The sequence below is a fragment of the Centruroides sculpturatus genome, unplaced genomic scaffold (genome assembly GCF_000671375.1).
Source record: "Centruroides sculpturatus isolate CEXI.00-Female unplaced genomic scaffold, Cexi_2.0 scaffold62, whole genome shotgun sequence".
Classification (NCBI taxonomy): Eukaryota; Metazoa; Arthropoda; class Arachnida; order Scorpiones; family Buthidae; genus Centruroides; species Centruroides sculpturatus.
Window position 1 is genome coordinate 493,043 of NW_019384388.1, and position 72,089 is coordinate 565,131.

At 29.6% G+C, this 72,089-nt stretch overlaps 5 protein-coding genes across 7 annotated transcripts in view; 4 read left to right on the forward strand and 1 right to left on the reverse strand.

The window, feature by feature from the left end:
• Positions 1 to 5,306: 5,306 nt before the first annotated feature.
• Positions 5,307 to 18,816, forward strand: LOC111618145 (peptidyl-prolyl cis-trans isomerase B-like). The gene is made up of 5 exons (XM_023359606.1): positions 5,307 to 5,465; positions 13,396 to 13,518; positions 16,744 to 16,852; positions 18,119 to 18,303; positions 18,379 to 18,816. Exons 1-5 carry the CDS (start codon positions 5,364 to 5,366, stop codon positions 18,511 to 18,513), a joined length of 654 nt encoding a protein of 217 aa, XP_023215374.1. The 5' UTR covers positions 5,307 to 5,363; the 3' UTR covers positions 18,514 to 18,816.
• Positions 18,817 to 23,510: 4,694 nt separating this feature from the next.
• Positions 23,511 to 30,378, forward strand: LOC111618134 (cilia- and flagella-associated protein 53-like). The gene is made up of 6 exons (XM_023359584.1): positions 23,511 to 24,281; positions 24,371 to 24,603; positions 25,478 to 25,651; positions 25,831 to 26,131; positions 28,020 to 28,260; positions 30,320 to 30,378. Exons 1-6 carry the CDS (start codon positions 24,192 to 24,194, stop codon positions 30,376 to 30,378), a joined length of 1,098 nt encoding a protein of 365 aa, XP_023215352.1. The 5' UTR covers positions 23,511 to 24,191.
• Positions 30,304 to 44,439, forward strand: LOC111618146 (cilia- and flagella-associated protein 53-like). Of its 2 annotated transcripts, XM_023359607.1 has the most exons (9): positions 30,304 to 30,435; positions 31,554 to 31,688; positions 31,778 to 32,010; positions 32,885 to 33,058; positions 33,240 to 33,540; positions 35,422 to 35,640; positions 39,493 to 39,715; positions 41,211 to 41,353; positions 43,349 to 44,439. In XM_023359607.1, the coding sequence occupies exons 2-9, from the start codon at positions 31,599 to 31,601 to the stop codon at positions 43,541 to 43,543; spliced, it is 1,578 nt and encodes a 525-aa protein (XP_023215375.1). In that variant the 5' UTR covers positions 30,304 to 30,435; positions 31,554 to 31,598; the 3' UTR covers positions 43,544 to 44,439. The 2 variants fall into 2 exon arrangements, with proteins under 2 accessions (XP_023215375.1, XP_023215376.1); XM_023359608.1 differs by lacking the exon at positions 30,304 to 30,435 and having other exon boundaries at positions 30,917 to 31,688.
• Positions 44,440 to 46,882: 2,443 nt separating this feature from the next.
• Positions 46,883 to 51,555, reverse strand: LOC111618127. 2 transcript variants are annotated; one of them, XM_023359577.1, is made up of 3 exons: positions 51,274 to 51,555; positions 47,742 to 48,031; positions 46,883 to 47,408 (listed from the first exon to the last, which is right to left on the reverse strand). In XM_023359577.1, exons 1-3 carry the CDS (start codon positions 51,292 to 51,294, stop codon positions 47,141 to 47,143), a joined length of 579 nt encoding a protein of 192 aa, XP_023215345.1. In that variant the 5' UTR covers positions 51,295 to 51,555; the 3' UTR covers positions 46,883 to 47,140. The 2 variants fall into 2 exon arrangements, with proteins under 2 accessions (XP_023215345.1, XP_023215346.1); XM_023359578.1 differs by lacking the exon at positions 51,274 to 51,555 and adding an exon at positions 48,125 to 48,417.
• Positions 51,556 to 64,931: 13,376 nt separating this feature from the next.
• The window catches only part of LOC111618148 (small conductance calcium-activated potassium channel protein 1-like), a 34,490-nt gene continuing 27,332 nt past the window's right edge, over positions 64,932 to 72,089 (forward strand). The window contains exons 1-2 of the mRNA XM_023359609.1: positions 64,932 to 64,968; positions 67,076 to 67,794. Coding sequence (XP_023215377.1) covers positions 64,962 to 64,968; positions 67,076 to 67,794 — 726 coding nt within the window. The 5' untranslated portion in view covers positions 64,932 to 64,961. The remainder of the gene's footprint in view (positions 64,969 to 67,075; positions 67,795 to 72,089) is intronic.

The following is a 72,089-nucleotide window of genomic DNA, read 5'->3' on the forward strand; positions in this document are numbered from 1 at the left end:
AATTCCTCTACATTTTTTAATGTCTACGTTTATAACAATTCCCAAAAAAGATAATGCAAAAAATGTGGTGATTATAAAACTATAAACCTGATGAGTCACGTTTTAAAAATTTTCTTAAAAGATTAATTCAAAAAGTAAATTCTACGGACTTCAGACGAATTATAAGAGAACAAAACTAGTTATTTCACGCAAGAAAAATATAGATAATGCAACGTTGCAGATAGAAAACAGAACAATTGATAGAGTTTCATCGATTAAGTATTTGGGAAGTAACATAAAGGAAGATGGAAGATGCATTAAAGAAATTAAATCTAGAACAGAAAATGCCACGGCTACTTTTATCGGAATGCAGAAATTTTTCAAATGTAAAGATTTTAATTTAAATCTTAAAGTTAGAATATTAAAAATAATTTAATGATCTTATCTATCAAGATATTATTATTATTTAAAGGTTATTTGTTCTTAAATGTTTTCGTGTAAACTGGAGTGTAAATCAAATGGCTAACCAACTTTTCCGGTAAATTTAATCAAAAAATAAAAATTTTCTTCGTAAATATATTAATAAACAGTGTAACATTTGTGGTATTATTCCTAATAGTGTTAGAATGATAATGCGTTTTTGTAGCTTGTAGAGTTCTGGAACCTTTTAGTCAGCAGATATTTGGCAATTAGAGAAGTATTGTAAATTATTTGGAGTCTCCGTGTGTAAGTCATATGGACGTTTAACAAACAAAAAAAAAGAGAAAGTATGTAAACAGCTAAACACTTGTAAGTCTCAGGCTCCCGTTGTACAAAATAAGCGCAGTAGAGTTCATTATTAAACTTCCATTTACTAAAAACAGTTTTAGAAAACATTTTCTGTTTTTTACATTTTATTTGAAACGTTTGAATCACTAAAAAGAAACATTAAAGTTTATTTCTTCATCTTCGATGAAAATTTTCATTTTTGTTATCGTTTTGCTTAGTAAAAATTATTATTATTCAAGATTCTTACTATTATGACGTGTGTTCGTATGATAATCCAATGCCGATTGACGATTACGGAATTTGCAAGAAAGAGTCACTCCTCCAATGTGAATCCTTCGATGGCATTTTAAACTGTACTCCGAAGTGAATTCTTTCTTGCAACTGTCACATTGTTACTTCTTTCTTTTTGTTTTATAAAATTTTTCATATTTTTCTATTATTTTTGACGACCGTCTTCAATTTTATTCTTACGAAAACATAACCTAAATACATAATTCCACTCATCTCGTGTTTTACCGGGAATTATTCTCTCGTATTGGTTAGTTGGCTATTACCTTCTAGGCTATATCGCCTCGTAGTAAAGCGTGACGAAATGGTCACGTAACAGTAGTTGTATACGTTTTTATGATGGTCGTTACGGGGGAAATAATGCCTTCCGGGAGGTCTTTTAAGGGTAACTGGCCAGTATTTAGGCGTTACGGACACGAAGAAAACCAGCCCGCCCGGGCGAGGCGCGAACCCACGACCGAACTCCCAGTGTTTAGGGAACAGAACCGTTGGCCACTGGTAGCCCCAAAAACAATTCTTCCGTTACTACACAAAAATGCCTTGTATTGGCGGAGAGTGGATATGAAAATAACAGAAATTCTGTGACATAAGATACGGGAATGAGGTCAATATTTATTTTCCAAATCAAATTAAATACAGTCGACCCCCCTATAATTACGGTCCCAATAATTACGATTTCTATAAAACTGCGAAAAAATTGTGACGGTATCCGTAAAAAACAGTAAAAAAAACCCTATAATTACGTTAAACGTCATCGGGCAGCCGAACTGCTTTTCCGCCAGAGATTTCTATCGTCTGGACAGTATTATAAAAATTATATATAAATTAGGTACTGTACATATAATTATATATTAATTATATATAAATTAGGTACTGTATATATAATTATATATTAACTTATTGTAACTTTGTTATAATTAAATATATAATTTCCGCCGTCTAGCGTGGCGCCACGCTACGGAGATTTTTACGCTAACTATCGTCTGTACAGTATGTAAATTAGGTACCGTAAGTCTAATACAGTACTGTAATTTTATACATTTCTTGTGAAAGAAACATTTCTTATTCAACGGCGATTAAAATTATTTATATTAATGATGTCTCCGAAGTTCAACGAAGTTTTCGCAGAAAAATAAGTTATCAGAAATCGGCCGTGGTTTGGTGTGCTGCTTCGCGACGAAAACAAGCTTGAGCAATGGCGATGTCGAATGGTGCACACTCGGTAAGTAATCCTACAATTTTTTGTTTATAGCGTAGTTTATACGGATTATTTCCAAAAAATATATACGTATTTTGGAAATGTTGAGTCGGATTAGTCTAGAATCGATTAATTTTATGGAAGAAAACCTTTCAATCAGCCGTAGTCCGTAAACTTTACACGTGTCGGGCTGTGATTGGAACGACTCGTAAGAAATCGGATTCCTAAAAAATGGAACGTATCTATGATCTTATAGGGGGGTCGACTGTATATCAAAATTATTTAATTTTGATATACTGTATTTAATTTGGTTTGTACCGAACAACTTCGAACTTGATTTATGTGCAATGTTTAGAAACAATTACACCAGGAAATAGTATTTACAAAGATACTTCCCTTCCAATTATCATGTCTTACAGTCTTCATTACAGAATTAAAAAATACGTTCAGAAAAGAAGAAGTCTACTTACAGTTTCTTTAGACGAATTTAAGAAATTTGAGTCATCGAAGTAACGCGAATAATTTACGAAATTGACGTAAGAAGTATTGTAAGTTGCATTTTCCTTACAAGAAGTGTTATCTGACAAAATAATCTTCCGCTTCACTAGTGAGCCTCCTCCTATTTATCTTTCCAATCTAATCAATGACGAGATTTTTCCTTCAAACCTTTCAAGAGAAAAAGTTCTCTATCGATGGGAATTCCAGAGCGAAAGCGCAAGAAGAAATTCGCCGATAACACGTCTCACAACAATTGAAACTGTTAGAAGAGAGGTCAATCTTTTCTGTGTTCAATTCGTTTCGGTAGAAATGCCGGTTTATACTTCGTCAAAAATGGAAAAGTAAACTAACGGGTGATTTCATTTTCTATTGTTCTGTGACAATCACTCCTTATACAGTATTTATATGTGCGCGCGTATGCGTGTATGTGAATTTCTTATAACTCCTGCAATTTTTGTCCAATTCAGATAATTATTTTTATTTAATTTAACAAAAATTGTCTGAAAAGACGTAATCGAGTGACAGAATGACATCGAAGACGGGTCGCGTGACACCGGGACAACAAATTTATGCAATGGCGGCTGCAACAGTGGAGAGTCGCTAAGTATTCCTATGATTTTTCTGTTTATAGGGTTCTTTTTATACGAGTGAGCATTGAAATATTCAAATGCGTATCGTGCGTGCCTCGATTGTAAATAAAATTAAAGAAAACTGGCCGACTGATACGAGCAAACAACAATTAAAGATCATGCCTTAAAACGCATCTACCTACAAAATGAAGAAGCCACGTCAAAGACTTCAATGTTAAATGAAAAATTTGTCGTGTCAATCGTACGGTTTGTAAACGATTAAAAGAAATAGACTGTCGCTTTGTAAAGCCAAAATAAACTCATTCACTAAGAAACAACACATGAAGAAACATGGAGCTTTGTGTGAGCAAAAGGCAAAGTAGAGCTTCATATTATAAAAGAAACTGTAAATGGCAAGGTGTATGAAGAAATTTTGAACATTACTCAGATACCAGTGGTAAAAAATCAATTCGAGTATGGAAAAGTTGTTTTCCGGGATGGTGATGACGATGACAGTTGTAAGAAAGCCGACTTCCAGGGGCAAACAGTTAATTGCGCGTCAGGAAAAGCTTACGGAATGATCGTATGTGGGTGGCGATGCTGGAGACAAAGATGACACGTGTCCTTACAAAAACCGTTTATTTTTGCCATAAAATAACTTACACTACGAACAAAATAGTCTTCTTTAAAGATTGGGAAACTGGATGCGATGACCGATGATTTTAAAGAATCGCTTGACAGTTGGCGATGGCGTTAACACACTGAACAGTTCTGAACTTGTTGAATATTTTTCTGCTGAACTCATAGGTCACTAGTCGTTCTGCAGATCCACTTTGTTACGTATGATCTACCGATTAAAACACCTTTGCTCAGTTATAATTGTGGGGAACCGCTGAATAAAACCAATAATCGTGTAAATTCTTACAACATAAAATTTACAAAGAAAATGCCACGCTTAAAAATTGTATATGAGACGTTGCTCTAGTAATAAACCCTATTAACTTAGATAAGTATAATTGATAACAGGAAATCTTCATAGAAAAAAGAATTTCACTCAATTAGGCAGAAAGGTTAAGAGAAAATTATAAAACAAAAAGATTTTATCAAAGAGAATAAATAGAAACTTGCGCTTTTCGGTATTTCTGTAGTTAGAAGAGTTGAAAAAGTAAAAATAATATTGCTAAGAATTCCTCCATATATGAATGCATACTTCGCTGTGTTCGCCGTATATTCCAATGTAGAAAGCTGTTACAGTGATTGCCACCTGATAAATATAATAAACTGCCAAAATTAGACTAATCATTTCGTCCATATCGAGTAGAACATCGCAATAATAAGCATTCTTCTGAATTACAAAGCGAAAATGGTTCTCCATTCTCTATGGCCTCTTCCATCATTTCACGCAGTGATGACATGTTTTCATGTAGTATTATGCCTACATCTATGATGAGGAGCAGAGATACAATTAGAAATCCAAATCCGTAAATTATCTCCCACAGCATTAAAATTAAAGGAAATACAAGTTTGTTCACATTCTCTTCATTTTTAACTCCTTCCACCCTGTGGGCACTAAGAGGGCTTCTATTAGCAAGCCATTATGGGTTCGGCCAGGCCCACAATGGGGCGGCCGGGTGGTCGGGGACTGAATTATTTTCTGCTTTTATATTTTTCATTAAAAAATTCTATTAACAGCAATTTTTTTTAATTTATTAAATAGATTTTAACTAAGTTATTCACTCAAATTATTTAATTGTATTTTTTGTCGCTATTGGCGCTGCGGTAGTTGAGATTAAGGGAAAAAACGGGGAAAAATATATTTATTCAGCCAATAAAAAAGTTTATTAATTACAATTACTCAAATATATTAATAAATAATTTAACTCAGAGCTTGATATTTATTAAAAAATAACGAGATTAATAAACTTTAGTAAATTTTTATTCGAAAAAGACAATTACTTGATGACGTTACCGAAATCGTCCAATAGAGGACGTCCACATGTATACGATTTCTAATCCCACGATGCATAGCGTAATGTCAATGTGTTTTGAGTGATACCGGCAACATGAAGAACTTCATTTACTTTTTTATTTTTCAATTATTCATTAGTTGTTTCGCGTTAGAAGAAAGTAAAGATAAACCGAAAGGACCGAAAGTAACTGATATTGTAAGTTTCGTTTCTAATTGTATCTTAAGTATTTTATAAAGGTAATTTTAATATCATGCATAATGTATGAATCGGTAGGTGTTACCTTTAGGTAAATTGTCTCATATAAATGTATATAAAAATGATCTAAAATTAACTCCTATCAATAAACCTCTTATTATGTTTTGTTTAAGTATTGAAACTAAATAAAATACTTATTTACAAGTATTACTATAATTATAAAGCATACAGATTCATAATATAGCTTCATTATAAACATAAATGACCATTTCTTAATTTATAAATGTTAAAATTTATAAATTTCCACTAACATATGTTTTACAATAGGGATGTATGGGTAAAAGCTTCCATAACAGATTTTTTTAATATTGTATGATTGCGTCTCGGAAATTGGAAGTACTTAGCGGATCGAGCTCTTGTTATTGATAAAATTCAAGTAGGCAAGTTTGTAAACCTGCCTTTGGATTAAATGCATCTTAATACATTGAAGATCTCAGGCCTGGATTCACAAACACCTTGTAAGTTACAATGGTTGTATTCGGCAGAGTCAACAGTTGTAACTGAGCAAGGTGTTTCAGTCGGTAGCTGTTACATATTTACATCTGAACAACGAGTGACGTATGCATTGGAACAAAAAGCGGCCATTGTTGGTCAGTTTCGGGTGCAATACGTAGTGTAAATGAAAGATGCTACTAAATGTGATGTTGAAATACCAAACACGTTCCAAAACAGCGCTACTGTGAAGGGCGTTTGGCAGAAAAGTACTCAACAGATACAAAACTGAACGCAGCCAATAAAATTCTTGTAAGTTGACAGATGAAGAAAGTCTTGTGTTTGTGAAGCACATCTTAAGCTACAATATTGTAAAAAGTCTCGTAACTACTACATACAATAAGAGCTTTTGTAAGTAAATGTATTGGTGGTTGAGTCTTTGGTTCTGTCGATAAATAATTGAGTTGATCATTTTTTATTATTGTTTCTTCTAAACTTTTTTTCATATGAAACTTCCAAGGTGTTATGAATTAAAACTGTTAATAGAATGATTAGAAAATTCTTGGAAATTCCATAATCCTTCATCTGTAACACTACATAGCTGGTATTCCACCAAGAAAGAAAATAGAATATTGTTCGAAAAATTCTTATTTGTTAGTTTTTTTTTAAACAAAAAAGCTGAGTGTGTGTCAATTTTTTCTTTCAAACTTCTTCAATATTTCTATTACCAGTATCAATTTTGGGATGATTTCATTCCACACCTATGTCAGTTACAGTTTAGTTATCCATTTTAATTTTGAAGAAATAAAATGTTACCTTTTTTCAGACCACAGATTAATTACTACGTGCAGTGGAAAAATTCTGAAACATCTTCCTATTGGCTCTATTAAAACAGAAGTGGTCACTAGTGGTGTCATAAGACATATTCTTATTGCCAATTATTTTATTTTTCCTCATAAGTTCTGACATGTTTTGTGAATACAAAATATAAAATAGCATTAGTTTCTCATAACTTAGGACAGTGTTTTTCAACCTTCTTGAATACGCGACCCCTTTACAAGTTAAAAAATTCTGGCGACCCCCCTAGGGCCATATTAAAACTATATCAGTGATTTTAAAAACTATGTATTTAATTTTCTCTCTGTTGAGACAAATTACAGTAGAGCCTCGATTATCCGACTCAATTGGGGACAGGGGTTGGTCGGATAATTGAAAAGTCGGATAACCGAAAAGTACAAAAAAATCCATTATTAGTGTAGTATATTATTATATCCCATGTAATTAGTATATTAGTATATTGCTATTAACCTACTTGGCGTTGAATTTTCATCAATGTTAAGCCTAACAAAAATTTTTTAAAATAATAATCGTCGCTATTGTATTGTTAAAAATTAGAAAATTAAGCGTTGTTTAAACACTGGCTCCCTTTCATGGTCGAATGAGTGTTGCCAGCTAAAACACGTAAAAATAATATTAAAGTAGCCAAGACATAGCCAAATATTGTAGCGCCACATCACTAGCGGACATTTGAAATTTGCCGACTAGGACGGTCGGTTAACTGAGGTGTCGGTTAATCGGGGGTCGGATAATCGAGGCTCTACTGTATTGTTGATTAAAGTGAAAATTTCAGAATCGACAATAACTTAACACACATAAAGTATGAAAACTTCCTTTAATTATAACATTCGGCACAGGAAGATGTTGACCTTTTTTTTTTTTTTTTTTTTTTGTTTAGGATCAGAATTTTCAGCTTCTACGTTTCTAATTTTTATTTCTTTTTGCAGATCAGCTCAACACTTTTTCCGCTATCATTTTCTGGGGTGGGCCATAATTCTCGCTGAATTTGTAGTTTTTTTAATATAGTGTAGGACCTACAAACACTTGTCTTTTTCTTTTACCCGCGACCCCCCGTGTAAGGCTTCGCGACCCCCTTGGGGGTTGCAACCCACAGGTTGAAAAACACTGACTTAGGATATAGGAGAGATGTACACTGTATCTTCTTATAAGACATTCATAAATCCTGGCCCTGGATGATAAATAATTTTTATGCTTTTTTGGATGCTTCACACATTTAGTATTTGCTGAATGCTGAGCAAACTTTGACCTATACCAAGTACTGTGGATGATTTATTTGTTACTTTGCTTGACAAATATTTGGTATTTGCCATTTTCCACTCATTGTTGGTATATTGTATCAAATCAAATGTCATTTTTAATTCTTACAACAAACTGGTGATTGGCAAATTTTGTGTGTTTGCCACATAACAAACACTTGGGCAAATACCTTTAGTCAAAGTATTTGCCCAAGTGTTTGTATTCGGCAATTTGTGAATACTGAATGTGTTGAGTTTCCTTTTGATTTTTATATCCATATGTAATTATCTTTGGAAACCCTAGCAAGTACACTAGAATCTGCTCATTGTAATCACTTTTTGCATTCAGATATACTGATATTATTGAATGATGCAAATTAATATAATTACAATTAGTAGAAATTCTAGCTTTATTCAATCTGATATTTAAAGTACATATTAAAGCAATTTAATAAATCTTCAAGTTATACATTTTAATTATTAACAACTTTCATAGTATAGGACATTTAATTTTGATGACAATATCTGTTTACTATAAGAAGGTTCTACTGTAATTTCTAAGGTAATTTTGTCAGTTTTTACAATTGTACTTTAATCTGCTAATGAAAAATGGAAATGTAAAAGTTTTAGCAATTTTAGATTGATAAACTCACATACTCTTTATATTAGTTTATATATTTCAGTTTGTCATATGCCTATATATAAATTCTATACTATAAATTTTAAAAAACTACAAATTCTTAAAATGTAAATCATTTGTATTGAGTTACAGATTTTCATAATAAATTATAACAAAAAAACTTTTTTAATTTTGTTGGTTTTTGTAAGCTGAATAGCAAAAGTGAAGAAACAGTACTATTTATGATTAAAAAGTTTGAATTTTTTGCATGCCTGTTATTAAATATAGTGTTATCGGGATAATCTGAGTGATTTTAAAACTAATGTAAATTGAATCTAAGACAAACTAAAGTTAAAATAAAGATGTTTAAACACATCCCTTTCTTTACATAAACTGTTCTGTTTAACTTTCAACTTCAACTTGCATTAAATAAACCCCTCTTTAAACATTTTTGTGTGTAATGAATGTTACTTTATGATTGATTTTCTAGCATGAACTGCCATTTTTAAGTGTGTGATAAATTACAAAGTCAACGTCATAAATAAAAAGTTAAAATTATTTTAAAAATAGCTGTTTTATATAATTCAGAAGAGTAATTTATTCCACTCTATCATGTATATAATAATATAATATTGTTCATATAATATCTATTCTGTATTATTTTGCTTTTGTTCATTGTCTTATTTTGTATGTTTTGTGCTAGTGCACTTTTCTCAAAAACAGACAAAGACTTCTGTTTTGTGTTTAATCCAGTGTGATAAGTCCATCTTTCAGAAAAATGCACTAGCACAAAACACAATATCTATTCTGTTTACTTGAAAAGTTTAGTGTACATTAAAACCTATGTAAATCAGAATTAGATAGTACCAAAGTATTTGTTTCTGTTTTGAACACGTTTCAGTATATTTTCCTTTTTTTTCTTTAATTTAAACTACAGATAAATTTCATGCAGTTATGTTCATTTTTCACACACACACACAAATTTTATTAGTATACTAGATGCCTTGATTCAAATTGATCTAAAGTGATTCCAACTAAAGATGAAGTATTCAAATGCTATTGAGAACTATCCAATTGCAAAAGGTTCTCAATCTTCCCAAGAACTTGTGCTGTGTTCAAATTCTTCTCAGTACAATTCTTATGAACTTAGATGACAGTGGACAAGCCAATTTGAGTACCAAAAATTACTTTTTTTCTCTGCTGTAGGAAATCCTAGTCACATTACAGTAACAGAGACCAAATTATTCTGTGATCGGGCTTCTTGAGGAATTTTAATACTATACTATGGTTGTTAACTTCAATCTCTGTAATTAATCAGCTTGTTTTTGAATACTCGGTACTATTTTGAATACTAGTTAGTTACTAACTACTCTGGATAAAGTAAATTAATAACAATGTTTTACTACTATTTCTCATCATTTTCATGAATTAACTTGATTCTTGGAAATTCATTCAATTCTGTCCCTTTTTGATTCCAACAAAGACCATGTATCCATGTATTCCCCTCATCATTTCTCTCACAAGGTTCAAAATTGTTCTTGGAATGTAGTTTATGTTCTGTGATGACTATTTTAACTAGAAAGAAGTTTACTTATTTGTCTACAGGTGAAATTTTAATTTTTTGCATCATCCAGGTAGTGTTCTTTATATCCAAAACCTCTTCTGTTTCCATATTGCACAGATTTCTGGCTTATAGTAAGCTTTAATGTAGAAAATCTCTCCATCCTGAAGAATGTTTTCTACAAGAGGGTTTCAATAAGTAACACCTTTTATTTTTTTTAAGCAAAAGTTTTAATGCATATGGAAAATACAAAATACACAAAATGAAATATGTGGATTAGGCTACTTCTCGAGATAGGAACCATTCAGGTTCAAGCGTTTGACCCAGGAATTGGCGTTCTATAATGCTGGCATCTTCAAGCAGGTACACTGCTTGAAGATGCCTGCATTATAGAACGCCAGTTCCTGGCCATACAACCATCTGCGAACAACTGATTTAATGTCCTTGTTGGAATGGAACCTCTCTCCAGCCAGGAATTTCTTCAAAAGACTATACAAGACACCAAACAATTTTTCCGACAGCATCTTCAAGCGAATGTGGCAGTTGCTTTGAATCATTTGATCAACAACAGTAACTGTTTGAGGCAAAGCTGCACTTACTGGACGACCTGACCTGTGCTCATCAATCACACACTGACGACCATTTTAAGCATTTTGTGCACCATGCAATTGTCACTGTACACTTTCTGCATTTCCACATGAATTTGTTCACATTTCTTGCCACCTGCCCATAGAAAATAAATAACACTTTGCTGCTCTTGGAGCGTGGACGATCATAGCGTGCATGCTATTTTCTTTCCATTTGTCAGAAATGTCCGACAGACAACACAAATGTTCCTATCATGCAGTAGTGTTGCCAGAAATTTGAACTTCATTTACTATATTCACATTTTTGCGTACACATTAAAACATTTGTTTAAAAATATAAAAGGCGTTACTTATTGAAACACCTTCAAATTTTAGACAGGTTGTACTGTGCTAACATTTATAATAAAAATATCTATCTTGAAACCTGCAAAAAATTATTTTATTTGTCTGATGATTTGATCTAAACTGTATCTAGATCGAAAGTACAGTAAAGCATGAATTATCTGAAATATATGGAGCAGAACAGTTTTCGATAATCAATTACAGATCATAGGAAAAAAATAAAAAGATAAATTCCTTAAATAAAATATAACTATTAATTAATTGTAATTCTAACAAAATTGTAAAACAAAAGTAAGGCGTAGAAATTTAATATCTATAATTGATCATAAAATTTAAAAAGTTGTCTAATTAATTAAAACTAAGGATTAGTCTTTCACTGTAATCTCTAACATACAGATGAAATTTGAATTCAAAATGAAAAAATACATAACAGTAAAATTAATATTACATTTAATACTCAAGTAAAATTATTTATTGCAGTTCTGTTTTTGAAAGAAGTCACTTATTCACCTTTCACATTAGTTCTTTTCTTTTTAACTCTGTTAAATCCCTGGTTTGTTTAATCATCTGAGTTGAAAAACCTGCTTCGGGTTGCATTTCTAATTACATCATCAAATGTTTCGCTTTGTGCAGGAACAGTGAAGCATTTGATGTGTTAGATGTCCGTGACTGATTAGTCATATTTTTCAGTTTGTAATGTAATAAGTGAGAACCGAACGTCGGCACAGATAATGAAATAGCTCAATAGCGAACCTACAGATGATCGACAATAGTTCTTACATAAAAACTTCATAATTTCTGGAATTAGTATACCCTGAAGTTGAATTTAGTTAATTGATTTTTCACATAATTGATATATTACTATACTATTTTAATATGATAAATATATGCTAAATTGATCTGCCATTTTGTATTAGTCAGACCATACTTTCGTTTACTCGAGAAACATAATCAAAAAAATTATTTTATCAGAACAACTCCATAATATAAAATGAATTTAATCTAATTAGAATGTGTTTTTGATATTGAGTTTTTATATTTTCTATAAAAAGGCATTTATTCATTTTACATATTTAAAGAAATATAATATGAAACATTACCAGTTTTTTGATACAAACATTTATTAGCACAAATAAGAAATACAGGGACACAATTTCACTTGCATGGGAAATTAGTTTCGAAATAATGTAACAAGTTCTTTAATGTACGAGTGGCAATCTTTTTAATGAAATGTTTATGTTTTATGTTATGTTTTTTAATGAAATGTTTATGAAAAATTCTGTTTATGTTCAATGGTATTTTCATTATAAACCTGATAATGGCAGATAAAGTCAGTTGAAAACTTTTTATTTGCTGGATTTTTGTGTTGTTTTAATTTATTATTTGTACAAAACTTAGTTAACTGAGACATATTTTAAAGACAGCTAAAATCCTGTTTGGAAGTGGTGATTTGATTCCTTCATTGAGTCTATTATTTAGTTCTATTAGATTATTAACATTAAACTTGAAATAAGCCATTATCATCAGGTTTAAATGAAATTCTGTAATTTAATTATCTACAATATTCAATTTTCTGTTTACTATATACATTATTGCTAAGATAATTAAATGACAGTCATCGTGAAATATAGTCGTAAAATTTTTTAAAATTTTAAATATAATCATGATAAATCTTAAATATCAAATTCTGTAGTGTTAATATCTATTGATAGTGACTTTTCAGCATTACATGATGAAAAAGATTTAATATAATTGCTGAGTAGGCTAATAATTTTCAAATACACCTAGATAAAGGATAAATTTGATGAAAGGATACGATAAACTATAACTGAGGCTTATCTAAAAATTTGGAATGTTTCCAATATCATTAATGCACAGCTGGATGACCAAATGATTCAGGTAGCAGCTTATGATTCTGGAAATCCAGGATCGAATCCAGACAGGTCAAAAAATACCCAGAAGTTTATTGGGAGTGATACATCTGAATATGTCAAGTCCTGTCTCTTACAACCTGGCAACCCCATTGTGAGCCTGCCTGAACCCACAATGGAATTGTTAAAAAGGACTTCTTAGTGCATACAGGGCAGAAAGAGTTTTAAAAATATATATATATATATATATACACACACATACCATTAGACTTTATTGTAATAAACTCTTTATTTAATATATTTATTGTATGTCTACTCTAAATTTAATTTTTATTTTATTTCATATGGTATTTTTTTTATTTCAGGTATATTTTGATATTACGATTGGTGGCGAACCTGCCGGCAGGATTGAGATTGGCTTATTTGGTAAAACTGTACCAAAAACAGTGAAAAACTTTGTGGAGTTAAGCACAAAGCATACAACAGAGGTAAGAATTTATATAATTGAATTATGGAACAAATTGGCAATTGTTATATAATTCTTATTTTTATCAGAAATTTATAAACTATTTCAATGAATGCTTTGATTATTCATTTTAAATTTTTAATATGATTAATCAAGATATATTTTTAGAATGGTTAAAAGTGTTTTGAAAGTGCTACACATTATTTTGGTTTATTGCTTTCAAAGAAATGACATCCAGAAAATAGCATAAGACCTGTATATTAAGGCAGCTCTGTACATTCAGTATTTGCTGAATGCCGAGCAAACGTTTGGCCAATACTGAATACTGTGGATAATTTACCCGTGACTAATAATCAATATTTGCCATTTCCCATTCCTTGTCGGTATATTATAGGGATAAATCTCGGGCAAACATTGTATTTCCCACAACAAACTGATGCTTGGCAAATAATTGTGTATATGTGTGCTCTGTAAACAATTTGGCACATACTTTGATGAAAGGCAATTATTTGACAATCAGCAGATTTTAATGTGTGGAATATCTTTATAGAGAAACAACTTATGGTTTCAGATGTTTCATTTGCAATGATAAATTAATCATGTACAGTATTTATAGTAGGTATGCCAATTGTATTAGATTATATATGATAATAAGTAAAACAAACTACTGTAAAGACAAACTTATAGCAATTGTTACTTATATGTCCATCAAGCTAGGAACACAATTGAAATATAAGCATTGACCTTTTAGGCTTTTTCTCTCTCTTTTAATTATGTTTCTGTAACTATAAACTGTCTGTAAGATAATTATTTTATGCTTGTCTTCATTCAGAAAATTGAGTAAATATTTTAGTTTGGGTTTTTTCAAGTTTTAATGGCATATATCTTAAGTTTTGTAATAAACATTACTTTTTATATGAACATGAATTAAGCATTATTTTAACATGGTTACGAGAAATATGACTCATAATGATCATATCTTGATTAATTTGATAGACTTAGTGCATACTATGGGCTGAAACTATATCCCCTGGGCCAAATATTTTTGGCTTGTCTACTTATGACTTATGAGAAATTTGGCACACAGAAAAATTTGGGTACTAATTATAATTTATAATTGTAATTTTACATCAATGCTTAGCAAATTTAATAAAACTTAAAGTTCAGTATTATGAATATAATCTTATGCTTGATATTGAGTCATAAAAATAATTTTAAATAAATAAATATATATATATAATGGTTAGCAAAATTGTGCTTTAATTACTTTATTTCTGTGCATATAAAAACATACTCTTACAGAAGGGATGCAATTGGCACTATATTCTACAAAATATCTTTAAAAAAACACTCATTACTTTTATAATATTAGGAGCATTTTTATTTTTGTTAGTGATTAGTTTCTATATCAATATGCATTTAATTTACATTGACAAAGCAGTATAATACTTGTATAAGTAAATCCAATGTGTTTCAAAAATGCAAAAACAAGCACATGTCTTATTTGCTCAGAAATATGATAAATATTTTCATTGAATTTTCCAAATAACCTTGAAAGGATGATGATGTTTTACCTTTCAATGTTTGTCTTCTGATTTATATTACTGATTAGCAACGTAAGGAAAGAAATATGTATATATAATATAGAGTTTGGTATCTAATCAAGAGCCACCAGATTGCCCAAGTAAGAACAAACTGTTCCAGATGGAAATATAGCAGTCAGTTTATATCTAACAAATTGGACATTTAAATCAATAATTAAGTGCAAAATAAAATTTTAAAACAAAGTGGTAACTAGTGAAGATGTAAAAGTAAACAATATACAAGTTTCAGTTGACTAAATACAGACATTTCAATAACTAAAGGATTTTCTTTGAATTTAAAATTTTTTATTTACTTTGTGATTATCTGCAATAGAACTCTAATATTTAAAGAAAGTCATTTGTTGTAATAAAAATTATCATCTTTATTGATCTTATTAATGTGATAGGTGTGCACCTTCTGATCAGTATTCTAAAGGCTGATTTCTTCTATTAGAGGGTGATTAGATGGAATCCTTGTACATAACAGATGAGATGTGAAACATCTTGTCTGTTATATTTTATACTTACTATGCCTTCCTTTAATTTCATCTCCATGTTAAAAAAGCACATTTATGGTTTCAGAATCTGCAAGTTTAGTACTTACATTAGCTGTCAAAGTTATTATATTCCTGTTTTTATTGTAATGTAAATTTGTGTTTTCATTTTCTTTTTGTTTCTTCCAAATGTTATATAATTGTTTTCTGATAAGTTATATGACATAACATGATAAAATTGGAGTTTTATAAATATAGTACATTTGCTTTCTACAATTCATTTTGTATATTAGAAGAAAATAATGTTTCCTTTAAAACTGTATTAAATTATTTAATAGAAAACTTTATCCATACAAAAAAAATAACCTTTATACATGTACTATATTTAGTATATCTTTTTAATAATGATAAGATTTGTCACTGGTAATCATTAATTTATATACATCTTTAATTACAAGGAAGAAAGGTCTTAGTCTTCCTTGTTTATTACTTTACAGTAGTCCTTGTCTTGTTAAAGTTCTGTCAGAAATTACTGATTAGTTTTCTGACAGATATTGTGGTGTTATTCTCTACCCAGTTCCTTCTGTTTTTTAATTGGTCATCTTTCATGCCTGCTTCTGGGTTAAAAATTATAATTAATGATGATTTGAACTAGTAGGTGCTTCTGATTGTCACATGAAGTGACATATGGCCACTTCAAGTTGATTTTGGCCACATCATAAATTAACTAATAATACCTATATTAATATGGTAGAGCATTGATTATCTGAATACCAATCAACCGAAACATTGGTTAACTGAAAGCGTTCCAGTCAGCAAATTCCAATTTGCTGCTAAGGCTGTGGCGTTGCAACACTCTTTCCCTCCCTGCCAAACTGAACTGTAGGCCTAGTTTAATGTATTACATTATATAAGGTATGTATTTGTAAGACGTATGATACAAACTATATACAATATAATTTTGTATTTATATTTTTTTGTAAATGATCAGTTATTCGAACAACCCCAGTCCCGAATTGTTTTGGATAATCGATGCTCTCTACTTCATATACATTCAAAAGATTTATTTATATTGAGAATTTTTAAAATGATTTCTCAGTATGTTAATATATTTATTTATTGTAAATAGCATTTATTAAATATTAATTTACTGCTTATTTGATGATACAGGAAAGTAAAGATGGTGGATTGGTTGGCTACAAAGGAAGTATATTTCACAGAGTTATTTCGGATTTCATGATTCAAGGTGGAGATTTCACTAAAGGAGATGGAACAGGAGGTATAATTAATACACTATTTAATTTTAGGTCTATCAATTATAAGTGAATATGTAGATTGTTCAGAAACATTTCTATTTTTGGTTTGCAGTTTGAAACCAGCAACTAGTTTCAACTTTCCTGACATTTAAAATTTTGTTAGCACTATCTGTTATCATAATTTATTTTAAAACTTTTTATATTTTTAACTATTATAAAATGGAAAAAAAGCTTAATTTTGAGGGTAGGGATGAGTTTTATAACAAATTGTAAATGCTGGTACAAACTGGAAGTCACATTATTTCAATTAAAAACGTTTCCTCTGAAAACAGTTAATGAATGACCAGTATGACTATTGCTAACAGAAAAGTATGATGTATAGGGACAAGACACTACTAATTTGAGGTGAAGAGCATATATTCTGAATTAAATAAATTTTTAAAAATGATTAAAAATTGCAGCCCGGCACTGTGACTCTGTCACAATAAGTAATTGCTCATTTTCTTTTACATTTCTCTGTTGAAATTATATAGCTCTATTATTGTGGCTGTCATCCATGCATTCGTGTTAAATTTTCATGTCACTGGCAACTACAGTAGATCATCAATTATCCTAATCAATTGGAGACTGGGGCTGTTTGAAAAATCGATTTTTCAGATAACCGATTATGTACAAAAAAAATGTATTAACCTATCCCATGTTGAAATCCGTTCAAATCCTGGCACATCTTTAAATACCCTCTCATGGTCGCACCAGTGCTGCCAGCTAAAACACGCGCACCAATAAAAATAATATTGGAATAGCCCAAGACAAAGCCAAAGATTGCAGCTCCACAGCACTAGCAGAAATTTAAATTTGCCGACTGGAAAGCCTTCGGTTAATTGACGTTTTGGTTGATTGACATTCGGATAATCGATGCTCTACTGTAATTAATTTTGTCACAACAACTGAGTGATTTGAATTTCAAATATTTTGTCTGTCTATAGTGGTGTTGAATGTTTGTGCAGGACAAAAAAGACACTTTCCATGGGCATAGGTGCTGTTTATACAAAAAAATTTAAATAGCTTTCAATAAATCATCTATTGATTTTTACATTAGATATTTTCTAGATTTATCTTTTACTCTAACTTTATGTGAATCTTCTTCACAAAAAAAATTAAGTAGATTGTTTTTTATCTTAAAGAAATTTTCTATAAAATGTTTTTTTAGATATATTTTATTTATAAGTAAAATAGTAGTGGGAAAACAGTAAGTTTTTGTAATTATACAAATTTTGAAAACCTTTCAGGTCGTAGTATCTACGGAGAACGTTTTGCAGACGAAAATTTTAAGCTGAAACATTACGGAGCAGGATGGCTTTCCATGGCTAATGCCGGAAAAGATACAAATGGTTCTCAGTTCTTTATCACTACTAAAAAGACATCTTGGTTGGATGGAAGGCATGTAGTATTTGGAAAAGTCTTGAAAGGAATGGTGAGAAAATTGATAAATTTATTATTATATAAAGCGTTCTATCTTTATTAATAAAATAATTATTTCTACATCTAGGATGTCGTAAGAAAGATCGAGTCTACAAAAACGGACGGACGAGACAAGCCCGTCAAAGATGTCATTATTGCAGATAGTGGTACCATAGCAGTAGAGAAACCATTTTCTGTTGCTAAAGCGGATGCAACAGAATAAAATAAAAAATTAGTAGAGTGCCTAAATGGTAAACAGTTTCATTTGTGATTCCACTGCATTTAACAATTCTGGTGATTTCCTATGGTGAAGTATTGATTTAAGAATACAAATTCCATACAATAGTTCTTAATTGTCACAATTTATTATATGTTAAACAGCTCTGTAGTGGAATATACATTTTTTTTAAATCTTTTTGTTTTTTGTCTAAAAAAAAGTACAGTATATATGTGAATTAGAAACTTTTTGATATACAAATCATTCCATTGCTCATACTGGAAATAAACTTTGTTTTAAAAACAATGATTTAGTCTGAGATTAAATATTCATCTTAAGTTTTTATAAATAATAATGTTGAAATAGTGATTGAAACCTTTCTCAGTTTCAAATTCTGAGATAGCTGTCATGTTTATTATTAAATCAAACAATATCAGTCAGAATTTTCTAAATCTGCTAATTACAAGCACACAGTGTATTTCACAAATTTTGAGGAGCCCACCATTGGCCAAGTAGTTAACACCACCAAATGCTATTAATAGTTGTGTTTGCACCCAACAAATGGGCATAACGAGTGACAAGGAGAGGGGAAATCTGAATTGTGCGCGTGTTCCATCAGTCAGTGTTTAGCACTTGTTCCGCTAGCATCTTAGTGTCGCTCATGATCACATTTTTCTAAACTTTGTTCACACATATTACATATAAACAACAACAGTCATAGCCCATTATATAATAAATATGCCATCTCGTACTAAATTTAAATCGCTGGTTCAACTGTTTTATTTCACATATTTCTTGTTGAAACATATTTAGAAAATTATTAGTGAGAAAATAAAACCTAATTGCAAATTTAATGAAAATCAAGTATTTACATGGTAAGAATTTTGTAAGAAATGAAAAAAGGGGATTGATATTATTCTTATGTCATTGACAATTGTTCTCTCTGATTGCCCTCTTCTGGACATGCTATTTTTACTATAAATGCCATCAAACAATTTCAATGTTTTTGAAAATTAGTTAAATTTCTGAAGATTGCAATACTTTATTGCATAGTGTTTAAAATTATGATGGGAAGTAATGGTGAGAAAATGAATACAAGATCATCATCAATGAGCCCAATCTTTAAATGTGGATACTACCAAAATTAAAAGTAATAAAACTGAAGAAATGTAAAAAATAAGTTTCTTTTTAGTTAATTATATTAGGATTCAGATATTGGATTTAATATATTTAAATAATGTTATATAATACTTTCTATAGTTTCTTGTTTGTTTCCACGTTAATTTTTGGGTTTCCCTATTCAATGCTGTCTAGAGAGAGATTTAGCGGTAGAAATGCAACCAAATTTGGTGAAATACTAGAATAGGCAGAACAAATTGCTGTAAAAAACAGTACTAAAGCTCACCAATATGATGCTTTGGTCAATCAGAGTTTTGGTTAGAGACACTTAAAAAGTATTCCCATATATAGTGTAGTGTCTTTGAGTGCTGCTGAAGCTGTCGTTAGCTACCTCTGAGGATCTGGAATCAAATCAAGTCAAAAAACAAACATTTTTGGGGAGATCGGATCCAAATATGTCCGGCCCCTTGTGGGCTGGATCTGAAAAGGACGCTCTTAGTGCCTATAGCGTAGAAAGTCAATAATAAAATAATCAGAAATTGTGTAGGTGATAGTTAAAGATGTTTTGTTGACATTCTAATTTAGGATCGTTTACTATCACTTTCTGATCCGGGTTCGAGTTCGATCAAAAAGTTTTCATGGTAGATCGGGCCTAACCCTCAGACCGACAATATTGTAGTTTGGCCAAATCCACGATGGATAAGGAAAAAGGATCTGTTAGTGCCCACAGGATGGGAAAAGAGCAATAAGAGTGTCTGCTTTCTGCTCTGGGGAACCCGGAAACAAATCTGGATGGTTCTAAAAACTCCAAGAAGTTTTTGGAGGATGGTTCGTCCCCGTTCCACTCCACTCGGTCGCCCAATTATGGGCCTGGCTGAACCCAAGATGGATTTGATTAATTAAAAAGCTCTCAGAACAGTAAGAACAGGAGAAAAAACCAATAAAAGAAGTCGTCATAACTAATGTTAGGTATAAAACTTAAGAAATAAGATTTAGAAATTTGAAAAAATTAAATTTCGGTGAAAGTAACACTAAGAAAATCCTAAATTAGTATGATTAAAATATGAATTTATGTCGGATTAATCTCGATTCAAGGTTAAAGGAGAAAAACTATTCACACAACCAATGAAACAACAAGTTCATCTTCGAAAGCAACAGTCAAATTCGAAAATCCTATTCTCAAGTCCAAGGATCAACATTAAGTTATGGTTTTGTTACGTTGAAGTCTTACTAACGCCTTTTTGGGGGTAGTGTGATTAAGTATTGAAATCCCTTTGATCCAGCTCTGTAGTGTCCAGATTCGAATACGAGTTGATAATAAATTTTTCAAGAGAGATTTATTTGGAATATGTCTGTCCCCGTAATTCATCCTAACCCGCGCGTTCATTGTAAGCTCCAGGGCCGGATCATCGCATAGACAAATGAGACAAATGTCTAGGGCCCGGTTAATTTTGAAAGATATTGATGAAATTTTTAAAATTCTTCATACAAACATAGCTGACGGCGACGACGAGGACGTATCAATTAATACTGCATTGCTAAAAAATGGTATAGTGGCGATATTGATACAGAAGAATTGGACGAGGAATTGTTGCAATTTAATTTGCAAAAGCCAAAAATTAACGTTGCCATCTGATATGCTGCAATTTATAAAGAACACAAACTAGTATCAACATTCCCAAATACAGTATATAAATATTATTGCCAATATATTTAACTTTGTCTATATCAAATGCATCTGGTGAAAGGTCATTCTCAGTATTAAAACACGTAAAAAATTGCGAAACTCACTGAGTGAATCAGAATTAAATTCTTTAGCTTTTTATACATAGAACAAAATGCTTTGGATAATATTAATTATGATAAAATAATTGATAATTTTGCTGAATTAAAGAGTAGAAAACAGAATTTTTAAATAAAGTTTATTCATATTTATACGTATACTTACTTTTTTAAAACTATCTTGACTTTTATTTAAATTATCTTTTTCATTATTCAATTTACCTTTCATGGGTAAAATATTACATTTAAATATTAACCAAAAAGATTAAATTAAACAATTAATATTTTAAGATAATATTATTATTGTATAACAATTTTTGTTAGACATTTAATAAAATAAATTTCAATTTTTTTTTTAAATTTATAAACAAACTGTTCAAATTTTTCTAGAAAAACTAAAATTTATTGTTGTATATTAAATATTTTTTATTAATAAAAATTTAAGATTTGTGTTAGTTTTTCACATTATTTAGTTTTGTTTTATTTATTGTTTTATATTTTTTGTGTGCTCTATTTCTTATGGGAGAGGAAGGGGGCCCGGTAAGAAGAAAATGTCTAGGGCCCCAAAGTGGGTTAATCCGGTCCTGGTAAGCTCTAAAAATATAGAAGAAAAACCCATAGTGGTCTCGTGTGAAAAGAGAAACAAATTGAACACATTGATATAGAAGCTTTTATGAGAGTAAATTCGAATTTAATTTATTTTCAAGTTCTAAGTTTCTTATCGGTTCTTATTTCAATCTTCTCAAGTTTGGATCAAGTCTTTTCTTTTAGCTCTTTGTATACTAGAAGAGACTTTTAACAAACCTACGATTGGTTCGGCCCGCCAATGGTCAAGCGGTTCCGTTCCCTGAACACTGGGAGTTCGGCGTGGGTTCGCACATAGCCAGAACGGGCTGGCCACGTGGAGTTTTCTCCACATCTGTACCGCCTGGATAGGGGCCAGGTACCCTTAAAAATACCTCTCCCGGAAGGCATATCGCCCGAGTGTTGCGTTGCCATAACTTAAAAAAACAAAGGATTGGTTCGGCCAGACCCACGTGGGACAGACGGAGACCGATACACCGATAAATCCTGAGATTTTCCATCTCTCCGAATCGTTCCCGGTCTTCCTTAGCTATGTGGTCCGGATATGAAAGGCCCCATCCTTCACCCACGGTTGCCCGAATGAGGCCTGCTACAAAGGATCTTGTAAGAAGATAGAAAAGAGTAACAAAAATATTTTAAATTATCAAATAAATTATAATTGTTATTATTTTTTAACATTTTTAAAAAATGAATTAAAAATATTATAAATACAGTATTTAAAAAATAATTTTTATCGACGCCATCTTTTAACAAAAGAAAATAATAATAATTATTTGTAAATACTGTATGACTTATCAATTTTATTTAGTATTAAACATCAAATATTTGTATTATTTTAAATTATAAATTTAATAAGATTTTTTTTGTTGTTTTTGTTAATATTTTAAAATATTTTAAATTTTATTCGTTCTGTGAATAGAAACTTTATTGAATGGTCGCCATGGTAACGAGAATAAACATCGTCGCGGCGATAGATGATCTTTCGAATTTAATATTCCTTACTCCGACAGGAAAAAAACGGGTTAATGTTTATTGGTAAATTAAAATTATTCTTTACATTAATTTAACACTAAATATTTAAAATTGTTTAATCTATTTTTTAAAATAAAATTCAAAAAGTAGCGTTCTATAAGGAATAATATAGAATAAGGAAAAATTTATTATTAGAATTATTATTATTCACTTGTTTTTATATTTTTTAAAAGTAATATAAACAAATAAAATAATTTTACCGGTTGTTATTTTAAAGAAACATTTTAGAAATTCCATTCGTTCGGGGATTTTCGCTTCTATCGAAAATTAATATTTAAACATAATTATAAATTTATATAATAACAGATTTTTCATTTTAAAATAAACTATAAATTTATAAATCATACGCTCGTTAGATAAAATATTATTATTTAAAAAATAATTTTAAAAATTTAAAAAGATATACATTTCTGGAAAATTAAATTATTATTATTATTTTTTGCCAATAGGGAGTGTTGTCTCTCAAGATGGCGGCTGCCATGCTGATGGATTTTAATTTTGATAAATTTGTTATTAATAAAATTCTTTATAGTAAAATATGGCTTAGGAGAATTTCAGGATTAACTATAAAATTAGAAGTTGATTTTTAATTATTTTTAATGTTGAATGAATTAAAATAGTAGAAATTACTTATAGGTCATTTGTATATATAGTCACGTGTTTATAAATTATCTAAAAGTAACTTCTGCTGAAAGAAGATTTGTCAAGAGTTAATACATGGCGTGTATTTGGTGCTTCAAAATTTTACTTCTAAACTTTTTCAGCACTAAGAAGGCCTTTTCATATTATGGGTTCAGCCAGGCCCACAATGGAGGTGACTGATGAAGGATGAACTTGCCTCCTGGGGTTGATCACCTGGATTCAATCCCAGAGTCACCAAAGCTGTAGGTTGATGCTATAACTGCCTCAGGTCGTCTACTTTAGGCATTAATTAATAATTGGAACTCCAAATGCTTCACTTTTTGTCATAATATCAATACTATCTTTATCATTCCATAAATCTTGGAATTTTTTTGGGCTTTTCTCCAGTATTAGCTTTTCATTGAGTTGAAATCTTAATAGTTAATAGTAATCAAGTTGTTTTGATTATTTAATCTTACATTAATTTAAATAATTTGTAGATTTATGTGATAATTATCTTGAATCATAATAAGAAATTAAATTAGATGATTTACTCAAAAATGGATTTGAATCTGAGAACTCTACTTCACATAAGAAAAGATGTTCCTGGGTCCATGCCTCACAGTTTTGGAAGAGTAAATACTTTATTAATCTATTTTATTTATATTGTGATTTTCTATTATTATATTATTTAGAAAATTCTGAAATATTTTTGTTTCTTTAGATACATTTTCATGATTATGCAAAACTCAAACAGTTGCACAGAAATGAAATGTTATCTAAGAGAGAAGATAATAGATATGAAATTGAGCAGTATGTGAGTGAAAATAAGAAGAAACAGTTCTACGGTGAATGGTATATTCAAGCAGAAAAGAAATTAACTGCCAATATTGCCCAACATAAAATTAAAGATGCATTAAAAAACAGAAATGATTGGTTGGAAGAACGAAGAGACAGGTATCATTTGAGCTATTAAATTTGATTTAAAAATATAAATTCCATCTTTAACTCAATGAATGGTGGGGATAGTTTTCAGACCAGAAAGTGGCTTCATCCCTTAGATAAAGAGTTGTTTAAATATTTAAATAGAGCCTCTAGGAATTCAGATAGTGTTGTAGGATTCTACTGAATTATTCAGTTTAAAATCTTTAATGAACTATAGGAGCCAAGATATCAGATATAACCTGAATTAATCACATGTAAGACCTCCTCTTCCTAGCTTTAGAATACAACTGAAGTTGGTGAATGTAATGTCTGTGTGTATTGTATTGTGTTGTGGCAATTTTGTATCAAGTTTTTCTGTTACATAAGAAAATTGTTGACTGCACCGGTAACAAGTTACTTTGATTTCCTGTTACTCTCCTTTTCTAGCACCAACCTTCCATTAGACATTTTGTGTAATCTTTGTTCACATAACCTACAAACTTAACAAGACTAACACCTAAAACAATTAAAAAAATACACGAATAAAATTAATAAAACAAAAACAGATTTTTTACTATTTTCTAAAGAAACTTTAACTGTTTCCTATATCAAAGGATCCCTAAATTTTAGGGATCCCAAGTGAAGATAGGATCACTCTTAGAACCCCATTTTATAAATAGATTTATGTTTACTTATATTACATACTACAATTATTTATTATAATGCTCCATTGTCAATAAACATACTTTATGTGTAATTATAATATTTTTTATTGTAGAATATAATGATCACATTATTAACTATTTATTATATTTTCATGTAGTTCTACATTTATTGCATTATAAAAGAATTTATATGATAAATTTTGTAATATTTTATGATATTTATAGCTAATTTTCTCTGTTAGATTGCGTCAGTTGTATGAAGATGAAAAAAATAAATATTTTCAAGAGATCGAACAGCAAGGAGAGACTCCGGCAGAACGTAAAACAAGAATGTTTTATTCATTGCAATGTTTACTTGAAAAGAAAGAAGAAGAACGACTACAAATTGTCAAAGAAAAGTTAGATCAACAATGGAGGTAAGATGTTAAAATCATGCATATCAATTTAAATTTTAATAATTGAATTTTTTTTTTTTTTTTGTGAAATTAAAAGAATTAAAAGCATAAATTGATAATCATTTTAATTTAATTTAATTAATTTAATTTAATTATTTTAATTTAATTCTCTATATTTAATTATTTTTTATTAAATATAGAGAAAATTGCCATGAATTGGATCCGATAATCAGTAAGATGATATGTAAAGAAGTTTCAAACGATCGAAAACAGCAGCTCATTCTTAAAGCTAAAATGGAGGAAGAGATGAGGGAAAGGGAAAATATATTTGCAAAATGTTGGCAGAAAGATGCAGAAATTAAATCTGAAAGGATTAGATTCGAAGAAGAAAATCGTAGAAAGAAAAATATTGAGTATGCTTTGATTCAAAAAGCACACTTTGAGGAGGAACAGAGGAAGAAAAAATTGCAAAAGTTAGATAAAGAAGAAATAGAACTTGAGGTTTGTCAAAATTCTATTACTTTTGCATTTTAATAACTAATTCTTAATAAAGATGATGATGATGATAATTTTAAAAACAATATAAAACATGTGTGTTTTGTTGAGGGAAATTATACTTTAAATTTATTCAAATAATATAAATTATTACAAAAATACAAAGATAAATTAAAATGATACTATAATTGCCATTTAGTTAAGTTATATATGTTACTTAAAAAAAGTAACAGTAGAATCTACTTATTGTAATAGAAAATATTCAAACTTAACATATGTAAAANTTCAGTCACCCATATTCATTTACATTTTCTTGCATACCAAAGTTTCATATTTAATCAATAAGTATTAAATTTTATATATTACATGCCATTATTTTTCTATAATTCATTTCATTCAATTCTTTAAATTTGATCAGAGAAAAACAAACTGCATGCATTGTATGGTGGCAAATTACTAACTAGAATTCCAATAAGTTCAGTTTTAACTTAATTTTGATGGAAACATTGTAAATTTCTCTCCGTAACTAAATAAAATGCATCAAAACTAAACGTAAAAGAAATAATTTAGAAAATAAATACGAGATCAGGTCCCATTCCTTATAAATAGTTGTCTTTAGTAATCTTGTTTCGATCTCAGACCAGGTACTAATTATTAAATAATTTTTAAAAGGATTTAATTAAATATAAATCAATTATTAAATTGAATTTTTTTGTGTGAATAAATGGCTAAATGATTCATTAATTCCTATTTTTAGTCAAAATAATAGAAAAAGTACTTTAGTTTTATATATGAGTTATAAAACATGTCATAAAATGATTTTTACCTTTCAGATACATAATAAAATAAATAAAACTTGTAATAAAATACAAGGTTTTGTCGTATCTGTGGATGAGCTTTTCCATCCCCTTGTCATACAATATTGCCACCAATGACTTGAGATGGGCCTTAACGTTGTTTTGAAGATTGTCATTAGTCTCAAACCTCTGCCCTGCTAGCCACGTTTTCAGTTCAGGAAAGAGGTGGAAGTCTTCGCACATTAAAAAGTTACAAGCTTGGTGGAAGTGTTCACCACCTTTAAACACACAGCATATAGCCTCAATTTAGCACCGAGCGACTTCAACCTCTTTCCTGAACAGGAAAAGTGGCTAGGAGGGCAGAGGTTTGAGACTAATGATGATCTTCAAAACAACGTTAGGGCCTATCTTTGTTATTTATACTTGTTTTTTTTTTTTATGGACCATCAGAGCTTGAAAAAAAATAGCTTATGTATGTTCAAAGTAGACACAAATGATATAAGTCAGTCGTTTTCAAAGTTATTTAATCTGTGGATGTATTTGACCCACTCACTTATCCTGTAAGTTTTACCTTAGATATGTGCCTTAACATTTTGTTTATTCAGTAAGGGATATGCAATATATGAAAATATATATTTTTTTCTTTCCTCTGGCTAAACTGCATAGAATTTCATATAAGAAAAATGACTAGGTCAGTCTACAGACTACCCGGTACATGCTTGCAGATTGATTGTGGTACGCACATTATATTTCGAGAACTCCGATTATCCAAATTGATTTCTTCTGCAGATGATTTGTACTTCTTATTAAAGTGGTTTTTTTATCAGAGTTAATCACTTGAATTTTATTAGTTCTCAATACAATTAATTTGGGCTATCTGTATTAGTATTTAGATTAGGAATTTAACTAGTGCTGCTACATATTTTCAGAGTTTGGAAGTAGTACTTACTGCACAAAGTTTAGAAAATCCTGATGTAAACATTGGCATATATTAGCAATATAAACATATATTGTTTTTGATGCAAGAGTTCTGAATTGTGAATAATGATCGATTAATATAAGAGAATCTGCAGCTAATAAAAGTCTATTTTTTTCAGAAACAACAAAGGGAAATAATGAAGCTCGACAAGATTTGGAATCACGAGAAAAAGTTGAAATCTCAAGAAAAGGTGCGACGGGATTTGGATAAATGTTTAGTAATTAAGAATAAAATTCGACAAAAGCAAAAGGAAGAGGAAGATATATTAAATGAATATTATATAACTTTTAGAAACCTAATAGATGAGAAAAATAAAACAAGAAAAATGGATAAGCAGGTAAAGTTTAGTTTAAATATCAGTTTGTTCATAATTTATTATATATATATATATATATATATATATTTAGTGTCTGTAGTCTTTTTGTCTATGGGTCATTGATACTTTACAAAAATCTAGAAGCATTAGACCTTCATCAAAGCATCTGTTGTTACACTACAGAGCGGCAACATTAAGTGAATGTTACAAAGTCAAAATATTTCTAGAAAGTTTCTAAATAAAGTGCATTTATCTAACAGTATACAAAGCATGATAAACTTATAAGGTCACTGAAGATAATTGACAGTCAAAATTACTTAGAATACAAAGGAACCTAAGAAGAAATGATATCATAATCCAGAGTTGGCAAAGTGCTAGATCTGGGCTTACATTTTTGGGGGGAACAATTATTATTTAGTTTATTTTAACTGATCAAAAATATCTAAATCATCCATTAAGTTTAAAAATAAAGAAAATCCTTAACAAAAATGAATTAAAAACATCTAAAATTTATTAATATTAAACGAAGAATTCTAAATTCAAACTAATGACCTAAGCTTCCATTATCTGATACAAAAGAAAATGTAGGTTTATCACCTTCATCTCTCAAGTCACAGCTACAAAGCTGTGATTAGAAAACTTTGTTTGGTCGTAACAGTTTTTTTGTTCATTTGTTTATAATTGCAAGTGATGTCACAATAGTTTCAGTCACCCATATTCATTTACATTTTCTTGCATACCAAAGTTTCATATTTAATCAATAAGTATTAAATTTTATATATTACATGCCATTATTTTTCTATAATTCATTTCATTCAATTCTTTAAATTTGATCAGAGAAAAACAAACTGCATGCATTGTATGGTGGCAAATTACTAACTAGAATTCCAATAAGTTCAGTTTTAACTTAATTTTGATGGAAACATTGTAAATTTCTCTCCGTAACTAAATAAAATGCATCAAAACTAAACGTAAAAGAAATAATTTAGAAAATAAATACGAGATCAGGTCCCATTCCTTATAAATAGTTGTCTTTAGTAATCTTGTTTCGATCTCAGACCAGCAATGCCCTCAACACATATCAATTTCGCATTAAATTTATATTATGATCATAATAATAATAATTNATCGCATAGACAAATGAGACAAATGTCTAGGGCCCCAAAGTGGGTTAATCCGGTCCTGGTAAGCTCTAAAAATATAGAAGAAAAACCCATAGTGGTCTCGTGTGAAAAGAGAAACAAATTGAACACATTGATATAGAAGCTTTTATGAGAGTAAATTCGAATTTAATTTATTTTCAAGTTCTAAGTTTCTTATCGGTTCTTATTTCAATCTTCTCAAGTTTGGATCAAGTCTTTTCTTTTAGCTCTTTGTATACTAGAAGAGACTTTTAACAAACCTACGATTGGTTCGGCCCGCCAATGGTCAAGCGATTCCGTTCCCTGAACACTGGGAGTTCGGCGTGGGTTCGCACATAGCCAGAACGGGCTGGCCACGTGGAGTTTTCTCCACATCTGTACCGCCTGGATAGGGGCCAGGTACCCTTAAAAATACCTCTCCCGGAAGGCATATCGCCCGAGTGTTGCGTTGCCATAACTTAAAAAAACAAAGGATTGGTTCGGCCAGACCCACGTGGGACAGACGGAGACCGATACACCGATAAATCCTGAGATTTTCCATCTCTCCGAATCGTTCCCGGTCTTCCTTAGCTATGTGGTCCGGATATGAAAGGCCCCATCCTTCACCCACGGTTGCCCGAATGAGGCCTGCTACAAAGGATCTTGTAAGAAGATAGAAAAGAGTAACAAAAATATTTTAAATTATCAAATAAATTATAATTGTTATTATTTTTTAACATTTTTAAAAAATGAATTAAAAATATTATAAATACAGTATTTAAAAAATAATTTTTATCGACGCCATCTTTTAACAAAAGAAAATAATAATTATTATTTGTAAATACTGTATGACTTATCAATTTTATTTAGTATTAAACATCAAATATTTGTATTATTTTAAATTATAAATTTAATAAGATTTTTTTTGTTGTTTTTGTTAATATTTTAAAATATTTTAAATTTTATTCGTTCTGTGAATAGAAACTTTATTGAATGGTCGCCATGGTAACGAGAATAAACATCGTCGCGGCGATAGATGATCTTTCGAATTTAATATTCCTTACTCCGACAGGAAAAAAACGGGTTAATGTTTATTGGTAAATTAAAATTATTCTTTACATTAATTTAACACTAAATATTTAAAATTGTTTAATCTATTTTTTAAAATAAAATTCAAAAAGTAGCGTTCTATAAGGAATAATATAGAATAAGGAAAAATTTATTATTAGAATTATTATTATTCACTTGTTTTTATATTTTTTAAAAGTAATATAAACAAATAAAATAATTTTACCGGTTGTTATTTTAAAGAAACATTTTAGAAATTCCATTCGTTCGGGGATTTTCGCTTCTATCGAAAATTAATATTTAAACATAATTATAAATTTATATAATAACAGATTTTTCATTTTAAAATAAACTATAAATTTATAAATCATACGCTCGTTAGATAAAATATTATTATTTAAAAAATAATTTTAAAAATTTAAAAAGATATACATTTCTGGAAAATTAAATTATTATTATTATTTTTTGCCAATAGGGAGTGTTGTCTCTCAAGATGGCGGCTGCCATGCTGATGGATTTTAATTTTGATAAATTTGTTATTAATAAAATTCTTTATAGTAAAATATGGCTTAGGAGAATTTCAGGATTAACTATAAAATTAGAAGTTGATTTTTAATTATTTTTAATGTTGAATGAATTAAAATAGTAGAAATTACTTATAGGTCATTTGTATATATAGTCACGTGTTTATAAATTATCTAAAAGTAACTTCTGCTGAAAGAAGATTTGTCAAGAGTTAATACATGGCGTGTATTTGGTGCTTCAAAATTTTACTTCTAAACTTTTTCAGCACTAAGAAGGCCTTTTCATATTATGGGTTCAGCCAGGCCCACAATGGAGGTGACTGATGAAGGATGAACTTGCCTCCTGGGGTTGATCACCTGGATTCAATCCCAGAGTCACCAAAGCTGTAGGTTGATGCTATAACTGCCTCAGGTCGTCTACTTTAGGCATTAATTAATAATTGGAACTCCAAATGCTTCACTTTTTGTCATAATATCAATACTATCTTTATCATTCCATAAATCTTGGAATTTTTTTGGGCTTTTCTCCAGTATTAGCTTTTCATTGAGTTGAAATCTTAATAGTTAATAGTAATCAAGTTGTTTTGATTATTTAATCTTACATTAATTTAAATAATTTGTAGATTTATGTGATAATTATCTTGAATCATAATAAGAAATTAAATTAGATGATTTACTCAAAAATGGATTTGAATCTGAGAACTCTACTTCACATAAGAAAAGATGTTCCTGGGTCCATGCCTCACAGTTTTGGAAGAGTAAATACTTTATTAATCTATTTTATTTATATTGTGATTTTCTATTATTATATTATTTAGAAAATTCTGAAATATTTTTGTTTCTTTAGATACATTTTCATGATTATGCAAAACTCAAACAGTTGCACAGAAATGAAATGTTATCTAAGAGAGAAGATAATAGATATGAAATTGAGCAGTATGTGAGTGAAAATAAGAAGAAACAGTTCTACGGTGAATGGTATATTCAAGCAGAAAAGAAATTAACTGCCAATATTGCCCAACATAAAATTAAAGATGCATTAAAAAACAGAAATGATTGGTTGGAAGAACGAAGAGACAGGTATCATTTGAGCTATTAAATTTGATTTAAAAATATAAATTCCATCTTTAACTCAATGAATGGTGGGGATAGTTTTCAGACCAGAAAGTGGCTTCATCCCTTAGATAAAGAGTTGTTTAAATATTTAAATAGAGCCTCTAGGAATTCAGATAGTGTTGTAGGATTCTACTGAATTATTCAGTTTAAAATCTTTAATGAACTATAGGAGCCAAGATATCAGATATAACCTGAATTAATCACATGTAAGACCTCCTCTTCCTAGCTTTAGAATACAACTGAAGTTGGTGAATGTAATGTCTGTGTGTATTGTATTGTGTTGTGGCAATTTTGTATCAAGTTTTTCTGTTACATAAGAAAATTGTTGACTGCACCGGTAACAAGTTACTTTGATTTCCTGTTACTCTCCTTTTCTAGCACCAACCTTCCATTAGACATTTTGTGTAATCTTTGTTCACATAACCTACAAACTTAACAAGACTAACACCTAAAACAATTAAAAAAATACACGAATAAAATTAATAAAACAAAAACAGATTTTTTACTATTTTCTAAAGAAACTTTAACTGTTTCCTATATCAAAGGATCCCTAAATTTTAGGGATCCCAAGTGAAGATAGGATCACTCTTAGAACCCCATTTTATAAATAGATTTATGTTTACTTATATTACATACTACAATTATTTATTATAATGCTCCATTGTCAATAAACATACTTTATGTGTAATTATAATGTTTTTTATTGTAGAATATAATGATCACATTATTAACTATTTATTATATTTTCATGTAGTTCTACATTTATTGCATTATAAAAGAATTTATATGATAAATTTTGTAATATTTTATGATATTTATAGCTAATTTTCTCTGTTAGATTGCGTCAGTTGTATGAAGATGAAAAAAATAAATATTTTCAAGAGATCGAACAGCAAGGAGAGACTCCGGCAGAACGTAAAACAAGAATGTTTTATTCATTGCAATGTTTACTTGAAAAGAAAGAAGAAGAACGACTACAAATTGTCAAAGAAAAGTTAGATCAACAATGGAGGTAAGATGTTAAAATCATGCATATCAATTTAAATTTTAATAATTGAATTTTTTTTTTTTTTTTTTGTGAAATTAAAAGAATTAAAAGCATAAATTGATAATCATTTTAATTTAATTTAATTAATTTAATTTAATTATTTTAATTTAATTCTCTATATTTAATTATTTTTTATTAAATATAGAGAAAATTGCCATGAATTGGATCCGATAATCAGTAAGATGATATGTAAAGAAGTTTCAAACGATCGAAAACAGCAGCTCATTCTTAAAGCTAAAATGGAGGAAGAGATGAGGGAAAGGGAAAATATATTTGCAAAATGTTGGCAGAAAGATGCAGAAATTAAATCTGAAAGGATTAGATTCGAAGAAGAAAATCGTAGAAAGAAAAATATTGAGTATGCTTTGATTCAAAAAGCACACTTTGAGGAGGAACAGAGGAAGAAAAAATTGCAAAAGTTAGATAAAGAAGAAATAGAACTTGAGGTTTGTCAAAATTCTATTACTTTTGCATTTTAATAACTAATTCTTAATAAAGATGATGATGATGATAATTTTAAAAACAATATAAAACATGTGTGTTTTGTTGAGGGAAATTATACTTTAAATTTATTCAAATAATATAAATTATTACAAAAATACAAAGATAAATTAAAATGATACTATAATTGCCATTTAGTTAAGTTATATATGTTACTTAAAAAAAGTAACAGTAGAATCTACTTATTGTAATAGAAAATATTCAAACTTAACATATGTAAATATAAATATAAATGATTTTAATTACAAAAAAATTTCTAATGAGCAATAAGACTAATTGAACTCATAAACAAATTCAGTGAACATCACCACAATCATCTTGAAGATGTTTTGATGTAATTAATAAGATAAAAATATTGTAAAAAACTGGTTTTCATTTTTAAAAATCCTAAATATAATTAAAATTTTTAACACGTAAAACCTTTTATTTACATTCTTCCTATATTAAAAATTCTTTTCTTAATTAAAAATTTAATAAAAATGTTTTGCCTTTTAAAGTTCAAGGACCACTTCAACCGCTTTCAGTCATTTTTTGTTTTTTTTCAAGTGAAAAAGTTTAATTCAGTTAAAATTTGTAGTACTAATTATTAAATAATTTTTAAAAGGATTTAATTAAATATAAATCAATTATTAAATTGAATTTTTTTGTGTGAATAAATGGCTAAATGATTCATTAATTCCTATTTTTAGTCAAAATAATAGAAAAAGTACTTTAGTTTTATATATGAGTTATAAAACATGTCATAAAATGATTTTTACCTTTCAGATACATAATAAAATAAATAAAACTTGTAATAAAATACAAGGTTTTGTCGTATCTGTGGATGAGCTTTTCCATCCCCTTGTCATACAATATTGCCACCAATGACTTGAGATGGGCCTTAACGTTGTTTTGAAGATTGTCATTAGTCTCAAACCTCTGCCCTGCTAGCCACGTTTTCAGTTCAGGAAAGAGGTGGAAGTCTTCGCACATTAAAAAGTTACAAGCTTGGTGGAAGTGTTCACCACCTTTAAACACACAGCATATAGCCTCAATTTAGCACCGAGCGACTTCAACCTCTTTCCTGAACAGGAAAAGTGGCTAGGAGGGCAGAGGTTTGAGACTAATGATGATCTTCAAAACAACGTTAGGGCCTATCTTTGTTATTTATACTTGTTTTTTTTTTTTATGGACCATCAGAGCTTGAAAAAAAATAGCTTATGTATGTTCAAAGTAGACACAAATGATATAAGTCAGTCGTTTTCAAAGTTATTTAATCTGTGGATGTATTTGACCCACTCACTTATCCTGTAAGTTTTACCTTAGATATGTGCCTTAACATTTTGTTTATTCAGTAAGGGATATGCAATATATGAAAATATATATTTTTTTCTTTCCTCTGGCTAAACTGCATAGAATTTCATATAAGAAAAATGACTAGGTCAGTCTACAGACTACCCGGTACATGCTTGCAGATTGATTGTGGTACGCACATTATATTTCGAGAACTCCGATTATCCAAATTGATTTCTTCTGCAGATGATTTGTACTTCTTATTAAAGTGGTTTTTTTATCAGAGTTAATCACTTGAATTTTATTAGTTCTCAATACAATTAATTTGGGCTATCTGTATTAGTATTTAGATTAGGAATTTAACTAGTGCTGCTACATATTTTCAGAGTTTGGAAGTAGTACTTACTGCACAAAGTTTAGAAAATCCTGATGTAAACATTGGCATATATTAGCAATATAAACATATATTGTTTTTGATGCAAGAGTTCTGAATTGTGAATAATGATCGATTAATATAAGAGAATCTGCAGCTAATAAAAGTCTATTTTTTTCAGAAACAACAAAGGGAAATAATGAAGCTCGACAAGATTTGGAATCACGAGAAAAAGTTGAAATCTCAAGAAAAGGTGCGACGGGATTTGGATAAATGTTTAGTAATTAAGAATAAAATTCGACAAAAGCAAAAGGAAGAGGAAGATATATTAAATGAATATTATATAACTTTTAGAAACCTAATAGATGAGAAAAATAAAACAAGAAAAATGGATAAGCAGGTAAAGTTTAGTTTAAATATCAGTTTGTTCATAATTTATTATATATATATATATATATATATATTTAGTGTCTGTAGTCTTTTTGTCTATGGGTCATTGATACTTTACAAAAATCTAGAAGCATTAGACCTTCATCAAAGCATCTGTTGTTACACTACAGAGCGGCAACATTAAGTGAATGTTACAAAGTCAAAATATTTCTAGAAAGTTTCTAAATAAAGTGCATTTATCTAACAGTATACAAAGCATGATAAACTTATAAGGTCACTGAAGATAATTGACAGTCAAAATTACTTAGAATACAAAGGAACCTAAGAAGAAATGATATCATAATCCAGAGTTGGCAAAGTGCTAGATCTGGGCTTACATTTTTGGGGGGAACAATTATTATTTAGTTTATTTTAACTGATCAAAAATATCTAAATCATCCATTAAGTTTAAAAATAAAGAAAATCCTTAACAAAAATGAATTAAAAACATCTAAAATTTATTAATATTAAACGAAGAATTCTAAATTCAAACTAATGACCTAAGCTTCCATTATCTGATACAAAAGAAAATGTAGGTTTATCACCTTCATCTCTCAAGTCACAGCTACAAAGCTGTGATTAGAAAACTTTGTTTCGTCGTAACAGTTTTTTTGTTCATTTGTTTATAATTGCAAGTGATGTCACAATAGTTTCAGTCACCCATATTCATTTACATTTTCTTGCATACCAAAGTTTCATATTTAATCAATAAGTATTAAATTTTATATATTACATGCCATTATTTTTCTATAATTCATTTCATTCAATTCTTTAAATTTGATCAGAGAAAAACAAACTGCATGCATTGTATGGTGGCAAATTACTAACTAGAATTCCAATAAGTTCAGTTTTAACTTAATTTTGATGGAAACATTGTAAATTTCTCTCTGTAACTAAATAAAATGCATCAAAACTAAACGTAAAAGAAATAATTTAGAAAATAAATACGAGATCAGGTCCCATTCCTTATAAATAGTTGTCTTTAGTAATCTTGTTTCGATCTCAGACCAGCAATGCCCTCAACACATATCAATTTCGCATTAAATTTATATTATGATCATAATAATAATAATTTATTTTTAATTATGTATTAAAAGTAGATAATAAATTTTACTTTTTTCTTTAATTTACCTTTATAGCAGGATTAGATGAAGACTTTTTTCATTCCAAGCAAACAAAGTTGTTTGCCTCGCTCACATTTTAAAATTTGATGCAGAAAAACACTATTTAATTATTTATTTTAAGTACAAAACATGATTTTTTAAAAGATAGAACTTATAATTTATATTCTTTATAGAATTATTTTTGAAAAATTGTACCCCTGAAAATGTTCTGCATCGAACAGATGCTTACTTTCCTGCTGCGTATAGTTAGCTTTGCTTAATAATTGCAACGGTTCTTTATTCTTTGATTGTGCTATTGTATTATCCTACAATTGAATGTGATCTACTGATCTTGAGTCTTGTGGCTAAATATTTTTGTTTAATAAATATATAAAATTCGACATTTTTATATATTTATTAAATGTAATTAATGCCAGCCGTGGTCTTTTTACTATTTTTTACTTAAATATTTCTGTTTTATCCAATTTGGAGATTCAGTTTTATTCTTAAACTTTTTATTTTTTTCACTATCTCAATTAATTTTTTACTACACAACAGTAAATTCTAATTTATTATGAATTTTTATACTTAGTGAAGACCAGATGTAATGTAAATATTTAAAACGTAAAGAGTGGAGATTTGAAAATAGAAAACTGTATAAAGAAAAATTAATTTCAAAAATATTTTAATTTTTATTTGAACTTTTGCCAGAAGCTGGAGAATATTAAATTAATAATATAATTTTTTCTAAAAGATTTAAAAATTAGGTCTGTGTCTAGACGAGAAAAATAAGTAGAAAATTAACATACGCAAACAATTATTGAAGTGAATTTGTTATGCTGTTTAATTTCAAACAAGTTTTATCATTTAATTTATCCAAACCAGGGGCATGGATACAATGTGTTTCACCCATCCAACTCAGGACTACAACACTCAGTCAAGGGATAGACTACATGCTTATTCTAAGGGGCTCCCGTGTGCTTTTCAGAGGGCAGGATTGCATTGCCACCCTCCGAGTCGGTAAAAAAACACTTGATTCCGACTCCAACTCCAACTCTTGATAATTTTAGTAGGCTGACTCTGACTCTCAACTATGGCAAAATTAAATACCAAGTCATTTTATGGGAGTGTCAGAGACACTCATAGGGGGTTACCCTACTCTGAACTCTAAAAGGAGCCCCGGGCATTTACCCAAATACTTTTATAGTTAGTATTTTTAATATTTAACTTAAATAAATAGTTATTTGTATAAAGAAATAATTTTTAACAAATATTTAATAAGAGGAAAAAGGGAAAGCGATAAAATTCTACATCTACATATTTTTTTTCTACATCTATTGCACTTCAGTTTCACCTTTCCAGAAAAGTTTGTCCAACTAAAAAGTGTGCGATCTACCTACTTCATCCTCTTGTTCAGAAAATAAAAATATATACTCCGATCAATCAGTCTGGCTCATTCAGAAAAATAGAGTACTTATTTAGAGCGGGGATAATAAAGGAACGAATCAAAAATGTTCAAATTCAATTGGGTCAAAATAATTTAACTTCTAAAAACAAATACTACAAAGAAAACGATTGATACATATTTAATAAATTAAATTGTTGCATTTTGTATTTAAAATAAATGAATTATAACAAAATACAAAAACATTTTTAAAATGCAAATAATGATTGTTATTTACAGTTTTATTATAAAAATATACACAGCTTTAAGTGCTTAAAATCAAGCAGAGAAGCATCACACAGTTTTGCCACTTATTTTGTGACAGTTTTTTGTTGTTTATCCTTTGAATATCTTAACCAGACAAGTGTTTTATGCTGATTTTGACATGTTCTATAACTTAAATTATGCTGTTATCTTTTGTAATACTGGGGATAAGATTTTTATAATGCAAAGGGGTTGGACTGTGTAATGTCTAAACCAATGAATAGTCCACCACCGATTACCTATACTTTACTGAACTGACTTCTTAATGTAAAGAGATTATTTATTTTACTATGGCAGAGATATGGCACATAGCATAAAAGGCTTTATCATTTATTTTGTTATTTATTTTTGTTGAAATAATGACTATATTCACAAATAAAAATCAAGTAAATGTTTGCATACTAACAGTAAAGTGAATGGTAATTGGTTAACTTCTAACTCTAACCTCTTGATCTGTAGCTACGGATACGGTCGTAAATTACTTGGATAGAAATTTTCGTGAAAAAACAATAGAAATGGAAACATTGATCAAACATATAAAAATTAGTATTTACATGATAAATAAGAATAAATTGGATATTAGTTATTTTAACTTTTTATTTTATAAATAATATAAAATATTGAGACATCGTGCCCTGTCTCCTTTATCCGTAACGAATGATATCATTATTGATTCAAGCACTTTTTAATGGGTAAAATTACAAGCAGTGATGTAACCTTCATGTGCTGGTACCTTTATTGGAAAATCAATAAATCTAGTTTCTGTTATGTTATCTTTATTTGATTTTCAGATAAATTAAACTACAACATATTTATAACATTAACTTTTTGTTTAAATGATACAAGTTAATGTTACACTTAACGTGGTCTTTGCACTGATAATTTGTTTTAAAAATTTCAAATATATAAGTTTATTAAGTTTTCCGGTTAATGTAATTGTTTGTATGTTGTTAATTATATAATAATTTGATTATTTGATTACATAAGTATAATTTAATGTTTGGATTTTCAGTCGAAAGAAAAATTACATCAAGAACAATTACAATATTTTAATTATTTGGCTAACGAATTAGAAGAAGAGAAGAAAAGAGGGTTAGAAATGGTAAAATTTTTCAAGGAAGAAAATGATAAAGTATGGAAAGAAAAAGAGCGTGCGTGGGCCGCCGAAAGAGAAGCTCGAAATAAACTTATGTGGGAATGCTACAATGCGATAGTTGCAGACATTCGACAAAAATGTAAGTTTCTAGAACTGTTTGTGGCAGATTCCCACTTTTGTGATCTAATTAAGTAGTAGAAACTATCATAATGTAAGGGATTATTTCTCCCTAAATTGAGATTACTTAGTTAAAACTGTATTTATAGGAAAATAAGATTGCACAGAGATGACCAACAAACAACTACAGCATTTTATACTACTGTGGCTAATCTGCATCTATATGTATATATGAAATGATACACAAAAAGTAAATTGTCAAAATGATTACATTTTTACTTTGTTTACACTAAAAAGAAACTATGTCAAATGAAGCATAGGATAGGATGTCTAAAAATGTTTGTAGAAAGAAGATAAAACTGGAAGGATGGCTATCACTTACAGTTTTATCTTTCCTATGTTCAATTTTAGTTAGTGTATTAAAACTTTCCATCAGTTAAATGGTTACAAATTAAGAGAGTCTAATAACACTTGAAAAGTCCATATTTGAATCCGTGCAGTCTTTATTTCCATAACATATTATGTACAAGGAAGATAAAATAGCATAGTCAAGGCAATTTTCTTTTTGTTGATTAGCTAGATGATCAGCTGATCATTGTCAAGCTAGAAGAGAAGCTGACTAGTTAATGAACTAGAAGAGTGGCATTGAATTTTTCCTTGTTGAACAACTATTTGCTGTTCAACAAGGAAAGATTCAGTGCTTTTATATTTCTTGATTCCTTTGTCCTGAATCATCATCTGGTTAGTAGTTGTCAGGTTTTGCTTCTGGAAGCTTCACTCTTGCTTGTTCTTTTTCCATTTGGATAAAGTTCTTTCTACTTGTCTTGAGTTTAGATAAAAGAATGATGAGATGCTGAGGAATGAAACTCAACATATATGGGTGGAACTGTCCTTAAAAATTTCTGAAAACCCAACTTAGACTCATACTTCAGACCTTCAGATGACACGCTGCTGCCATCCTATCCGGATACTTATGCTTTCGTCAAAACCCCTGTAATTCAGTTATCATAAACCAATTTCTCATTTTTTTCATTTAATTGAAGTATGATGCTTAAGATAACAGGTTGTTTTTAAAGTTTTTTGCATCATTCATTATTCGTAATGATTAATCTAATACAGCATTTAGTTATAATATAGCAAAAGAAAAAATTCAAACAAAGATATGGCGAAAAGTATTCACTCCACCCTGGGCCCTATACAAGCTCTCAAAAGTTGTGAGGAGCATATTTTCATTTAAATTTACTACAAAGAATTGTACAGTTGTCTCAATAGATTTATATGAAAATGCATTTAATGTATATATGATTGTCAAAATTACTTCAAATGCTCTTATTCCTACTTCAGATAATTAATATACTAGTGACAAATTAATCAATCATAAATAATATAAATGTAATTTTAATTGTTTAAGTATTCTAAATTCTAATAATTTAATATATTTTCCTGCCATAAAACAGTCTAGTAACGTACATAAAAACTTATAAATACGAAGAATTAATCTTTACGTTGAATTTCAGTCGATTCCGTAAAAAATCATCGCGCAGAAATTCAAAAAGAAGCATTCGAAATGAACAAAAAAATGGAAGAATATAAAAAAGAAGAAGCTGAGAAAGTAAAAAAGTGGAAAGACACTCAACTACGACATCAAAAAGATCTTTTGGTAAGTTAATAATTGTTTAAATTAACATTTTAAAAAAATAAATTTACATATTAATTTTAACTATTTATGTACATTAAGCTCTCATTGTTACACTTAAATAAAAGTCATACATTATAAACTTTTAAAAATAAAAAAAAGTAGAAAGATTAGTTCCCAAAAGACATCTTTTTTCTTTTTTATTCTCTTGACTTTTGATTGCGCGATCATTTGTCATCGTCCTCCAACTCCAGCGTGGTAATTGCTAATCAATGTAAAAGTAATAATCATTTCTGATAACAGCTGTTTAAAAAAATACATTTGAGTGTATACAATAAAAAAAAAAGAGGGGAATTTTCTCTTTCACATCAATCATTTACTTTTACTATCAAAAAAGAAGTATTTTTAAACGTGAAAGTGATGTTTTTACAACTTTTGGTTTTTTAAATGTTTGCATTGAACAAATTAAAACTTTTTGTCGAATTTAAAAAGCGCACTGCAAAGATTTTTTTCTAAATAAATAAATCATAATAATTAATCTTTGTTTTCACTTTTTTTAACTGAATCGTTTATACATATTTTTTTTGGTAAAAAATTGGAGAAAAGAGGAATCACTCTTAGAACCCCATTTTATAAATAGATTTATGTTTAATTATATTACATACTACAATTATTTATTATAATGCTCCATTGTCAATAAACATACTTTATGTGTAATTATAATGTTTTTTATTGTAGAATATAATGATCACATTATTAACTATTTATTATATTTTCATGTAGTTCTACATTTATTGCATTATAAAAAAATTTANAGAAAAAAGGATGATATTTATTATTCTATGCGCTTTATTGATCGATTTTATTATTAAAAACATAAATGAAACTAATCAAAAAATTAAAAGGTTTCCTTGTTATATAAATTGTTTTACCGCATAATAAAATTATGTAAGTGTCGACGTTCAGAAGTTAAATGAGAAGTCGATTGTCGGAAGCATTATATTTTTAATTTCTTGACAGATTATTTACACTAAACACGTCGAAATAAATGGAATGCAGGATAGTTAACGTGTATTGTTGAACTTGCATATCTGCAAAGAATAGGGACCAGTAGTGGAACCAGATCCATCTGAAATAAAGGGAGGTTCTTGAAAAGCATAATAAAGAATTTATGTTTTCAATGAGCATTTTTATAACTTTAAAATTATCTTCAGTTATTTTTGTTGCAGTCAAGATTATAAATTCTACAAAGACTCTTCTGGTATGACTTGTTTTTAGATTTAACTTATTACATTTCGGATTGGGACATAGTTATGATGGATCTTTCTCAAGAACAGATAAGATAAAGTCCTCGTGAATTATCAGTGCCATTATCAATCAGCTATTAGCACTTGCTTCTTTACTGATATTCAGAAAACTGGACAGAAATCGGCATTGGCCTTCAACCATTAACTAGACAGTCTATATCAGCTTCAAATCAGGTATTAGTTGCCATCTCCTGTCAGGGTAGATATATCATATAGCTGAGACTTTGTTGCAAGCAAAAATAAATCTTAATTTACATTGTCACATTCAAAACTCAGTTATACTTTTGTTTTCACAGCATATTATCTTAAATTTTACAGTTTTAACTAACTTGAAACATGATTTAAAACAATACTAGAAATAATTTTAAAGCTACAAAAATTTAACAAATACAGAAATTCTTAAATAAATTACTTTCGTTCAGAATTTAAATTTTTACATATGTATTCATTATTTACAGATTTAATCTTACAATAAAATTAAAAATAGAAGAAAATGCTCCTACAAAAAAACTTAATCTTTCCCCTCTCAAAAAAGAATGATGAGTTACATTCTTATAAAAAATATATTTTTAAATTAAATTTAAATTATGAAAATATTCACAATTAGTTTTTATACAAAGGAAGCCAAAAAAGGACTTCTTTTAAATGTAGATTGCAAAAAGTTCATTTTTCTTGCCAGGAATCTAATCTTTAATCTCAATTTATATGACAGAGTCAAATAGAAGACATAAAGAAAGCAAAGCAGGAAGAAGAAATGGAGAAGATAAAGGAATGGGAAGCTCATAAAAGAGCAGAAGAAGAATACGTCAATAGAATGAATCAAATATTAGAAAATCCCACATCCGTCGTCTCGCTTCATCCTTGCCGAAGGGGAAGATTTCACATACCGGTTAATGAAGTATCGTGATAATCTTATTTTAAAATATTTTGTATGTCATTTTAAATTTTAAAAATAAACTTTTATCGGTTTAAATAAATAAATATGAACATTAATATAATATTACATTTTTAATTATGATGTATTTTAGACCGTAGTTTATTTACAATGCGACATTCTGATTACATTATTTAAAACTAAATCTGATAGCTCGTCTGTAAATAGTTGAAGGTTCCAATATATGAGTAGAGGGCCTTTTTTCGAACCAATTTTGGGTTAGGCCAGGCCTACAACGGGTTGGTCAGTAAGGGTCGGCTCACGATATATCAGGGACGGGCATGAAAAATTTCTAGAAGTTGCTCGTGTAAATCGCATTAGCCTGACACCTTAACTGTTTGGCCATTGAGCCATTTCCAAATTATGCTACAAACTCTAGCTTCTTAATTAATTGTCTTATTCAAACACACTTTATATGCATGTAAAAACATTTTAGTTATAAAATCTTTTAAGTTCTTGCCAAAAAATTAAATTAATCACTTAATTATTAATTAAGAGGATAAATTAATTAAATAAATCTCCAGCTAGATTGGAAGATTCACTTCAGATAGAGAGATCGCTTATTAATGGAGAGATTTGATGAAGCGAAACAAAAGATAATATTAGTCAAATGATTAGATCGACACGTCGGTGACACGGTAATATAATTAACAGTGCTGCCGAATAATTGAATCGGTCCATAATAATTTAGAAGCAATTACGTATCACCAAAAATAGATTCTGCAGAGAAACTAAAGATAAAAATTATCCCAACAGTTCCTTATCAGATAAAGAAGAGTAGTAATTTGATATTTGCTAGTTAAAGATGATTATCCTTAAAAATTAAACGACTAGACTTATTAAAATTTCTAGTTAGGAGTTCATCAGATCAACAAACCAATTAGAAAGATTACATGTGTTTAAAAATAATTATTAATTAAATTAATAAATATTGATTATCCAACTTCATATTATACATTTTTCGAGGATTCTGCGATTACAATCGCATTGTTATTTTAATTTTCTGTTCAAAATGAATTGGATATTATAGTTTAAGGGATTTATCTCACAGTTTTGTTCAGTTATATTTACAATATTTAAATAAGAGGTAAAGTTAAATAATTAAATAAAGTTGGTTAAAGTATATAATTATAATTTTTAATTACTTTTGATTTATAAGCTTTAAATTATTCATTTTCTGTTATAAATCGCGTGGCACTAAATAATGAATACGTATATTTGGTTGTTTATATTTACTTTAGTATATAGGATGAGCAAAAGTTAGTTAACATTTGTAAAAACTAAACTATTGCCTTATTAAATATGCTAATTACATAACCTTAACATATTCATATTTTTAAGTAGAGATGAGAAGATCCAATAAAACATGGTTAACTTACTTCTCGGACATTTTGCATACATAAGACAAACTCTTAATGGCTAATAGGATACATAAGGTTCTGGTACTCGTATTTACTTCACTGCACAATAGTCAGTACTACTGTAATGCCAGAATTTCTGTCTTATTCAAATACAGGTTCGTCAAAATTGTAATGGCTTTAACAAATGCAGTCCGCATAAAACAAAACATAGTTAATTGATTTCTAAGCCACTTCGTATATATATATATATATATATATATATCTCAACACATATCAATTTCGCATTAAATTTATATTATGATCATAATAATAATAATTTATTTTTATAAATTTAATAAATCTACTCTCTAATTAGATTTAAAATAAGGTATTTTAGAGGGGAGAAAGTAAATTAATTCGCCTCTAAATTTAAGTTAAATATTTACAGATTAAACAGGTAATTTTTCAAATGAAATTTGTAAAGAAAATGTTCAAAAGTTAAACAAATAAAACTTCTTGCACCAGGAAGAATTACGTAGTCTTGACATAGGACTCGTGTCAATGACCGCGATAACCCTGAATGAATTCAAAATTCTCGCGCCACGTGAATGTCAGGTTATGGGTACGACATGTTCCGCTTTGTAATTTTTTAAAATCTTTTATTATTATTTTTTTTTTAAATAAATTGCTTTCTCTAATTGTTTAAAAAATTATAAATATTAATTAATTATATTTTATTTACACTCATTAAACTAATTCCTAATTTATTAACGTATTTAAAAAAATACTTTAATACGTTAATAAATTAATTCCTAATTTATTAACGTATTTAAAAAAAATACTTTCGCTACATTACTACTACGTTCGCGTGCTGTGAATGAAGGAAATTGACAAGAAAAAGTTGTCAATTTCGCTCATTCACAGTTTAATTTGTAAATGGCACGTGTTTTAGATTACTACGTTAATTTTTATGAATGGAAATGACGTAAACGACTTAAAAAAACGGTCGGTTAATAGGGAAATAATCATAAATCGTACCTTGTTTGATTCTAAGACCATCACGCTCAATGCATACTTCTTCTTTACACTTAATGATGAACGTTTCGGTTAATTTTTCAGGAACGAAAACTCACGTAAGTAAAGAGGGGTCAGCGACCGAAACTAACCAGAATAAAATGCAATGAAGGGAAAGTCGAGGAACGGAACTCGACTTTATGCACCTCCTACTGATACAATTCGTAGAATGAAGAATCTTGTGATGTCGGAGGTACGAGGAGGCATCCTACAACAGAACTGGTTCAGAAAGTGTCGCCGGGAGATTCGTTTAATTATATAGCTCGGGGTTAAAGAATTAGAAAGGAAAATTCGTATCGTACACGTACTTAATTCCTCACTAAATCTGCACTCTGGGAATTTATAGACGTTAAACGTGACAGATAATTATGCTAGCAATAAGGTGATTGTCTCGTACGTGAACAATGTAAGGTCTCTATGTCACAAGTAGCGAACAAAAGGCCATTACGTCACGTAGAACGGTGCACAGAAACAATACATAAACGCTCTGAGAAAGGTTACAGTTAACGCATCGATAGGAGAAGCTTTTGAAGTGCAAGGAATGAAAAATACTTGTAAAAAACATACACACATAAAAGAAAGAGAAATGGATGTTAAGTTACGCATACGTTCGGAATATTTCAGATAAATATACGAGATGGAGACTTTNAGTGTCTTTTAAACTACTAAATATTAATTTGTTTACAACTAGAAACGAAAAACTTAAGTTTTTGCCTAGAATCTCGTGTAATTAGAGGCCTTGAAACATATCTAGTTGTGTCTAAGTTAGCCTATAACTTATAACATAAAAGGCCCCTCTCTTTACCAAATAATAATAAGTTTAAAAAACAGTGAGGCACTAAACTATACCTTATTTAGTATACTTAAATCCAGCCCTGCATTTCAGATTAATCGTCGATAGTGGTGGATTAAAACCTTCCGTGACCTCTAAGCACAAGATTGGGGCCCCTCTATAGTCTATAATTTTATATCATAAACTAATAGCATGTAATTGTGGCTATAAAACAATAAATTGCGGTATACAATTTTGAGGCCCTCGAAACTCTGGGCCTCTACGCGTCATGGGTATTCAACTGCTCTTAGTCCTTTAATTATTATATTATACAAGAGAGGCCTCAGTAGCCTTAGTAAACGGATCAAAAAGATAAAAATTGATTTACATTCCGGATCCATCGTCACATAAACCTCGTGACGTTACGTTAGATGTTTCTGTCGTCGCTGTCTCTTCTGTTACTGTTTTATCCGTAACAGAGCGTCGATTTCTGTGATACTGTAGAGGTATTTGATGATAGTCGTATCCTCCTGGTTCTCTATAGGATATAGGAGCACCTACGAATCTAGCAACCTTTGGTATGTTAATGTCTTGTTTGAGATAGGGAAGTAACCTGGCTAGGAACTTTAACGTCTTGTTCTTGATTACGTCGCTGTAAAATTTCAAATTTGACATCGTCAGTAACAAGAAATTTCTAAATAAATTCGTAATTTAACGTTAAAAAAAATGATACTACCCGCTGATTGATTACAGAAAGTTATTACTTTAGTTGATTACTTTAATCCCCTGGTAACACAGCTACTCAAATTAGCATTAATTTTATTATATTTGTCTTCGTAACACGTAAACTAAACGTTAAAAACCGAGGAAACAACAACCAAAAAAAAAGCGCTAATGCTTTAATCCCGCCCGTCGTATAACGTCTACTCGTTAATTCTCTAAAATAACAATAGATGGCACTAGGGAATAATTTCGCTTGACTTACAATGGATAGGGTTCTTTAAATGGCGTCTGTCCCATAGGATTGCGTGGTATGAAACCTTTGTTCAGGTCACCGCAAAGCGTATCACGTGGCGAAAATCGTCCAATGGGATCCTCCCCGGGGCATGGTACATCAGCCTTAAAGTAGGGTGGTTTTCTGACTTTGGGTGGTTTTTTGTAGATGGAAGTGGATTCCTCGAATGCGTAATATCCCTCGGGATATTCTGCCTTGCTTTTCGAGTATGCATTAAGTAGATGGAAACACAGGAAAACGATAAAAATCCAGTAAAAATACTGCAAAAAAAAGAAACAAAGATGGCGTAAAGGGTGTTATTCTCTACACAAAATACTTACTTTTAAATTTATATATATATATATTAAAGGCACCATTCTTTACTGTAAACGAGTCTCGTACATTATGAACTGTACACCTTGATTAATCCGGATTTACTGCTTCGCTCTGCATCCTTTTATCACAATACACACCTTTCGTCACTCCTTAGTAACGCTTCGACCCCCCTGAACGGGAATTAAATCCGGGTTTTCGAACCAGATCCTTATGCCGATAAGGAAAAATGACGATTTTTCCTTTTTGATTCTCAACCAATGGATTTAAGTCGCCTCTAATTAAATCATTCCTTAGGATTAATGTAAATTAAGTGAGGCGAATTATATCCCACACTAATCCTTATCCTTAATTTCCTTAATTAAGATTAATTAATCGGGTAGTAATGTAGTTTAAGCGCTGCTGATTACACTAATCTTGTTCGATTAATCGCCATTTTTGAGCCGGATCCTTAATCTAATTAGGTAAATTATCATTTCCTTTCCAAATTTTCAACGTTCGTTCCTTTAAAATTAAGTTAAATTCCTTTAATTAATCCTAGATTAAAGCTGTTAAGGGTTGAAGATTATACTAATCTACCCATTCATTTTCTCTTTAATCTAATGAGAAATGGCAGTTTTACCTTATTTTATTTAGGGAAAATGGCAATGGTTGATTAATTAACCTATAAAATCCTTAATTTTAACGAATTAGGATTAGATTAATCAAATGAGTAATGAAATCTGAATGATAAGGATTACGTTAATCCCACTCGATTTGAACCAGATTCTTAACTTCATAAGGAAAAAAATGGCGGTTTCCTTTTTAAAATTTTCCTAAGCAATCCGTAATTTAATCCCGGATTAATTAAAGGATTATTCCGGAATTAAATTAATCCCGAATTATTTAGATCCAGGATTAATTTAATCGGATATTAACGCAAATAAACGTTGCGGATTACACTAATCCCATTAGATTAATGATCAGCGGTGGATTAACTTGTGACGAGATTAATCCGCCCTTAATCCCGGTAAGGATTAACTAACCCAGTTAATCGGAGAAGTTTATTGTTCCTTATAATTTCGAGAAAAATTTCAAGTCGTCCTTTGACGTCAATAACTTGATTGATGTAGATTAATCGATTAAAGTTATCGAAGAGTGCAAAACTATTTACGGTATACCCCGAAAGTATTTTAATTATATTAATATATAGAAGTTTGAGTGGATTAATTAGTTAAAAATAGCTCGTGGTGCTTAAAAAAATGAGCGTAAGAAGCGAAATAAGTGGCATTAATCCTTATCGGGAGGCTGAATTATTGCCAGATTATTACCGGAATTTTTGATTTATAGAGAAATGTTTATTTAGGATTTCATTTAAAAGTGAACAAATTGAAAAAAATTGGCTTAATTACAGTTAATAAAGTTTATTTAAAGTAAGCGAAATCGATAGACAGACAGCCAGACGGATGTCCAAACGTATATTTGCATGTCGACGATGATTACATTTTTTCTTTTTTTTTTATACTTCTGAAATGAAATGGAAAAGTAATATACTTTCATCACTTCTTCAGAAATAAGATTGATATACAAGTGTTGGAAGGATATACATTTACATTAAATTCCTTCGTTGAGCATACTAAAATCGATAGATATTTACAAAACAGTCGCAAAGACACAAGAACGGACCACAAAATACAAGAAGAAATCAAAAAGACACAAAAAAATCACAAGAATGAATTATAAAGGTACTAGAAAGAATCACAGACACACGATTGAATCTCAAACACACAAGAACGAAACACAACTGTGCTAGAAAGAGTCAAACACGCGAGATTGAATCACAAAAGAGTCACAAGAATACAAGAGAGAGTCACAAAGACAGAAGGAAAGATTACAAAGGGGGAAAAAATCAGAAAAATACAAGAAAAACTTTACGAATAGAACACTCGTTTGCCAACTGTAACAACGATTTCCTTCCTTCCTTCCTTCTTCCTTAAGCAAAAATCTGAGAAAGATTCACGTGTTGATTACGTTAACTTTTTTTTTTCCTTACTCCCGGACAGAAATGGGAACACGGTATTGAAAGTCTGAATTGATTATTTTATCGCTTTTACTCCTTTCTCTAGCTTTAGTTCTTTACGCAAGAAGAAATTTATTGAGGTAATGGGATGCGGACGTACAGAAAAGATAATCATATTAGCGTTTTTCTGGCGGAACTAAATACGAGATTGAGAGAAGATAAACGGACAGATAAACAGACGATCTAATTATATTAAACTTATTATTATTTTTTTTCCACGTATACACGATACATTACAAGTTACGACGTGCGACTTACGTTAAATAATTTAAAATAATTTATTTTTATAAATTTAATAAATCTACTCTCTAATTAGATTTAAAATAAGGTATTTTAGAGGGGAGAAAGTAAATTAATTCGCCTCTAAATTTAAGTTAAATATTTACAGATTAAACAGGTAATTTTTCAAATGAAATTTGTAAAGAAAATGTTCAAAAGTTAAACAAATAAAACTTCTTCTTGCACCAGGAAGAATTACGTAGTCTTGACATAGGACTCGTGTCAATGACCGCGATAACCCTGAATGAATTCAAAATTCTCGCGCCACGTGAATGTCAGGTTATGGGTACGACATGTTCCGCTTTGTAATTTTTTAAAATCTTTTATTATTATTTTTTTTTTAAATAAATTGCTTTCTCTAATTGTTTAAAAAATTATAAATATTAATTAANGAATGAATTCAAAATTCTCGCGCCACGTGAATGTCAGGTTATGGGTACGACATGTTCCGCTTTGTAATTTTTTAAAATCTTTTATTATTATTTTTTTTTTAAATAAATTGCTTTCTCTAATTGTTTAAAAAATTATAAATATTAATTAATTATATTTTATTTACACTCATTAAACTAATTCCTAATTTATTAACGTATTTAAAAAAATACTTTAATACGTTAATAAATTAATTCCTAATTTATTAACGTATTTAAAAAAAATACTTTCGCTACATTACTACTACGTTCGCGTGCTGTGAATGAAGGAAATTGACAAGAAAAAGTTGTCAATTTCGCTCATTCACAGTTTAATTTGTAAATGGCACGTGTTTTAGATTACTACGTTAATTTTTATGAATGGAAATGACGTAAACGACTTAAAAAAACGGTCGGTTAATAGGGAAATAATCATAAATCGTACCTTGTTTGATTCTAAGACCATCACGCTCAATGCATACTTCTTCTTTACACTTAATGATGAACGTTTCGGTTAATTTTTCAGGAACGAAAACTCACGTAAGTAAAGAGGGGTCAGCGACCGAAACTAACCAGAATAAAATGCAATGAAGGGAAAGTCGAGGAACGGAACTCGACTTTATGCACCTCCTACTGATACAATTCGTAGAATGAAGAATCTTGTGATGTCGGAGGTACGAGGAGGCATCCTACAACAGAACTGGTTCAGAAAGTGTCGCCGGGAGATTCGTTTAATTATATAGCTCGGGGTTAAAGAATTAGAAAGGAAAATTCGTATCGTACACGTACTTAATTCCTCACTAAATCTGCACTCTGGGAATTTATAGACGTTAAACGTGACAGATAATTATGCTAGCAATAAGGTGATTGTCTCGTACGTGAACAATGTAAGGTCTCTATGTCACAAGTAGCGAACAAAAGGCCATTACGTCACGTAGAACGGTGCACAGAAACAATACATAAACGCTCTGAGAAAGGTTACAGTTAACGCATCGATAGGAGAAGCTTTTGAAGTGCAAGGAATGAAAAATACTTGTAAAAAACATACACACATAAAAGAAAGAGAAATGGATGTTAAGTTACGCATACGTTCGGAATATTTCAGATAAATATACGAGATGGAGACTTTTTTTTATTTGTTTGCTATACATTTTACATGAAATATTTCCATTTTGTTTGGATTATTCATGAATTAATCCGACAAGTTATATCAATATTTCAGGAGGAAAATCGTTCCTTTGGTCGTACTGTTTGTTCAAAAATCATTTCGTACGTGTGTGTGTTGACCATGCTCTTTCAACAAAATGTATCGTTTCTCAATGTGAATAGATACATGCGGGATGGAGAAAAATACATTCGTTTCATTTGCATTTCTTCTTTACAAAGCACACACCAAGTTTTGGAAAAATAATTTATTTCTCATCTTATAAACACTTCTTTCCTTCCTTTCCTAATTTAGAATATTATTTACAAAAATAAATAAGTAAATAAATAAATAATAATAATCCAAAAAGTAATTTTTAAAGATATATTTATCGTCTCTTTATTACTATTTTTTTATATAAATTTATTAATTACTAAAATCCTACTTCTGTAGTCATATCTTACCCCTTAAACACGTTCTTTTATTACGAACATTTTTTAATTATTTCTTTTTTATATTAAACATTATATCTCTGGTAAATTAAATAAATGAAAAATAGTCTTAATATTTTATTTATTTATTCAATTCCCTTTTTTTTTCTTTTATTTCCTCTTCTTTTTTATGAAAATTTATTTAAATTTATTGGCCTCTTTCGTGTGTAGACATTTTTATTTTTCTTTTAAAAAAAAGAGTCGAGTTTATGTATTTTTTAACCTTTGATAAATATTTCTAACGTAAGACATTTTATTGAATTATTTTAATTCACTGATAAATATTAATCGATTACATAAAAAAATAATCGATTTTCTTTCTTTAAAAATGAATAAATAAATAATAATAATAATAAAATTTAAATATTTCTGTTTCAGTATAACAATCAATTATTTTACCTTGTCAATTTCTTTTTTTTAATCGATTATTCTTAAAATACTCGATTAATTTAAAAATAATCGATTAATTTCTTCGCAAGTAATCGATTTTTTTTAAATTAATCGATTATTTATAAGTGAAATTTTATTTTTTATTTTACATTTTAATAAAGTTTTTGATGCAAACTTACGCAATAACGTTAATTTTTTAATTTATTTTAACTTGGATAAAATTTCGATTTTATTTATTTAAAAGAAAGATAAATGTTAAAAAAAATAAATAAAACTTTAATCCGAAACCACACTTTAGAATCTTGACCGGAGGGAGGATGGGAAAAATACGCAATGAGCGATTGTCGTATAGAAAAATTGAATATCTAAACAATTTATATCCTAGTTTAAAAAGTTTGAAACTCACGTAAAGCATTAAAGTGTTTTATGTTGTACAACGTAGAATGTTGATATTTTTCAATCATCGTTACACCTTTAAGGTAAGTGCAACTGCGATATTTCTATCTGTTCCCATGACAACAGTAAATTGAAATATCGTTTTCCAGTATCTGCTTCGCGATTCACCCTTAAGGACAAACACGCCATCGCGGATCACCCAAATGGAAAAGGTGATAAATTCGACAAACACGGCACGTCGTATGTTAATTACTTTCCACGCAACAGTTGCATTTTCCACATTACTTTTTTTCCCCCGTTCCTCTTTATTTTATCCACAAATTATCAACGTTTCCTTGTTTAATTTAATAGATAAAATGTTCTTCACGGACGTCATGCAAACCGGAAATAAACTCTTCGCTTCGTGTTTAAATGGCGTGTTTAACCTTTTAACTAACTTCTAAACACGATTAATTTAACTAAGTTAATGAGAGGATCGTTAGAATAAATTCTAGAACAAATTTAGGCAGTAAAATATAGTTTAATTTATGAATTTTTGTGTTTTTCTTAGAGGGAATATGAAGATCCTCTACTTCTTCTATTCAATACGGTGCTTTATCTCAACGTTTGAGACAAAATTTCCACTTAAAACTTCATAAATCATCAAATTAAGTTTACCTTAAGAGCTACTTTTCGATTGGTTCATCTTTAACAGAAAGAACTGAATAACGGTCATTCAAAATTCAAATGCTCTTCGCTTAAATTATAAATGATTCATATATATATATTTTTTCTATATTATCGCTTACACACAATAATAAAAATTCGAAAAATTTAACTAGTTTAATCATATTCAACGTACCAAATTCTAGATAAGTTGATAAATGATGTCAAGTTCAAAACGCGCCATTATGCAAATTACCAATGCGCCTGGTCACGAATATTCATTTATTATTATGAATATTATTTTAACCCCGAATGGAATAAAGCCGATGAGGAGGAGAGGGGAGTCGTTTCGAATGGCGCGCGATGAAGATGATGGTGATGATGAAAGCGGATCACTGTCCACATCGGAATGGACCTAGAGGAGTGTGACGTCATCGGCGCAAGTACCGAAGGGAACTGAAATTTGGAGACGAGATTACCACAGGTGTTGGAATCGATTTCCTTCCTCGTATTCTACACGTGATGGTTACAACAATGACAAGTGTTTTCGCTTACCTCACACAACCGACTCGAACCTTTTTACCTGTGACGTTTTTTCTTCTCGACCAATTAGAAGAGGTGAGTCTTAAAGAAACTTCCCAGAAAATAATCCTTATTTGGCCTTTAAAAAAAGTTAAATAAATTTCTATTATTTTTTTTAATTAAGTAAATAATTCCAACTTATTTTTTAAACCAATTAAAATATTTTTAAAAAAATTATATGCGTTTATTAAAAAAATATAATATATATTTTTTAATGGTATTATCGATTATCGATCGCTTAACAAAGCTAAATAATAATATTATTTATTTGATTCTGACGTAATTTAAATTAGTGTGACGTTTGTATAAGTACTACTTAATGGTTGCATTTATTATTTGAATTATTTTTTAAAATAATTTTCTTATTTTGTCGCCTTATCATTTATTAATATTATAAAGCCTATTTTATGTAATAAATAAAATAATAAACACGGAATTTTTCGGTTATAAAAATGTTTATCTGCTCATTAATAGAAATCGTTAAACATAATTTCGGTTGCTATGGTAACTCAAGCTATAGGTCAACAGTAATGTTTATCATCACGAAAACTAAATAAAATATAATTTAAAAAAAAAAAGATAGATATTTTTGACAATAATAATATTTAAAAGTATACTTTTTACATTTTAAAATAATTTAANCCATTACCAGTTGTATAATAAAGAAGAAATGGAAGAGATTTTATTACGTTACTTTTTAAAATGTTTTATAAAGAAAATGTTAAGAAATTAAATATTTAAATGAGGCGAAAACTGTTTATTTTTTTACATATTTTTTTTATATTATTTCTTGTATGCGAAAATCGATTCTTTTTAAAGTAAACATTAGAATGTGGTGGAAGAATGAGAAAGGATAAAAGCTTTCATATTTAAAAAGAAAACGAGGCGCATGAATGAAGGCAAATAATATCCATTTGGAGAATAAAAGAATTTGGATTCTTTTAGCAAAAATCTATCGAAAAAAAATGGTAAAGTTTATAAATAAATCATGAACTTATTTCAAGACTTCGTTTCGTCATCAATCACATTTTTATGTTACCCGAATTAATTGTTACGTAAAGTGTTGCCAGATCTTTACAAAAAAAAAAATTATTTTAATATCGATTTGAACATTTTTCAAAAAATTCAACACGTGATATTTTTATTACTTTATTTAACACGCGAGAGATTTTCTTCTTTTGATTTATTTATATTTAAAAGAAGAAATACTTTTCTTTTCTGTTTTCTTGTCAAAATTATTTAAAATTCTAGCTTTAATATTTGCGATTTTATTTTAAAAAAATCAATGTTAACATATATTTTATAAATTCATTAAATATAACATTAATTTTTTTTTCTACGTGCGTGTTCATTTCTTAGTAAAATTCATTGAAATTTTGACATTCTTTTTAAAATTTTTATGAAATTTTTATTAATAAAACTGACTTTAATGCAGATATTTTATGGCTTATTTATACATATGTATAATTTTTTAATGCTTGTTTGAAATGCTCCGCGTGTAAAATTTTATATATATATATTTTTAAAGAAGTTTTATATTTATATATGAAAACATGTGGAATATTTTAAATTTTACATGCAATTTAATGAATTTTAAATTATAAACAGGCTCAGAGAGTGTAGGTGCAAGACTGTTCGGCTTGTGACTCGGATAAACAGTCCTGAAATTTATTATTTTATACAAAAAAAATGACACAAAATAACACAAATTTATTTTGATAAGTAGTGGAAAAATCTATTTATTTTATTAATTTTTGTTTTAGTTTCGCACATTGTTTTAAATTGAAACTTCTAACTGTACTGCACTGTACACTATTTCGTCTTTCGAGATTTAGCATCTGCTCTGATTTATTGCTTGTGCTTTAGAGTAAAGAAAATTTTAGTTTTTGCTACAGTAAAGTGGTGAGAGACGATACCCAACATATCCTAGTTAATCCACCAGTGAAAAGATGAACCAATTTTGAATCTCCATGGCAGCTGGCTAGTGTCTTTTTTACCTCATTGGTCATCCAGCCTATTTTATTGATTTTGCTCATATATTTTTATGGGTTTTAAAAAGATAGCCGAGAGCGGTAAGATAGGGTCCAGTTCGATATTTCTGACTAGCCCGAGTCCATCTCACCTCTTTCAAGTTCTAATTGTAAATAAAAAATTAACTAAGTTTTACTTTGAAGTATCTTATACGAATACTATCTTCGTGTGTCTAACACCTAAATATGTTCCCGTTTCCTATAGAAAGTTCTTCCGGAAGGCACTCCTTTGCAGATCGTACTCGTGTTGCATTGTCTAGTCTCGTTAATTAAACCAATCTTATATGAATACCATTTCCTAAAAACTAATAAACTGTGAATAAATTTTCAAAATTAATGTAAGAGGTACTGTACCATTGTGAGAAGGGTATCTCTGAAAATGTAAGGGGCTACCCTACTTATATTAATGACGTATTCGAGTACCATTTGTGAGAAGGTACCTGGATACGTCATAGAACGCTTCATGCAATAATACCTCTTGCATTAATGACGTATTCGGATGACTTTGTGAAAGGATCCCTTCTTACAACTGCACCTTTTCGTATTCTAGAAAGAAAAGTTGTTTTTATTACATTTTATTTAACTACTTCAAAGGTTTCGGTTAGGGGTGGCACACATCCTCTTTCCCCTTTCGTACGCCTAGATTTTAATAACATTTATTTATTCATATTTCTTTTATCAAATCTATCAAAGTGTTCTTTACTTTGTTCTCTACTTAATTCGAGTGGCATTCGTTTTAATTAAAATGGAATGATTTTACTTGAGATGTTTACGTATTGAAGATTAAACAAACCTTTCCTAAGTTTTCCACTTCGTTTGGCATAAATAAAATTACTATTAATTTTTGTTTTATTTTTTTGTAATTTTCCCGTAAGCGTGCTTCAGATACATTCAGAAAAAGAAGATTAAAGAATGTTTCCGAAGTAGCAACAACAATCTATCAGTTTGTACACACAAACGAAGTAGTGACGCGTACGAAATGAAAGAACTTATGAAACGTAGACACGCCAATGAATCTGAAAATTAATCAGAGAACGAAAAACTCTATTAAAAAAGAAAAGGAGGAGGAGGAATAAAGAAAAATTGAAACAATGCAGAACTCCATTACCAGTTGTATAATAAAGAAGAAATGGAAGAGAAATATATCAAAGAGTCGTATAATTGGAAGCAGATAGAAAAAAGAAAGTGGCTTAGTGATGCGGAATGGCATCGCATGATATGGATATAAAGCTACTTTTATTACGATTTCTGAAGAGAGAATAAACAAAAGCGTGACCTTTAACCTTTACGAAACCCTTCCCCATAATTAGTTTTCCTAAATTTGTTCGATTAACACTTATATTCCATTATTAATCTGTGGAGTCAATTACGATTCCCGGAAGGGGGAGGAAATTCTTGTGAGTGAGAGAATATGGCACACCAAGTTTTATGGCACCGATAAACCGAAAATCATCCGTAAGTCATAAGCCATAAAAGGTGATCGTCTTGCCCAAATTTGGCCCACTTCTTCCAGTATTTTTTGGCATAAAACAAAACCATTGCATCGAGAAGAACCGGTGAAAATTGCCAGACATTACCTCTTGTAATTACACATAAAGCACTCGTTACTAATAATGCATTGAATATTTTATAAACATCAAAGTTTAATTTAGTTGCGAATCTTCTCTGTTTTTTTTAGAAAGTGGCGTTTACCAATTTGAAATCTTCAGTTTGTATTCATTAAGTCCTTTCGGAAACAGGCGATTCATCAATCAACTACAAGAAGAAGAAGAAGAGGAGGAGGAGGAAGAAATAAAGAAATAAAAGAAAAAACAACACAGGGGATTTCTCTTAAGAATTGACAAATTTTCTCGATGACGTTACAAAAAAACACTTTTAGTAGCTTACTATTTCCTTTTTATCTTCTTCTTCTTTTTTCCCCAATCCAATTTTATGATTCGAAACTTTCTCATTAAAGTTTCCAGCAGTAATTTAATTATAATTACTCACACTAGATGGTGTTATAATTAATTAATTAGAGGGGAGAAAATAATTTCCATTAAATTTCTTTTATTTTATTATTGTTTTATTTGAAAACTTATATTAAAATAAGAATAAAATTTTATATAAATTTTTAAAACGGAAATTAAATTAATTAAAATTAATTATACTTGGCTATAAATAGAGATTTATTAATTAATATAAAACAAAATTAGTTTTAATATTCAATAGATGGCAGCACGTTTAATTATTAAAGAAATTATTACTAAACAGTGTCAAATTTTACGTTAAAGTATATTAATAATTAATTTTAATTTTTAAAAAAAATATTGAATTAATATTTAATATAATTACAATATTGTAAAGTAAGTTTTCGAAACTTTAAAAAAAAAAAAATTTGAATTACAATGACATTTGAGTGACGTAAAAAAATCGTACGTCTCTATTGGTCACGCGAGAATTTTTAAATTTTTAAATTTGGCGTGCGATTTAAGGATTTAAACTCGACACTTTAAATCTCTAGATGGACGGATCGGTGTAATTTTTAAATATTTTTTCTTCTTTTAAGCCTGGCATGTATATAAAATATTGCTTTAATTATAAATCACGAAGCCGTCCGTCGACCATACTGTATTTATCCTTTCCCCCCAACCTTTCAAAAATCCGTATTTATAAATATATAAATCATTTTTGTATAATGTTATCAAGTTCTGATGATAGTTTAAACTCCTTCTCCATCCATTTATCTTCGTCGGGATGTCTTTAACAGATACACGCTACGGAAGACGTCACACGACAGTTATTTGGCCTTTTGCAAAACTTAAAATGTCGCACCAAAAAGATGATAAAATGACGTCCACCTATTTTCGTATTTTTCTTCTTTTTTTTATAATTTCATTATATCAAAAATGGATTTTTGTAGTACCATTTTTAAATATATATAAAAAGGTGAAGAACATTTTTGGATTGGCCAAAAGCCAAGTGAAGTTGCTGGCGACTAAATGCTGAAGAGGTCCTGATTTTCTTTTCCAAACTTCTGAAAAAGTTTTCTTTTTAAAGGAATTTTCGAACCTATTTCGTTCTAGATTCACTTGTTATATAGAGGAATAGAGTTTTTACGATAGGAAATCCTTACATACATATATACATTTCTTTAAAATTTGAACTAGTTTTATGGTTTATAAACACGATAGAAATTTCGGATAACAATTTATTTTTTTCAGAAATTGCATTTTTGCAAGCTGTGGCCTTCAAACCTCGTTGATTAAACATTTCTTTTTCAATGTTCTAGTTAGGTAAGGTACTAAATCAGCTAAAAAATTTGGCTCCCCTAGGGTTGAAGTTGGGTAAACTCCAAAATTTCTAGTGTAACCCTATCAAAATGTTAATATATTTCGATTCTAGCTAAAAAAAAAGCAGCTACTTTTAATCCAGGTTTTCTTCCTTCTACATTACATAACACTGGTTATTCTATATACTTTTAGGCATTTTTATTCTCTTTTATGTCTTCTTCGGTTGTCGAAACTGCTAGTAACACTTGTTCCTTAACTTATTCCACAAAATATAATCCAATGACGTGAGGTGGAACGAACGAAGAGGATATTGAACGAGTCCGTAACGTCCAATCCATCGCTGAACAAATTGGGCATTCAAGAAAATGCGTGTTCTTCTAGAAAAATGTGAGGGTGCTCTATCATGTTGAGGGAGCATCTAAACAAAGAACCAGTTGCAACAACCAAAGTTATGAAAGATTATGAGTTATGAGAATGCAAAGATCCCGTGCATCAATCGCACCTACAATATTAAATGTTCGAAATTAAATAATGAGACTAAATAAACATGCAAATGCTTTTTCTTTAGAATACGTGATTTAAGAAGAAAAACATTATTTATTAAATATCGAATGGTAAACATAAAAGTAGAATAAACCAATTCTTATTTTATAGTTTAGTTACAAAAATTAGCATTCAGTTCGTATCTTTCGAATTTAAAAATACAAAAAAAGAAAGAAAAAAAAACTGTCCTTTTTCATAAGTTAATGTTTTATCTTCGATTTTCTATAAAATCTTATTTTATATTCCTCGAAATCTCTCTTTTTTTAAAAGTTAAGCGAAGCTTAAAACATTAAAAGTTACGACGAAAATATTAATTCACTAATTCGAATTTTTGCATGTTATTTTTCTTTTTAAATCTGAATTTTTATATTAAAAATTGCTTTTCTTGGTTTTAATTTATCTTATATTATCAGTAATTAAAAACGTAAAATTAAGTAATTTTTATTCAATTTTTATCTTTTTTCAGACTAATTTTAAGATTGTATTAGTAATTTCTTAATTTATTATACAGAGTTAAAAATATAGCTTTTTTCCCGGACATTTTCGCTAATAATTTATAGTAAAAATTCTAGAAAAAAATTTTTTTCTAGAAAAAAATTTTTTTCTAGAATTATTTTTTTTTTCTTTTATTTGTAAATTTCATAGAATTAATATCTAGAAAAATTTTTTAAATTCTTTTGTTACGTAACAATTATTATTTTTCTTGAAGAAATTGACATGTTTTATAAGAAACATGTGTTTTATATTTCTATTTCTTATTAAACTAATTTATATTAATCATTTTACTTGACTATTCTAGAAAATGTACGTTTGATTAATAAAAAATTTGTATGTTATAAATACAAAAAATAGAAATTTTACTATCCTAGAATCAATAAAGTTTTTAGCTTAGCTCCTTTATTGTAAGATACAAATTTTATTGATATATAATTAATTTTTATAGTAATAAATTTATTTTTTAATTAGATATTATTAATAATACTTCTAACAAATAATTTTACTTAAAGTAATAATTTTATACCAATAGTAAAAATCGTAAAATTAGCTCCCTTTTTTAGACTATTTAATTATGGAAATTTAATTAACTTATATTTAAAAAAAAATACTTTTATACATTGAAGGAAAGAAAAAAAATTCAGGAAATTATGAAAATACATTTACTTATAACGGATCTTTTTGAGGTTGTTTATTCTCTTCTTCCCCCTGCTTTTTCCTGTTGTTCGGTTTATATAGTGATACTTCTTATGGTGTTGCTGGAAGCTGAAGACAATTCCCTCTGTAGCCATTATAATCGTATTTACATAAATACTAAAGATTGAAAATTGGCTTTCCTCAGATCCCAAATTATAGAAATTTAATAAACTGATATTTTCTAAAGACAACGTTTACATTTTCATGAAAAAAATTGAGAAAAATAAATATTTTTAGGCTTTTTCTTGTACATGTTCCTTATTCTTTTTGTTGTTGTTGTCTTTTTGTTTCTACTCTTTATATAAATATTATGCTTTGTAGGTTATTACTGGAAGTTTAATTCTCTCTGATGTTGTGTTTCCTTCGAGCTGTCATCGCGATCGTATTTACATAAATATAAAATAATTTTAAAATTGGCTTTCTTCATTTCCTTACTTAGAAAATGTCGGTTTATTGAATTTTTTTTGTCAAAATCTATGCATATTTTAAAAAAACTGCCAGTTTATTAAATTTTAATTACAATAATTTTACGTTATTTCAACTACATATCAGTAAAATCTGTATTTTATATGAAGAAAGTCTTTATTTCTCTGTAATTTGAATCTGTTTATTTCTAAAGATGAATATACTCTCATTGACAAAAAAGTTACGTCTCCGGAAAGAATTGTCATGTTGCTGTAGATCTCTGGTACAGCTGTCTCGTTAATGATTACAGTTGTAGTCTGCACATCAAATAAAGGCACCAGGATACCTTAAAATTGCTGTCCCAATATCCTACAGAAAGGATAGCAGAGGTTCACTGTATTCTTAATTTTCAGTGCAGCTGTTTGGAGGTCTTCTAATGCTAGGCATGTCTAAACGAAGCAGTCAGACATTAAACACAGCTGACGACGTTTGGGAAAGACAGCAGCATCGGACTGAAGGGAAAGATGGCCGTGCTGTGTGATGTTTGGGTAGGGATACGTAAGGGCACGCATACGTGGCAGGCTCTAGACACCTTAAATAGACCGTCACAAGAGATAATATCTGTTTAAGACAGACATGAACATGGTTAAGATGATTTAATCATGACGAAGCAAGAACAGTGCCAATAACGTCTCTTTTCGCCATCCAGAGACAGGTAGAAGCTCGTTATATAACCCTGTCTCTTCTCATACCATTTGCAGGCGACCAGCAAAGGAAAATTTACATACACGCGACCTGCCATTAGCACTTCAACGCCATCGATTACATTTTCAGTGATGCCATGACATGAAGTTCAGACTGTTACGGATTGTCGAAGTATTATGTTTACCGACGAATCCCGATTCTGTTTGGAGACGTGATTATGTTTTTAGTGTTGAGAACCTCTGGTGAGCACTTCAATCTTTACTGTTGAGTAATCCGTCTGTTCCAGTGCTGGAATTTGGTCTAAGGAGCCTCGTATGACAGTCGATCACTCCTAGAATGTTACGAGGACGACACAGCGGTACGCTCAGAAAATCCTGTGACTGCGTGCGATGCCTTTCATGAAGTCTGCAAACATCCATTTCCCAGAAGATAATGCTCGACAGACCATAGCTAGGTTTCCTGTGAATGTTTTCATCATATTGTCACACTTACTTGGCATATCCATTTTCTAAATTTGTCGACCATCGAGCATAAGTTGGACCAGATGAAACGCCAATATTTGCAGTCTTGGAGTGTATTTGCAGTCTTGGACTGAGGAACCTAGAGGGGCAGTTGCAATATCTACGGGCAAATCTGTTGCAGATATTATAAGGTACCTGTATGCTTCTATGCCCGATTGTATCGCAATATGTATCCAGAGAAGAGGATGTCCTACAAAATACTAAATGTTTCTTTAAATTGTACCACAGGAAACTATTTCTTTGCTTTGATATTGTAATCATTTAAGAAAGACAAATCAATGAAAAATACATCTTGTTTAGTGAACGCCCTTGCATTTGGGAGTGTTCGACGTCTGTACGGACGTTGAGCTAATTTGACGATATACATGTATTATCATATCTTTCTTAATTAAGCTTTATCTATAATGTCCCCAACACCTATCACTCCTGTCCGCATTGCATCAATGTTAAATCTTTTTTGCAACTGCAGCATTTCCATTCCTTCTTATTTCAATTACTCAACTTATTGAAGTTCATACCAGATTAATCTGCACAATCAAAATGAAAACGTTTCGGACACTTAGAACACATAATTAAATCTAAAACGTGGATAATTGTTATTGCACAATGTTCACAGATCTCGTTCGCCATCATCAAATATGTTTGATAACGTTTCTTTATCAGTTATATAAGATTAATACCCTGGAATTTGCCGACGGGATGGCCGAGGCTCTCCGAAGAACCCGAAGCAGTAGAAAAATTCCAGGAATTTTTCGATGGTGGTCTGTCCCGATACATCGTGCCCCATCCCACACTACCCAGCCACCGCATTGTGAGCCTGGCTAACTCATTATCGGGCTAGAAAAAAGGCCCTTTTAGTGCCCGTAGAGCGGAGTTTAAAAAATAGCATTAATAATGTTTTTGAGGGGGTCATATCTTATTTTGTTTCGTTCGTTATATTGATTGTATAATGATATATTTTCGCTAAATTGTGTTAGCATGGTTGGTTGTAAGTGGGAGTTGGAAGGCTTTCGCTACGCGCCTGCCTTTTAAATTATTTATTAAATTATATTGTATGTGTAATAACGATGATAATAAACTTGAAACTTATTACCGCGGTCGTTACGTCCGCAGTAATAAAGTTTCATTCGATTCCAACGCTTTCTTCTCCATGCACAACAATGGCTGCTGCTAAGTAAACGAACCAATGACATTGTCCCTTTCATATGAAACAGATTACTCCATTGGTTTCCTTACTTAGCAGCATGTCACTTAGAACTAGCCATTGTCAATGAGTGTATTTTACGTTTGAATTTTTAAAATGGACTTTATGATTAAAAAATAAAATAAAATTTATAAAAATCAAATAAATTCGAATGTATTTTTTAAAAAAAGAAATTAATAAAAAAAGAAAATAAAATTTAATTCCGTATAAAAGGTAAAACTTTTGCTGTTTAAAAAGAAAACGGAAGGAACTATTTTTATTAAATTTTCTACGAATTTAAGTGGAAATCTATTAAGAAAATGGATTTAATTAACAGATTCTATTTGCTAATTAATTTAAACGCCGACGAGATTACCAGAGATTAATTAAAGCCCGAGATTAAATAAATATTAGCAAGTGATCTAATTAATATACAAACGAAGGTATTTAAGAATAAAAATGATTGAAGTGAAGAAGAAAAAGAATAGAGAAAAAGTTTCATGCTAATGAGGTAGAAAACAACAATTGTATTCGCTCCGATAGATGGAGCAGGTGTAGCGTAAAAGTCTGGAAAGTTGCCAATCGCGAGAGAATAAACGATGAGAACGTTACTTTCTGCACAATCAGCAAATTTTATGAAGGGTAGCGACATTAATTATGCATTTAATTTTCTTTAAATTTATTAATAATTAAAATTTATATTTAAAAAGAATTAGTTTTATTAAGTGGCTTTGCTTAGTTAAACGTCAAAAGTGACTTTACGCTCATAGAAAGTTTAAATCTGTAGTTGGTTATAGGGTTGAAATTTTTCTTACATTTTCTATAGAAAAGTATAGAAGAAATGACTTTATAGGCGCTAAACTGATAACGCGATCTTTATAGGTTCCTTCTATTGATCTTTAAGGAGAAAGAAGAACCCCGATATCGGATATCCACTAGACACATTTCGGTATAGATGAGAACTTCTACTTTTACCCCGGGTCAATTTCTTATATTAAAGCTAAAATCTGGAGTAGCAAAGCGTTCAAATCAAAGTTCGAAACGTCTTTTTCGCATTGTGATTCCAGATTTTTTTTTAAAAAAAGATAATAAAAGTTAAAAGAGGCCATACATGTTTCGAATTCTACTGCTTCCCGAAGCCGCAAAATACCTCGACTGTACTACAAACTCAACTGTTTCTATTAAAAATTGAGTAGGGATTTTTCTTTTCCAGACTTTTCTACACTGAATAGGAATTAAATTATTTTTTTTCCTTCTTTATAAATCTCTTGGATTTACATCTTTGCGAAAATAAATCGCCGCGCTTTATTAAAGTCGCTATTTATTAAATTCGTATACTCGATTTCTTACGTTTTCTTTTCTTTTTTTTAATAAAATGGTGTTGATGGATTATTTAACTATTCAAGAATTATATTTAAAACGTTTTCTAATTTAAATTTACAGTTTAGTTTCAGTAAAAACGTCATGAAACTTGGAGAGTAACGCCTCATTAATTAAGCGTTATATAAGGTGACACTTTTAAGACACTTCTGGGGGAAAATGTATTTTTTTTAATATACTTTGTAATAAATTATAGTTTGTGAAATATAATTACAGAATAATTTCTTCAATAATACTTTCCTAATAGATATTAATTTACTTTGATTGGACAGAACTCTTTACAAAGATACCGTGATCCCTCCTGACGATTTTCTTTGGCTCGGTTCTCATTACAGTTAGAAATCCCCGATGACAGAGCAATAAAAATAGAAACTTCTTCCTCTATTTAGGGTCAAGTTTGTCTTTCTCTTTTCATTTATCTTTCGCCTGACCTAATATTCTTATCTGTTATTCTTTATCTATAAAATTTATCAAAAGTTTACTTTAAAGTTTTAATACTAGATGGCGTGGGGTTGTCTATTGTGATAATTTTTGCTTACGTAGGCGCTCGGAATAGTACACATTAGAGTAATGATTCTTGGAAGAAAAATCTGCTGGGTTAATTTCCGTAGAAAAATATATTTTTTTCCATTCTATAAAACAACGGTTATGATTGGAAGGAATATTAAAGGATGTTGATACAAGAAATTCTATTCGTTAGCTTGTTTTATATCCTGTTTACGCCTTGTATTGTACTGTTATATCATCTCGATTACGCGTCAAATCGCGACGCGTAGACTTCATTTTTACACTCTTTTACGCGTTAAAAAGAGTTTAGATTGTATTTCTATACTCAGTTTTTGAGTTACAAAGTATCAGATGGCGTTTTCGTACCTGTTTTACGCGTTAAAAGCACGCGATTGCCATGCGTATGGTGCGAATCGACCTCGCATACGTTGCACCCTTTTTTTAAAAATTCGACTATGTTCGAATGTCACGTTGATAAACAGTCGAATAAGACTTGTAAATAATTGTCTCGTAGACAAACACGCTGTTGCGTGTTTCCGTTTTACATGGAAAAATAAAATGTCGTGCAACAACAATTTCCTTTTTCTGTTTCTTCCACGTGTCAATCTCCAAAGTAACCGCCCTTCAGAAGTGACATCACGCATCTCCAGATTTTTTTTTTGGTATCTTTTTTTTCTTAAAGACCTCCTGCCACAAACCTATTTTATATAAAGATGTCTTGTTTCCCTTCTTGGAATTCTCGTCTATTTGTCTGTACGCGTGATAATATTAAGTTCAAATAGAGTTTAAAAGTAATAAAACTTTATTATTGATCTTATTTTCTTTTTTGGTGTTCGTTTATTGATGCCAAGTCAATTTACAGATCTGATCGCCATGTCGGTTACGATGGTTACACCATTTGCCAGTATCCCATCCTATTGTCATCGTCATCGTCATCATCACTGCCCTCATATGGATCATAACTGCCCTTATATAGACAACGATAACAACGACAGCTCTTCTAACATCTCATTATCGTCTATGACCTTTCGTAAGCATTCGGTGACGACAATCAGACGGATGATGTCAGAACCGGATCGTCCATCATCGCATCAGTGTTGCCACCCCGACCACAGGTCGTGCCCCGATATACAAGAAGGAGAATCGACGCTGGTGGCTCCACCTACCGGAAGTTGTCAACTATGTAGCGGCAGTGGCAAGCGGCCGTCGCCAGAGTACAGACATGGATCGGACACGTCCAGGACCCCCTCGTACTGTGCGGAAAGCGAAGAAATTGCATCAATTGCTGCCGATTCTCTAAGGGCTAATGGTGTTATCTGCCCATTTAAACAGCTGCAGAAACCAGTTATGAACAGCGAAAACACTAGCATAGTTATGGCAAGTAACACGGAATATAATCCCGTCAACGACGAAAAGTCGAACCGTTTTCAGAAACCGGGTGTCGGTTACCGTTTAGGGAAAAGGAAAAACCTTTTCGAAAAGAGGAAGCGCATAAGTGACTATGCTCTAGTATTAGCATTATTGGGTATAATATTAATGGTGATAGAGAACGAGCTATCAGCAGCTAACCGCCAGTTTAAGGTAAGTTTTACTCTTTTGTTATTAAAAAAAAATTAATTTAAATTACTGTCATCAATTAAACGACGTCCCTCATCAAAATACCTGCCATCATCACTGTATTGAGATATCAAAGGCAAACTCTACGCATGTTATTATTGATCTAAATAGCTTAATAAGTGATACACTTTTACCCTTTAATAATAACAATAACAACAGTAAGTTATATACTGTGATGATAACCTTAACTTTAAAAAAAAATGCTGGATATTTTTTTCTGTTTGCCTTTCATCTGATGAGTCTTTTTCCTGCCTGCAATTTTTTTTTCTTTCTTTGACTTTCTTTTTTCGATTTATGTCACAGCAAAGAAACAAATCTGCAAAATCCCCACAATTGAGGTTAGATACCAGATATCAATTGGTTAAAACTTTGTACGGTTTCCTTTATCGATAGATTTTAAACAGAAATTCTAAAAAAATTAATTAATGTTAGAGATATAAAAATGCTTTCTAAATAAATTAGAATTATAGATTAAACTTTACTTTCAATTTATAAAAAATTCCAATTAAAAAAAATCTATAAATTTAAACGATAATTAAAGCACGTAAAGTGTAGATAAATCGTAAAAAAACTACAATCTAGAATCATAAAACTGCATAAAATAAGTAAAAAATCATTTAAAAAATTAAAGTTTTTAATAATATTTTCCACTAAAATTAAACATAGATTCGTCGGTTTGATACGGTTTCTTTTAAAGAACTTCCAACATAAACTTTTAACGTTAAACTTCTTACAAATTTTGGCAATCGTTTTTTAATAAAAAAAAATAATAATAATAAAAATATTTGAAAAAAAATAAATCGACTCTCATAAATTTCTTTTAAAGATTTAATCAAGATGCTACCTTATAAATCAAGTCAGATATTATCTGCTGTCAAACCCTGATTAAGAAAAAATCGAGGGGGGATATTTGACTTTTATGTGTGGTGTGAATATGAAGAGAATGTAGTTCATATCTGGTCCCATCTATTGATGGAAGACTCCTCTTCATCATTATATATTCTCCTAATGGAAAAAATAGGTGAAAATTTCGTTCGTTCTACACGCCCCTCTTTTTTTTATTATTAAATTCTCGATTTACGGTAAATATGCGATTTGGGAGCATTCGAAGGAGGAATGGAAGGAAGGAGATAACTTAATTCGGAAATTTGAAATTTGTAATTAAAGTTATGTTGCCAGAAGGTTGATAACTTAGTTTACAGATCGGTTATAAAATTCGAGGGTAGAGATTTTGGATTTTCTTTAAATTTCTTATGCATTTTTTTCTTATTTTTTTCTTTAATAAAGTGACGTGAGATGCTTTGCCAATCACGGATACTGTTGATCCCTTTAATTTTATTTAGTTTGCCCTCTAGACGTGAATGGAGAGTAAATGTACTCTTTCACTATCCCTCTATAAGATTACTTATTAATTTAGAAGGGACACTTAGCTTCGATTATTTTCTTTCTTTCTTTTAAATTATATAATATAATTTTTAAAATTAACGAATCGTCTTTCTTATTTTAATTACAGATTCGTTATTTTCGATTTTAAAATATCCACTAAACCAATCAAATACTCAATAATTAGATTTCAAACGATCCAATTACTGCAAACCACGTTAATGACGATATTCGATTTTTTAAAAAAATTAGCCAATCAGACGTTATCTTATTCAAATTTGAATCTGTTTTTAACGGTCATTAAATTGTTTCGTATTTTTATTTATGTTTTTTTAATTAATTGAAATTAAAAAGTAAATAATTGAAATGTATTATAATTTTATTAATCTTCTAAATTCTTGAAATTTTTATTGAAAGATAATTTAAATTAAAAGTTATTATAACGGATCCATATACGTCATTTATCTGAACAGATTTTAATGACGTTTCGGATGAGAATTACTGATCATAAATATTGATTATATCACCTTAAATTCGTTCAATTTGGTGATTAAAAATTATAAAATTCGTTATAAACTCCCGACACTTTACTGGATCTAGTAACTATCTATTATTAGTAAAGCAATATAGTTAGCTAACTGTATTTAGTGACTATCTTTAATATAGAGATATCTCGATATCTATATTATAGAGTTTTATATATCTATACTATCTAAACTATAGAAATCTCTATTACATATATTTTACTCAACTTTTTCATAAATTCAAATTGAATAAATTATTTTAGTATTAGAGAATAGAGTAATTTATGTATAAATTTACAAAATATTATTAATATAAATTTCTATAGCTTAACAATTTTATTTTCTCATTAATTTAATGTGTAATAATCATCAGTAATTTTTTAAATAATTTTTTTACGGTAAATTTCCTTTGTTACTCGATAATTTACAGAAATACAATTGCTTAGGTACGGGTAGAGAGGAGTATAATAATAATAATAATAACTTTCTTTTCTAATTGGCCGCACTACCTTAAGAGATTTAGGGATTTCTTGCTATGGCCCACTCGGACGTAACGAGAATAAACCCTTTACACATTCCTATGTGACAAGTACCAAATTATTTTCGAGATTTATTTAATTAAATCTAAAGATATTCTTTAATTATTAAACTTTACATCGAGAATAGAACTTATATTTTCGACACAGATGTTAAATTGATCATTATTATTGAACATTTTCCCATTAATTTAATGCGTGATAATCTTTACGATAATTTTTACGGTAAATTTCCCTTGTTACCCTATAATTTATAGAAAAATTGTTTGTACAGAGGTTAGAAAGTATAATAATAATTTTCTTTCTCTTCGTGTTGGCCCGCTTCTTGCTGCTATGGACCACTCAAACGTAACGAAAATGCATCCTTTATACGCCCCAGGACTAGATTTGTGAATTAGATAAACAAGCAGCAGCGTAAGGCCTCGCGTTATCAGTCTATAGCTTAGGGCCTTACATTTTTTACGTTTCATTATTTGGTGGAGGGGAAGAGACTGTTATTTGTTTATGCTTATAGCAATAACTAGTCTTTATATGTCACTTCAATTACAGGGTTATAAGTGTTTTAAATTCATTTTTTACGGCAAATTTTCACTGTAACCCTATAATTTATATAGATGTAATTGCTTATGTAAAAGGAATATAATAATAATTTTTTTCTCTTCAAGTTGGCCAGCTACTTTAGTAAACGCGAGCATTTCTTGTTATGCACCGTTAGAACTTACGACAAATCTCAAGTTTATTTTCAGGATTTATGCGAATAAATCTAAAGAAATCCTTCAATAATTAATCTTTAAATTGAGAATAAAGCATATTTATTCGATAAAGATGTTAAAAGATTTAAAATATTTGATGGGCAAACATATGGAACGTCACGTCTTCATTTGATGTGCCTCTGACGTGATATATCCTGTTTGTAGTTACCCAAATGAGGCGCTATTATGAAAGTAAAATACGGTTTAAAAATTAAATTATTTTATCAGTCAGCTATTATTAATATTCATTAGTAATTTCAATAAAATTTACTCTTGAATGCCGACAGAAATTTGAATATTCAAATTAATAATAAACGCGATCAATTGAATAAATAAATGGTTTTAAATATGGAAAAAACTGGAAGATATTTTTCTCATTTAAAAGAATAATAATAATACCAATTAAATTACTTTAAATTGATGAAGAAAAACAAGAAAATTTTATTTTATTTTATTTTTTTTTAAAGTGAAATTCCATTAGTTCGACTTCATTAAGGCGCTTCAATGAACAAATAAAGTTTCAAATTTGAAATTATACTTTAGTTAAAAATCGTAAAAATTTAATGTGATTTTAATCCGATTAATTAACAAACCGTAAACTTTCCGAATTTTCCCAAAGTTATCAAAATTCAATTTGAAAGAATGAGGACGAATCACAAGAAAGAAAAAACTCGACATCATCATATTTGAATTTTCAAACGGCGGTCACATGATCCGATCGGGATGGCGTTTAAATAGCCATAAATTCCATAAGAAGTAGTTTATAATTTATTTATTTATTTTCTTTTTAAATTAAACTTTAAAATATTCAATTTAAAATAAATTAAATTTATTTCAAAATTAGATTTAAAACTTCTCAATTGAAATAATCCGTTAAAGGAAATTTTTAAATTTTTAAACAGCATCACCTGCCGGTTAAAATGGGAATACTCTTATAATCATAAATTTTTATTAATAGAATTACGCCATCCAAACTATAAATCGTTAAATTATTACAGTTTAATAAATAATTTCGTGCTTTTGTTCTAATAAAACTAAAATGTATCTGATTAAATGAAAGCAAT

Coding starts and splice junctions, on each gene's coding strand:
- LOC111618127 (XM_023359577.1), bottom strand. CDS start 51,294: ATGGTCTTAGAATCAAACAAG. Junction 48,032..51,273: donor TGGTCTTAGAATCAAACAAG/GTACGATTTATG, acceptor TTTTTTTTGCAG/TATTTTTACTGGATTTTTAT. Junction 47,409..47,741: donor TTTAAAGAACCCTATCCATT/GTAAGTCAAGCG, acceptor GAAATTTTACAG/CGACGTAATCAAGAACAAGA.
- LOC111618146 (XM_023359607.1), top strand. CDS start 31,599: ATGATTTACTCAAAAATGGATTTGAATCTGAGAACTCTACTTCACATA. Junction 33,541..35,421: donor AAGAAGAAATAGAACTTGAG/GTTTGTCAAAAT, acceptor TATTTTTTTCAG/AAACAACAAAGGGAAATAAT. Junction 41,354..43,348: donor GACATCAAAAAGATCTTTTG/GTAAGTTAATAA, acceptor TTTATATGACAG/AGTCAAATAGAAGACATAAA.
- LOC111618145 (XM_023359606.1), top strand. CDS start 5,364: ATGAAGAACTTCATTTACTTTTTTATTTTTCAATTATTCATTAGTTGT. Junction 5,466..13,395: donor GACCGAAAGTAACTGATATT/GTAAGTTTCGTT, acceptor TTTTTATTTCAG/GTATATTTTGATATTACGAT. Junction 13,519..16,743: donor GCACAAAGCATACAACAGAG/GTAAGAATTTAT, acceptor TTGATGATACAG/GAAAGTAAAGATGGTGGATT.
- LOC111618134 (XM_023359584.1), top strand. CDS start 24,192: ATGATTTACTCAAAAATGGATTTGAATCTGAGAACTCTACTTCACATA. Junction 25,652..25,830: donor AAGTTAGATCAACAATGGAG/GTAAGATGTTAA, acceptor TATTAAATATAG/AGAAAATTGCCATGAATTGG. Junction 26,132..28,019: donor AAGAAGAAATAGAACTTGAG/GTTTGTCAAAAT, acceptor TATTTTTTTCAG/AAACAACAAAGGGAAATAAT.